This window comes from Humulus lupulus, chromosome 6 (genome assembly GCF_963169125.1).
Source record: "Humulus lupulus chromosome 6, drHumLupu1.1, whole genome shotgun sequence".
In the NCBI taxonomy this organism is placed as follows: Eukaryota; Viridiplantae; Streptophyta; class Magnoliopsida; order Rosales; family Cannabaceae; genus Humulus; species Humulus lupulus.
The window spans coordinates 37071195-37143283 of record NC_084798.1 but is presented as its reverse complement, the minus strand read 5'-3'; the positions used below and the strand labels follow the sequence as shown (position 1 = coordinate 37143283).

The 72089-nt window shown below is 35.4% G+C and overlaps 1 protein-coding gene across 1 annotated transcript; it reads right to left on the bottom strand.

Moving 5' to 3' along the window:
* Window positions 1-27664: 27664 nt before the first annotated feature.
* On the bottom strand, window positions 27665-31793 carry LOC133782072 (eukaryotic translation initiation factor 2 subunit beta). Its single transcript, XM_062221235.1, has 10 exons — window positions 31639-31793; window positions 31150-31193; window positions 30644-30752; window positions 30500-30555; window positions 30331-30394; window positions 30144-30232; window positions 29470-29615; window positions 28535-28677; window positions 28250-28335; window positions 27665-27908 (listed from the first exon to the last, which is right to left on the bottom strand). The coding sequence occupies exons 2-10, from the start codon at window positions 31186-31188 to the stop codon at window positions 27831-27833; spliced, it is 810 nt and encodes a 269-aa protein (XP_062077219.1). The 5' UTR covers window positions 31189-31193; window positions 31639-31793; the 3' UTR covers window positions 27665-27830.
* Between the last annotated feature and the right edge of the window lie 40296 nt (window positions 31794-72089).

Genomic DNA, 72089 nt, shown 5'->3' with positions numbered 1-72089 from the left:
CACATGAAGCTCCTTCAGCATGCTCCCAGGCCCATTTGAAGCAGTCTAATTCTTCAGCCAAGGCTGCCTACGTGGCACTCTCTCATTGGTTGAAAATGGGTCAAAACCCTCTTGTGTCACCAGCCATGTTTTGTGGGTATTGGGCTTTGTAAATTGCTATTTTGAGCTTTATAGATTATGTTTTTATGGTATTTTAGAAAAAGAGCATTTTGACTATACACAAAAATAGCTAGGGTAATATTAATAATAAGATTTGATTTTTCAAAATCATATTTTATTATTAATATTTCAGATTTATTTTGTAAACCCCATTTTGTTGTTTAATTTCTTTTTAGTCATTTTCCCCATCTATAAATAGGGACACTTTCTTCATATTTGGTATGTAATTTTTAGAGTAGAGAAACTATAGCAAAATTTCCACTCACTTTCTTCTCATATTTTCTTCTTAGAATTTTGTGAGAATCATGAGCATAATGGCCTAATCTTCCTAGGAATGTTAGGGATGATTCCATATGCAAGTGATGTTATTTTGCTACTTTGATTTACTATGTTATTAATGTAATATATTTGAGTTATTTGTGTTCTTTCATCTCTATCTTTATTTTGTTATCTTTATTTACTTATGCTAATAGTATATAGGATTAGTCATGCTCTTTCTATGTGCTTCTAATTAGTAAAAGTAATATTGATACATAATTTTATGTCTAATCTTCTATTGCATTATTGTTCTTGGGTATTTTGTCATTTTTAGATTTTTCATAAGATTAACATTGTGCTTTTAAAGTAAAGAACTTTATAACTCAAATGAACTTTTGTTAGAAAAACTATGGACTTGAATGTTAGATTTTCCAAGTAATTGTTGGGATGTGAACTATTTACTTGTGTATTTTTGTAAATCAAGTAACCAAGTAACTAAGCAAGCATATGGATGATTCTTGAAACCTTTCCATTTCTCAAACTCTTGATTACATCTTACATTTATCTCACCTATCTCACTTTATCATTTCATCAAAAAAATACAATACCAAAATCTCAAACCTCTTTCCATTTACAATTTTATTTACTTCTTGTTACTAACTTTTTGTGTTATTTTCTACTAACCTTTTGATTTTAGGTTACCTCCTTGTGGATCGACCGCCCGATTATACTACAACCACCGCTTAGTGGTTGTCACATTTTGGGCGTTAAACAAAAAACATAACATAATTTTAAATAACATGGATTACATAATAAAGTGCGGAAAAATACATATAAAATTTAAAGAGGCTTCATCCTCGAATCGAACGCTCGGTCCTTCGATTCCATTCCGCCTCAATACACATCCCCAAGCTTCCACGAACCTTTCCCGCCACCAAAGCTATTTTCCTGCACATATAAACATAAAGGAGTGAGCCTAATGCCCAGCAAGGAAAATCTAACACATAAAACATATACATAAAATTCATATCAACATATACTAAAACATATCATAACATATGTCACATATACTATAATGGCCATTATTACTTGGGGTCCTATAAAATAAACAAGTCATATGCCCATTAGATTTGTGGGGCTTACTAGCTAAGCAAGTCATATGCCCATAAATTTATTGGGGCTTGTTAGTTGTACAGGTCATATGCCCAAGTCTACAAACATACATAACACACAATTCATAAGTTAACATAACACATAAATCATAAGATAGCATATGGCATAACACATAATATCCTATCCTATTTTCCTTACCAAAAGTACCGAGATATGAGAACAGGTTTGGGACTTTGGAACACTCCTAAAAACCATAAATGAAAGGGTGAGTATACTGAAGAAAGAATGGACGAACTATACCATCAAGAACATACTTACCAAAAACCTTATCTTCAATATCTTAGATTTCCTATCCAAAAATAAAGAATAAAGTTAGGATGCTTAGTAGAAAACTATAAGAACTTAAGGAAAACAATACCAAAATGAACTAGAGTTTGGAATACCTTGAATGCTTCTATGACCGATCTAAACCTTGAACTGAAATGTGCTATAAACCTTACTTCCCAAGTGTTATGTAAGCTTATAATGATTAAGCTTATAATCCCCAACCCAAGTGTTTACACTCTCAAAAATAACCTAGCAGCTTGCAGCCTCTGAACTTAGCTTGATGAATGAAAATATGGCTGGATACTAGGTCCTATTTATAGAGTTCAAGAATGAAAAGATCTTCATTTAACTTGAATAAAATAATGGCTTTTTAAGTGAAAAATATTTGAATTATCGTTCAGCAGAGGCTGAAGACTCGGTCAGAAAGATGCTGGACTTATCAAGAGGTTGAAGATTAAAAAGAGAACGTTTTCAAAAACATTCAAAAGTATACCAAAGGAGTCGATATATCGCCCCTTGTAGGCGATATATCGCCTGGGCCAGCATGCCCGAGGCTCGTCGAGGTGATTGTGCGAAGTTATGTGTTTTCCGTATCCCCGTACTGCGATATATCGCCCCCTATAGCTACAATATATCGGCATACGTTGAATATTTAAACACGAAATTGCACATTTTCAGCTTAATTTGAATTGAGTAAACAGCCTTGACTAAGTCCTCTAACGTTTTCAAAGCTGCTAACAGACCCTAGGATATTCAAATATTAATCTTAATAAACTTATTCCTCAAAAATACTTAATTATCATTAAACTTACACATGACAAGTGTTACTTTCTTATTGGGTCTATCTTAACCTTATAATATAATAAATATCACCATCAATATCAGTCATATTAATCAAACCTTAGGTTAAAATTAATATTCTTAAACTATAGGTTAAACTTAGAAAATCTACAAGTGTTACTATGAGTGTCTAATTAAATCCCGGTCTGAACCAAAATCCACAGTCATAAAAATACTACTACAATTACTATTATACTACTATCTAACTAGCTAAGTAAAGTTCTTGGACTCTACACTCTTAGGTCGCTCGTTTACTATTTACTTGGCATGATACCATCAATTCACAATTCACAATTCACATGGCATAATACCATCCTCTTAAAGAGCATACAAGACAGGGAACCCTTAGTCCCAATATAAATCCACAACCGCGTGAAGTTTTCTTACCTTTAATCTCCAACCGCTTAACTAGTAAAGACGACCCCCGAGCACGATCCTGCCCCGAGCTTAAGCATAAACCTAGTCACAACCATAATAAAGGATTCCATCAATAGTTGTAAAAGGCTTCCGGATAAGGTTCTAATCTCCGGAACATCGAATTCCACCAAACACGGTAGTGGAATCGATCCCGAGCACCCTAGGTTAAATTCTCATGTTTAAAATCCCAAGGACACAAATTTCCTTAAGGGCCGCGGCTCAAGCCTCCTCATGCCGCGACATGGCCCCAAACAGAGCCCAACCTTGCCCAGAAATAGACATGGGTCGCGGCCCTACATGCCCCATGCTGTGGCCCGCCCTCCTTCTCCAGCACCATCAGCTTCGAAGGGCCGCGGCTCACCAAGAACTATGCCGCGGCCCGAGCCCTTTGAACCCAGAAAAACCACCATTTTCAACTCTCAAACCTCACTCAAAACCTCTCATAGTCATCCCAATAACATAATCCAATTACCCCAACATTCTAACATGATTTCAACCACATAACCCAACAGAAACCTAGTCTAGAACTCATCAAAACCACATCTTCATCTTTGAAACTCAAGAACTCCAAAACCAATCAGAAAAACCCAGAATTCAAATACTATATCACAAATTATAGCTTACCTTCATTGAAGAATCCATCCTCCAAACACTCACTGAGCTATCTCCCAAGCTTTCTGCCCAAATTCAACCTTTAATGCAAAAACCCATAAACACTTAAAACTCAGCTATATACACATAATTTGACCACCAGAAACAAAACTCATAACAGACATTAACTCTTGATTAGATCCTTTAGCTAACCCTGAGCTAATCCCCAAAGTCTCAGCTCAATTTCTCTGAATTTCCAGCCAATCTCCTCTTGCTTCTGTGGTCCCTTTGAGAGAGAAAGAGAGAGAGAAGAAGAAGGTCGGTTCTAACCTTTGTTCCACCGAGTTCTACACTTTACTTAGTCTATCATTAACTAGTTAAATCAATCCCAAGGCTCGGGGTACCGAAATGTCCCCGAGGGCAAAATGGTAAAATTCCCCAGTATTTCCACCTAAGCTTCCTAACCTCAAATATATCTCCAATTATTTATTTTCATAACCTGATAACCCAGATAACCACCTAATATCCCAAATACCCCTTGACTCACCCCGAGTCGAGTATCGGGTCCCGTTGTGACTTTCCCGCTACCTGCTCCCTAGGATCGACTCGTGCCGAAAGCTGCACACACACATAAGCACACATATACATATATATCCACATAATAATGTGGTCTCAACAATTTATCACACACAATCACGTTTATGCCCTAACGGGCCAAAATTACAATTATGCCCTTACCATCTAAACAGGGCCCGCATGCTTATCCAGTACCCATAAACATGCTTTCTTACCATTAATTCTCATAACTTCCAATTATGCCCTCTCGGCACACTAATCAAGGTCCTTAAGCCTTATTAATAATTTTGGGTCGTTACAATACAGATTTTAGAAGATATTTTGCGTGCTTGTGTACTTGATTTCGGAGGATCGTGGATTAAGTATTTACCGCTGATCGAATTCTCCTACAACAATAGCTGCCAGTCAACGATCGGGATGGCACCTTATGAGTTACTTTATGGAAGAAGGTGCCGATCACCGTTATATTGGGACGAGGTGGGAGAAAGGTAGCTTCTTGGTCCCGAAGCTGTTAAAAAAGCTCAGGAAGCAGTAGCGCTGATTAGAAAGCGTATGCTCGCTGCTCAAAGCCGTCAGAAAAGTTATGCGGATGCCAAGCGGCATGATGTAGAATTCAAGGTCGGAGATCAAGTCTTTCTAAAGATATCTCCTATGAAAGGTGTAAAGCAGTTTGGGAAGAAAGGAAAGCTTAGTCACCGGTTTATAGGTCATTTTGAGATATTGGACAAAGTGGGAGCAGTTGCATATAGATTAGCCCTACCGCCAGCTTTACAAGATACCCACAATGTGGTCCACATCTCGATGCTGCGTAAATATGTATCAGACCCATCTCACGTCCTCAAGTACGATACAATAGCACTCCAGAAAAACTTGAGTTACGAGGAACGACCGGTTAGCATCCTAGATAGAGGGATCAAGCAGTTACGGTCCAAGAGTTTTCTGATAGTCAAAGTCCTATGCAGTAATAGTTCTGAACGGGAGACAATGTGGGAATTGGAGGAGGACACGTTAGCCCGGTATCCGGAATTGTTTGATAAGTAAATTTCGAGGATGAAATTATTTTTTCCAGATTCTTACTTAGCTAGTAGTATTTGTAGTAATAGCTAGTAGTAGTTATAGTATATTTATTACTGTGGATTTTGGTTCAAGTCGGGACTTAGTTGAACACTCGTAGCAACACTTATAGATTTTATAAGTTTAACATATAGTTTAAGAATATTAATTATAACATAAGGTTCGATTAATATAGCTGATTATAAAGATGTCATTTATTATACTATAAGGTTTAGATAGAACTAATAAAGACCTTGACACTAGTCATGTGCATGTTTTTGGGAAATTAAGTATTTTTGATGAATAGTTTTATAAAAGAAATATTTAAAAACCATAGGACCTGCCAGCAACTTTAAAACTGTATTATGACTCAGTCAAACCTAATTAACCAATTCAAATTAAGCTGTAAAAGTGCAATTACGTGTATAATATTTCATCGTATGTCGATATATAGCAGCTATAGGGGCGATATATCGCTACACCGGGAATACGAAAAACACATCAATTTCGCAAAAACGAGTCAACGATCACTCGGGGCAATAGCCCAGGCAATATATCACCTACAATGGGCGATATATCGACCCTAGGGCTATGTTTTCAAACATCTTTGAAACCGAGCTCAATTCAACACTTAACCTCTTAACAAGCCTCTGAACGTTTTGACCAAGTCTTAAGCCTCTACTGAACGAATATTCAAATGTTTTTCAAGTAATATTCATTTTTTTATTCAAGCTAAAGAAAGATCTTTTCACTCCATCAACTCTATAAATAGGACCTAGTACCCAGCCATTTCTCTCATTCTTCAAGCTGTGTTCAAAGCCTTCAAGCTGCTAGGTTTACTTTAGAGTGATAAACACTTGGGTTGGATTATAAGCTTTATAAACATTTGGGAAGTAAGATAAATAGTGTGTTTTTCTATATCAAGGTGTAGTTCGGTTCTAGTACATTCAAAGGTATTCCTAATCTTAAGTTCATTTCAGTTTAATTCTTTAGTTTCTTTAGTTTTCTTTAGTTTTCATTCAGATCCTAACTCATTGTTTTCAATTCTTGGTTAGGTGTTTAAGTTCTTTAAAGTTAAGGTTTCTTTTCGGTAAGCTCTTCTTCTCGGTGGTTTAGTTCATTTCTTTATCATCTCTTTCTTTTAGAAATACTCACCTTCTTATTGTTAATTTTAGGAGTGTTCCAAATCCCGTCCTTGTTCTCATATCCCGATTTTGGTAAGGAAAATAGGATAGAATATTATATGTTTATATGATATGTTATCTTATCTTATCTTATGTGATCTTATGTTTGCATTATATATAATATGTTTATAGACCTTGGGCATATGACTTGTCTAGCTAGCTGATAACTCTATATTTTAGAGTTATTAATTGAGCTTTTGAACTTAAAAATTTAAGTGAAATAGAGTGTTTGTGTTATTATTGTGTGGTTTTAGTCATTTTGTCTTTTAATTTTGTTTGTGTATTCTGTTTTAATTAATGATAATTCTTGTGGAAAATAATGGGATTATATTCTAAAACTGTGGTATCTATTTTGAAGGCAAAAAGAAATGGTGCTTGGAAAGCTTAGTGAAACATGTGCTAGGAAACCATCTTGGAGCTGAAATTCTGGCATTTTGTTGTAGCATCAGTCAACTTTACTGCAGCAAAGTGTGTACAGCCAGCAACATAAAGTTTGCACACTTGGCAAGTGATTAAATGAGGGGGAGAGACTTGAATAGTGTGAGGATGAGGTGGAAAGGAGCTGAAAATTTCTGAAAAGAAAAGTGGTCCCCACGTGTAGAAGAAAAAGAAAGGGTTTATACCCAATTTTGGAGCCCTAGAGAGTTAATTTTTATCTTCTTCAACCTTGGAGCAGCTACCATTTTGGAGAGAGAGCTGACATTGTAGAGAGAAAAACACCCTGAAAAATGAAGAAAAAGAAAAAGAAAAAAATATTTTATTTGAGTGTTAGTTTTAGGTTTGGTATTTTTCTCTAGTAATTTTATTTAGAGATTTGGCAAAAATCAAGAGAAAGAAGAAGAGGATTTTGGGGGGAAAAGCTTGGAGTCTTGTGACAAACTCCATATGGGTTTTTCTTTTTATCTTTCTCTAATTTAGAATTTTGTATTTTTGCACATCTATTTATGAGTTAATTTCTATTTTGCTAGTATTATTTTCTTGACTTGAAATTGTGATTTGGTACTTTGTTGCATGAATGTTTTGGTGGATGAGTTTTGTTCATTCAAGTGTGTATATTGCCTAATGCTTACTTTTGTTTGATCACCAATTGTGGGTTGATGAATTAATATTAATTCTGAAAAGGTTAATGCTAATGGACACAAACTTGAATGATGCAAGTTCTTAATTTCTTAGATTTGGATTTGTGATTGTATAGGGATATATTATCACCTTGCATGACTTAGAGGAATTGTACTTATATTGGTGTTCTTGAAAGTAACTGGGCATAGGAATATGTTAATTAATTAAAGAACCAAACCATAAACACTTTGGAAAAAAGATTATAAAATTTAAATTCCTAGTCAACTTTGCCCAGTTGCTATAGCATTCCTCTGCAACATTGTTACCATAATTGCATTTTTAGGACAATTTAATAATTCTAGCTTGTTTCTTCTCTTAGTTTTTGTTTGTTAATTTTATTTGCTTTTCATTGATTTAGTTTTATCTTATTGTTTTACTTTTATTTGAAACCAATTTGTGAGTAATTAATTTTGTGAATTAATTTCCAATTTTCAATCCCTGTGGAAACGATACTTGACTTATCACTGTATTACTTGTTTGACGACTGTGTATACTTGCACACACTATTAATTTCGCAAGACTAGCAAGCCCCAATAATTTATGGGCATATGACTTGCTTAGTTAACAAGTCTTAAGTAGTATAATGGTCATTGTAGTAGTATATGACATATGTTACAGTATATGTTTGTGATATAGTTTATGTATATGTTTTATGTTATTAGTAGATTTTCCTTGCTGGGAATTAGGCTCATTCCTTTATTTTTATGTATGAAGGAAAATAGTTATGGCGGCGGAAGGATTTTTGGCAGCTTGGGGTTGTGTATTGTGGAAGAATAGATTCGATGAACTGCGTGCTCAATTCAAGGACGACGTTATTTTCAGTCTTTTTAATTATGTTTCTATGTATTTTTCGCACTTAGTTTTGTAACAAATTTATTTAAGTTTAAAGTTATTTTCAAACAATGGGATCCCATACCCTAAATTTATGTATTTCAACATTTACTTAGAGTTTTTAATAAAGTTTGAGAATGTTTCTTATGTATGTTTTTTTTAAAATAGTGTCTATGTATAGTAGTTTTAATAGTCCAAAGTCTTAGAATTAGTTGGGTCACTACACTAATAGTTGTAACAACACAAGATAATTTTGAAAAACAGTTAAGATATTAATTTTCAAATTTAAAATTGGTTAAATTTTGAAAAATATCATTTTTTCCAGCCAATTAATAAAAAAAATTTAATAAATGGGATTTAAATTAACTTTGGTTAATGGGAAAAGTTGAGAACTACCTCCTTTTAGGAGTAGTTAACTAAAATTAGACACTAAATATATTTAGTTGAACTTTACCCAATATTATCATGAGAGTTCCCAAATTATCCTTATTTGAGCATATGGTTCTAAGTGTTGTTGTAATATGCATTATATGTGTCAAATTATAGTTAAATTGGAAATGCATTATAATTGTAGTATGTCATATATATGTGTGACAACTATATTTATAGGAATGTATTCAATCTACGAAAAATTATTCTTTAAAATGTAAAAAACAATGCTTAAAATATAAACCATAAATCTTACAATGTAAACAATAATCATTTAAATTATAAACCTGAAGACATAAAATTTAAACCACGAACATTTAAAAGTTTAACCTCAAGGCTTAAAATCTAAACCATTACTCTTCAAAATAAAAACAACAAAGCTTAAAATATAAACTATCACTCTTTATAATTTAAACTACAAGCCTTAAAATTTATATCACGACTTGTAAAAATTTAAACCATAAGTTTTAAAGATAAACCACTAGGCTTAAAATTTAAACCACAACCATATAAAATATAAATCATAATATTTTAAAATCTAAGCCACGATTATTTAAAATTTAAATCGTTAATTTTTAAAATTTAAATCACCATAAGGCTTAAAATTTAAACAACGTCTCTTTAAAATTTAAACCACAAGACTTAAAATTTAAATAACAAATCTTTAAAATTTAAACCATGTGGCTTGAATTTAAACCACAACTCTTTAAAAAATTTACCAAGACGCTTAAAAGTTAAATTACTTGGCTTAAAATCTAAACCACGACTATATAAAGTATAAACCATGATCGTTTAAAATATAAATCACAACTCTTTGAAATTTAAATCACTAGTTTTTAAAATTTAAACCACGGCTCTTTAAAATTTAAACCACAAGATTTAAAATTTAAACCACAAGGCTTAAAAGTTATACTAGTAGGCTTGAAATCTAAACCACGACCATATGAAATATAAACCATGATCATTTAAAATCTAAATCACGACTCCTTAAAATTTAAACTACTAGTCTTTAAAATTTAAACCACGACTCTTTAAAATTTAAACCACGAATTTTTAAAATTTAAACCACAATACTTAAAAGTTAAACCACTAGGCTTAAAATTTAAACCACAATCGTATAAAATATAAACCATGAACCTTAAAAATCTAAACAACGACTCTTTAAAATTTAAATCACTAGTCTTTAAAATTTAAACCACAAGACTTAAAATTTAATCCACAACTCTTTAAAATTTAAACAAAGCTTAAAATTTAAAGTACGACTCTTTAAAATTTAAACCACAAGGCTTAAAATTTAAATAAAAACTTTTTAAAATTCAAACCACAATGATTAAAAGTTAAACCACACAATTAAAATCTAAATCGCAACTATATAAAATATAAACAATGATCTTTTAAAATCTAAACCACAGATCCTTAAAATTTAAACCCCTAGTCTTTAAAATTTAAACTACAAGGCTTAAAATTTAAACCACAACTTTTTAAAATTTAAACTACGACTCATTAAAATTTAAACCACAAGACTTAAAATTTAAACCACAAGGCTTAAAAGTTAAACCACGTGATTAAAATCTAAACCGTGACCATATAAAATATAAATCATGATCATATAAAATATAAACCATGATCATTTAAAATCTAAACCACGCACCTTAAAATTTAAATCACTAGTCTTTAAAATTTAAACTACAAGATTTAAATTTAAACCACAACTTTTTAAAATTTAAACTACAAGAATTAAAATTTAAATCACGATTCTTTAAAATTTAAACCACAAGGCTTAAAAGTTATACTACTATGCTTAACAAAATAAAATGTATAGATTTTTAGCTATTAATTTAACCATGTATTTGTTGTGTTTCTTTGTTATTAAATATTATTTAAAGCTATTAACTAACAGTAAAAAGAGTTGGATATGATGGTTATGTGGCTTTTTATGCTATCTTAATGGTCATGTGTTCGACTCTTGGCAACTACAATTGATACAATATTTTTATAGCATACTTAGATACCTTGTGTAGAGAAAGGGTATAATGGGAACATTCATTATAAATTTGGGTATAAAAGTAAGAGGATTAATGAATCGGTAAAAATTAAAATGGTTATCTAATTTCTTCTTGGTTAATTGTTGATAAATCATATTTAAATTAAATTAATATATTTTTTTAAATTAACCTAAACAAAGTTGATTGTTGATAAATAAAATTTAAATTAACTATTGTTAATTGTTGATAAATTTCATTTAAATTGACTTATTTGTTTAATTAATTAATTCTAATTTTTGATAAATTCTAGATAATTAATTATGGTATTTTTGCAAATGAAATAAATTGTGGTATTTTTGCATAAATTCATAGAATATCTCATATAGTAACATGATTAGGCTCATCCAATTATAACATGTCTGTTTGCACTATATGTGGTATTTTTGCAATTGCGCTTAGATGCATATAGTGGCCCATATGTTTGTTAGATATATGATTTTTGCCAGATAAAATATTCATAAAATGATAGGTTTTATTTGGGCCCATTAGAAAATGTAAATTTTAAATTCCTCTCTTGTGGGTGATTCCACTTGTGAAGGCCCATTTACTTTGCATGACTATAGTGGGTCTAATCAATTAATAAAACGAAGGTTTAAATTCCTGTCTTTTGGACCTTGTATGGAAGATAGGGGGCATTTGTGGTGGGAACGACATACTGGAGCCAACCCTCCTCCATACAAGCTCAATTGTTAAGGCCCATTTACCTGAGTTGGACTTAATTGTATATGTTCATTATATTAGTTAAACCTAAATATTAATTAGCAACAAATTAATTCTAAATTAATTGAATTTGTTTCAAATTGACACTTTAGAATTAATAGAAAATTATAGGACTTTGGTTTTAAAAATTTAATCTATTTAATTTTATTTTTTTGGAAAAACCATTGCCATTAATTTTCTAAAAATAAATAATAAAAATATTGTAATTTAATTTAATAATGAGCTTTTTTTTAAGAATTTTATTCGATCTCCACCATTGGTTTAACATAGTCAATAGCTTAATGGGGCCTCGAGGCGCTTTGATTCATCCCCCTACGAAATGTGTTCATTAGTTATTTTGACAATGTTAGATTTCGAAAGATAGATAATTATAGGTCAAATTGTACTAGGCTCACCCCTACGGTGACTACTAGGACTAAATCTATGATAATCGAAATCGTGGGTCTAGCTCATAAAATAAGAGATTTTGTTTTCTTATTTTGATTGAATAGTAGGTTGTTAATAGTGGTGTCCATTATTAAATGAGTTTACAACTCTATTTAACTAGTGGTATTTTTTACTCTCGCCAACCGGGACAAGGATATCATAGATTAGTTAAAAACCTAAAGAAATAGAGATATGATTGTTTTTGGTATTTTTTTCTCATATCTTACATATTTTTGGTATATGTTGTGCTATTTCTTGAAATTAGTGTGAATAGGAGTTTTATTGAGCAAATGTGATTGATTTCTATTTTATTGGTAATTTGTAGTTTTAAGTTAAGTAGTGTCTACTCCCATCCTTTCTCAACTTTCGATGGAGAAACTCACTAGAGAAAACTTCCTTAATTGGAGGCAAAATGTCAACATAGAGTTGATTGGTGACAACTCCGAATTTGTCATGACTGAGGAATCCCCAGAACAAGCATCGTGTCTGCACGCTCGTGATGGCACCATCAATGCTCATGATGGCATTGTAAATGCTTGGATAGCATCGTCTCCGCACATACGTGATGACGCTGTGACTACTCGGATGGCACCGTGTCTGCACATTTGTAATCAACTCAACTATGGTCTGACGCAGCTCATGAACGAGCTTCAAATTATTAAGCCTATCATGGGTGGACCTAGTAAAGGAGGAGAAAATAAGAATATTGTTGTTACTGCTGATCCAGCTAAGGCTAAAGCTAACCCAACTTTGTCTTCGAAAGCTAGAAACAAGAGGAGAAGTGGACAAAACAATAGCCCCAAGCTTGCAAAGGCTGCAAAGACGAGTGCACAGACGCCTAGGGGGAAGAACAATAAAAATAAGAAAGGTAAAGATAAGTGTTTTCACTACAAAGAGAAGGGGCATTGGAAACGAGATTGCCCCAAGTTTCTAGCGGCGAAAAACAAAGGTAATGATTATAGTTCATTTATCTTGGAAACATGTGTTTTAGAGAATGATAAATCTGTTTGGATTATTGATTCTGGATCTACCAACCATGTTTGTAACTCTTTACAGCTTCTTGAATCATGGGAGGAACTGGATGAAGGCAGCTCGTTCGTTGTGGTCCAAGCTAGAGGAAGAGCTTGTTTGAAGTTCGGAAATAAATTTTTAATTTTAAATGATGTATTTTTTTCCGAATTTTAGTAGAAATTTAATTTCAGTTTCCATGTTGCAATTAGAACGATTTGCTATGGCTTCCACAAGATCTAATATATCTATTTTTTCAATGGATCACAATTGTGTATTGCATGTTTGGAAAATGGACTTTATATTCTGCGACCTAACAAACCTCTTGCTCTTAACAATGATTTATTCAAAGTAGCTAAACCTAGGACCAATAAACGTCAAAAGATCGATAACGATAATATGACGTATATATGGCACTTGAGACTAGGTCACATTGGCTATGATAGGATTCAAAGACTTACAAAGGATAGGCCTTTGAGGGAACTCACCTTAGGTGAATTACCTATCTGTGAATCTTGTCTAGAAGGCAAACTGACCAAGGGTGGTGTTCTGAACCCTGTAGGCTACACCAATTCAGATTTTCAGACTAATGTCGATGACAAGAAGTCTACTTCTAGAATGGTGTTTACTCTTGGGGTGGAGTTGTGATTTGGAGAAGCGTAAAGTAATCTGCAATCTCAGATTCCACCATGGAGGCTAAGTACATAGCCGCGCCAGAAGCAGCTAAGGAAATAGTCTAGCTAAAGAAATTCTATTAAGATCTCGGTGCTATTCCAAAAATGGATAAATCGCTTGTGTTGTTTTGTGACAATATAGGAGCGATAGCCAACTCGAAAGAACCTCGAAGTCACAAGAGGAGTAACCATATAGAAAGGAAGTATCACATTATTCGAGAATATATGGCTAGGGGAGATGTGAAGGTTATGAAGATTGCAACTAAAGACAATCTTGCGGATCCGTTTACAAAGACACTATGAGAAGCTACATTTGATAAGCATATCAAGGAAATGGGATTAGTAGAATAAAGGAATTAGTTTCAATTAGTGCAAGTGGGAGTTTGTTGGGGTTTTATGCCCTAATTAAAACCCTATTTCTTTGTAATCTCAATTACTATCAATAAAATAATATAAATCATTTTTTGACTTGGTCAATCACTTTGATCACATGTTTTACTAATATGATTATTTGTTTAATATAAACTTATATTAAATCTCGAGCATATAGCTAATCTTATTTATAGTAACGTAATCACATCGGAATATAAATATGATTATATGTTCAAAATAAGTTGGTCCTAAGATTAGTCAGTGCACAGGATTTACACTAACTTGCCAATCTACGATATGATCTACTTACACATTACAGTGTTATGTTCTTTCCAAAACATTAGCAAAGTAGATAAGATTGGATGTATTTGTTACATCGGACAGGACTGATATTGACAGTTGATAAGATAAGTAAACATACTGTTATTATCTATTCTAGTCATATCATATAGTTGACAATAGGTCAATTCAATCTCAATTCTGAGTGGTTAGTGTTCTAACTGATTGTATTATTTTAGTTCTTTGACTTGTTCGTTACCAGCTTACCCTACAAACTAGCCCATACTTACATCTTGGGAACTCGGTAGTATAATTGAGTGGGAGTGTTAATCATAGATATGAACATCTATAGCTTCTGATGAAGAAGTGAAACAATGGTTTCCTTTTAGTTTGGTTCAAGGTGTTAAATGATAGAGATCCCATTTCAGTAATTAAATTAGTTTACTGAAATATCATTTACAAGGAACTAAGTGTTTTAAGGATAAAATACAATGAGGGGTAAAATTGTATTTTAGTCCTATCTCATTGTAGACTGTCTATAGAGGATTGAGTGACAATTATGGTTGTAACAATGGATAATTAATAGCGTATCTATATTTGTTATAGAGCGTTCTATGAATTCAAGAGTGCAATTCAGGGTCTATAGTGGAGTCACGAGGAATTAATAAGTTAGTAAATTTATTTGTTAGATTTATGATAACTTACTGGAGCTTTATTTCATAGGCCCATGGACCCCATTGTACCTTGGATAAAATCATCTAGATAGTCTCAATTAATTTATTTAATTATCAATTAGAATTATCAAAGTTGACCAGGTCAATTTTGGATAGTTTCTCAGAGTTATGTAATTTAGAGAAGAAAAGAGAAATTATGGCAGATTTATTAATTAAGATAAATTGGTATCTAAATTAATAAATAAGTTTAAATCAAGGTTCATATTATAAATAATAAATTTGATAAAGGATTTAAATGATTATTTAATTAATTAAATCAATAGAAAATAATACATGTCTTGATTTTAAGTCCAATGGGCTTATAATCAAATGGGAAATTTCATGGGCCTAAAGCCCATGATAATTTCGACCTAGGGCTTTAAAATGGCTATTATTTTATTGATTTTTTAATTAAATTAAATGGCCTAATTGAGTCTATAAAATGAGTGCTTAGAGAGAAGTCATCAGTTCAGATTTCTGAGATGACAGATAAGTTTAATCACTGGTTTTCTAATATTTTTAGATTCTCTCTAAACACAAGACATTTTCTAAGCCTCTTTGTTATTTTCTCTTCTTCTCTCTATATTTATCTCATGTGTTGAGAATTTCCCACTCTAGTCTAGGTGATTCTAAGGATACATTGGAAGGCTGTGAAGAAAATAGAAGATTGGTTCAGTTTCTTGATAATACTCTGCGACAGAGTGGATTCAAGAGTTAGAGAAACTGAAGGAATGACTCTTTAATTTTGTTGCATATACTGTAAGTATTCTATTCATTGTTTCTCTTTGAATTCAATTTTAGAAACATATTCTAGGCTATCTCATATTAATTTGTTTAATATTAGATATACATGAAAATAAATAAAGATCATGTATAAGAATTCCCAACAGCTTTAACATTTTCTTCCATGTATTTCAAAGGCGTGGAAACCAAATTTAATTGTCCAGATCAAAATGCAGATATAATTTATGTTCCACGGACCTTTCAGTGTTTCAATCTCAATGTCGTCCATTGAGTAAGGAATTTCAAGTGCCTCTCGACGAAAAGACTCAGAATATAGCTGAGTGGTTCATACTGGAGAATTCTTCTGAAATTGAAGTATATATGGAGTAGGTTAATTTAATTATCTTTTCTTTATGTTATTTTTAATGTAACATCTTTGAACTGTAACACTATGTTAATCAACAGCGAACACCTTCGTGAGATCAAACAGAGGGATCCATTGGGCGATCATAACCTTTTGCACAAAAAAGAGTTTCGTTCCTGGTTTCACAAGAAGGTAATTTATACCTACAACATTCTTTGTTATTAGATTGAAATATAAGTTTCTTATTATAATATGTTTTTCTATATTTAGATATATGACTTGCACCAGCTCGGGTCATTAGAGAATGGGGATAAGTTGCTAGCTTTAGCATCCAGGTCTGATATTTTGCCGTATTCCTATCAAGCATGTATAGTGAATGGGGTTATGTTACACACAATCAAGATCAAAATCGTATTACACAAAATAGTGGAGTGTGTGTTGCTTGGACAGAAGGTTTTAACTATTATGGACAACTTAAAGAGATATTGAAGGTATGTTATATTGGTATATATTCAGTGGTATTGTTTCAATGTAAATGGTTCAACACGGACCCAAAAAAAAACAATTACTGAAAATAATGTCACGAGTATAAATGTGAGCAGTGAATGGTATAAAGATGAACCGTACATACTTGCTAGCCAAGCTAAACATGTTTTCTATCTCGATGATCTACTTAGAGATAGAGCTTGGAAAGTTGATGAAGAAGTGAATCATAGGCAAGTTTGGGACATTCTAGACAATTCTGATTAGATTGTTGATATTGATGTTGTACATGACACAGACTAATCCAATTTTGTATTGACTGTTGAGCTCAGAGAGTTGGTTGTTCAACAATCTAATCAACCAGCAACATTCATACTCATTATTCCTCGACCTTATTCGACTGCTCAAGATACCGATAATTTTATTAATGATGATGAAGAAGAATTCGAAGACGTAGAAGAAGCCGATGACGATGATGATTTACTTGTTGACCTTAGTGATAATGATAACACCAATCATGTTTCACCAATAGATGTTAATTTGATAAGTGATGACAGTGAGTATTGTACTTAGTTCTTGTATCTGTGTAAGAAAAACTTTATATTTAAATAATTATATCATAAATGTTGAACGATTTATGGATTTATGGATTTGTTATGTTGTGGATTTGTAATAAGAAATGTTAAATAATAATTATGTGGTCATTACAACTATATATTCATAAATAATATATATCTGGTATTCATACTAACAAATAAATTGGTCATACTTAGTTTAAAGATGTCAGTAGATGTAGCTTCATACCATGGCGGAGATGGTGGTGGTTAAGATCCACTGGATCCTACTACGATCTCATCCAATTGCGAGTCAGGTATTTTAAAATTTATTCTTTATTTATTTCTAATTAGACTTTATTATACAACATACTAAATTATATGATGCAGTTATTTAAAACAATATAATAGCTCCACCAAAGAGAAAAGGTTGTGGTCTGTCACTGGGAAAAATTTAGACGACGGAAGGTGAGAAGTTGGACATCCACTCCCCATAGTGGTTGACCCTATCACGTACAAGGTGGTGGGAACAGAGCATGCTGCTTTTATCTGTCTTTTGTTCACCCAAGTCACATCAGTGGTTCTAGGATATTACAAGGATTGGACTAGTGTCCCAAAACGGTATAAGGACAATGTCATTAGTAAAGTGAATGTAAAATTTTTAAAATTTACTTTAATAATAATTGTATTATAATTTCAGCACGATTAACATGTTTTCTCTTTATTGTAGCACATCTATCAAATAGATGGGCGGACAGAATATACCACTCTCATTGATAGTATCAATGCTGAGATAGCTGAGAGATACCGAGATAGGAAAACTAAGCAGCAGGCCCATTTCAAAAAGTTCTACAAAGGACTAGTTGATTTGGACGAGGTCCCAAAGAATCCACCCAAATAAATCAACATCGATTAGTGGAAACAAATTTATGAGTTTTTCAAGAGTCCAGAGTTTATTGCGCACTCCGTGAAGAACAAAATAAACCGAGACCAAATGAAGTACTCTACAACACAAGGCACGAAAACATTAGCAGCCACTTGTCATGAGAAAGTATGTGAAAATATTAACTTAATTAAGTTGTATGAATTTATAAGTTCTTTAACATTCTCTTTTCTGTATTAGTTGAACCTGAACCTAATTGAGGAATGGAAGGAGTATCACTGGACAAAAAAGAACACGAATTTTGTCAACGAGGATGTTGAACGAGATTATGTAAGTTTTACTTTATTATCAATTCAAATAATTATATTTTTCTTTTGTATTATAATTTTTTAAAAAAACAGGTTAAGTTGAAACTCTTGAAGCTAAGACTCAACAGACAGTTGAATTTGGTACTGATGATTCTTCCTCGGTCGATCAAATGAAGATACTAAGTCAGGTTCTTGGTGAAAGGCGAGGCCACCAGCGAGGAGTTGGCCGCAAATTAAAGGGAAAATCATTATCCGTCCCTCTCAAAAGACTCAGTCTCAGGCACCACCTCAATAGTCGACTAAGGAAATACGTGAATTAGTTTACATTATGAAGGTCATGAATGAACAACTTTAGTACGTGTATCAGCAGCTTCCACCTGAAAAATGTCTAGCAACAAACGTGGAGATGCAGAATATATATCAGCAGTTTTTCGAGAAGTATGTAGGCTTGTCTTCTGAAACTCAGACACAACACACGTCTCAAGCTTCAACTTCTTAGCCTTCACCAGGCCATCCCGACACACCTGCACCAACTTCGCCATCTCAACCTTCGGCCCAGCCATATATGTATCAATGATCGATGCCCCCGTACCCTCAAGCTTATCATCCTCATATGAGCGAACCTTCATCTTAACCCCCACCTCTTCATATGAGTGGGTCATTGTCTCAACCTCCACCCTATCTGTATCCATACATGTATGGACATGGAGGATCATCGTTACCTCCACAGTATCTATGGGCGATGTAATGACCCAACTATTTCTAAGATCTTGGACCATTAGATCTACTATACATAGCTACTATTTTGGGAAATATACATAAGAAATAATATAACTTTATTAAATCTTGAAATATTGTATCAAATACATAATAATAGAAAATATGGCATGGGTACCCATTGTTTAAAACATAAAACATAATTTTAAACTAAAGAAAATTTGTTTATAAAACTAAATGTGAAAAACATGATTTAAAAGACTAAAAATAAATAACTTCATCCTCGATCGACACACAGTCCACATATTCCATCCATCCACATGATTTAAAAGACTAAAAATAAATAACTTCATCCTCGATCGACACACAGTCCACATATTCCATCCATCCTCAACACACAAGCGAAGCTACCAAGAATTCTTCCGCCTTCCATATTTATTTTCCTGCATCACACTAAAAATAAAGGAATGAGTCTAATGCCCAGCAAGGAAAAACTACTAACACCATAAACATACACATAAAATCATATCATAACATATGGAAAAAAAACATATCATAAACATATACTATAAGCATACCATAAACATATGTCATATACTACTACAATGGTCATTATACTGCTTGGGGCTTGTAAACTAAACAAGTCATATGCTCATAAATTATTGGGGATTGCTAGCTAGACAAGTCATATGCCCAAGGTCTAATATCATACTATACATAATGTTGACATATCATAACACAACATAAGATAACCTAACATATAACATAAGCATAACATATCATATAAGCATACAAAATTCTATCCTATTTTCCTTACCAAAACCAGGATATGAGAACAAATGTGGGACTTGGAACACTCCTAAACCAATAATAAGAATAGTGAGTATCTCTAAGGGAAAGAGATGAAAAGAATAGAACTAAACAGCCAAGAGGAAACTTACCGAAAAGACACCTTAAGTTCAAAGAACTTAAAATCCTAACCACAAAACCATAACAAAAGTTAGAACCTGAATGAAAACTAAAGAAACTAAGGAATCAAAAGAATTAAACTTAAGAATAAGGGTACCTTTGTTGATCTTAAGGATTCACCTAACTCCAATACCGAAATACCATAATCCTTACTTCCCAAGTGTTTGATAAAGCTTAAGAATGATAAAGCTTTTTCTTTCCCAACCCAAGTGTATCACTCTTATGTTCTCACTAGCACCTTGGAGTATGATCACAGCTGAAGATTAAGTGAAAGGGATGGGTACTAGGTCCTATTTATAGAGTTTGAGAAGTGAAATCATCCTATTAAAAAAAAACTTTAATCCTCAAATAAACATGATTATGACAAGTGTCATGCTCTTAGTGGTTCTGGAAGGTTCTAGAGTTTCTAGATCTTTCTTCTATTTAAAAAAATGCTTAATTTCATTCTAACTATAATCCAAATTTAAATTTAAATAAAATAGAATCATAACTTCTAACTTTCTAAATCTCGTAACTCTAAAATCACATGTAGTAAAATCAACATAATTGGAGTTTAGAACTCCAATTTAGACTATTTTTATACCGTTAGAAATCTAATTCAATTATCTACAACTTTATAGAATACTATTTTTCGAAATTCATAACATAACTGGGTCAAAAATAGGTTGGAAGTTACAGTACCTTAAAGCTACGAAAAACAATCTAATCCACAAATAAACAAGATTGTGACAAATGTCATGCTCCTAATGGTCTTGGAAGATTCTAGAGCTTTCTTGAACTTTATTTTATTTAAACTATAATTAAATTCTTAAATAAACATGCACACAACAAGTGTCATGATTTTAATAATTCTATCTAAACCTTATAGTATAATAAATAACATACCTAGGACCAGCAATATTAATCAAACCTTATGTTATAATTAATATTCTTAAACTATAGGTTAAACTTATAAAATTCATAACTATTGCTATGAGTTTCCAACTAAGTCCCGGATTGAACCAAAATCCACAGTAATGAACATACTATAACTAATACTAGCTATTACTACTACTACTACTACTACTATCTAACTAGCTAAGTAAATTCTGGGACTCTAAAAGCGATGCCTCCGCACACACCACAGGCACCGCAGGCACCAGAAGAAGGGGACAATACAGAGGACGCCAAGGGTTGAGATGTTTTATATATTATTGTATTAAACAATAACTTTTAATTAATATATTATTGTATGGATATTTAATTTGGATAATATTGTATTAGTTGTGTAATTTGAATAAATTATTAATTTTATGCATATTTAATTTTAGTATTATTATTTTTATGAATATTTAATTATGATATTATAAATTAAAAAATATTATTTAAATATTTTAATTTAATAATTTTTTATTATTTTTTTTTAATTACATAAAAGTATTAGGGGCGACTTTTGATTATTAGGGGTGAAATATGATCTGGGAATCACGATTATTAGGAGGGTCGTTCAATTTATTAGGGGCGACTGTTTTATCACCGCTAATAATCGACATTAACGTCGAAATTTAGCGGCGACACGTCAACAGCAGCATGTCGCCGCTAATGACCATCAACAGCGACTTTTGGATGTCGCCCCTAAAGACCTTTTTTTTTTGTAGTGTAAAGAAAATATATTTTTTTGAAAAAAAATAGTTAGAATGATTTCAACTATCACTAAAAATTGGGAAGTCAACATATTAATAAATATTATTAATTATATTTTGTGGATTCTAAACTCTTAATAATGTCATAAATAACTATTAGAAACAAATCTTTTTAGTTTATTTATTTTAACAATTTTTTAGAAGAACAATTAGTCATTTTCCCCCCTCACTTTTGCTAGTAGTATGCATTTGCTCTTTCACTTTTGATATTGTCTTCAAATGCCCCATAAATGACAAAATTAGTATTCTTTTACCCCTAACTACTACTCTTAATATGACTTTACCCCCAAACTTTTTTTCCATCGTTAAATATCACATACAGGATAAAGTTATTTCAATTTTACCCTTAAAGTTTGTTTTTATTATTAATTTGACCATACAATTAATTCATTTTTATTCAATGGCTACATAAATTAAAACAAAAAATTATTTATTCATAGGAGTTGATTATATAATTTTTTGTTGGATTATATAGTTAATTAAATGGTTAGAAAAAATTGAATAAAGATAAATTATTTATAATAGTGTTTTTAATGTATTTGTTAGCTATAAGTTAAAAAAAATTTGGAAAATGTTGATTTGGAAAATACTCAAAGAATTACTAAATTTATATAGTTTGGTTATGGTTTTGTGTTATTTTTTTTTATGATAAAACTAAATGAAAGTTTGTTAAAAGATTTATTTTTTTCAAAACCAAATATATATTAGTTTATGAAAATAAGAATTCAAAAAATGATGAAAATAAGAATTAAAAAAAATTAGGCAATTTAAAATTTTCTATAATATTTATTTATTAATTTAATTGCTAAGGTAAATTATTTATCTTTATGATGGTTGATAAAATTATAAGTACTTTAATATGCTTCGTATTTTTAATCAATTTTACTTAGTCATGTATTGTTACATAAGTAAATAGATATTCACATAAATATTTTTTAATAGTATGTTTGTTAGAGGTAGAAAAATAAAAAATCTTAATATTTAAACAATACTTGAATATAATAAAATCAAGACTAAAAAATTAAATTGATAATAAAAGTCAAATTTAAGAGTAAAAATGAAACAACTTTATCAATTTATGTGATATTTAATGATAGATAAAAAATTATGGGTAAATTCATATTAAGATAAGTAGTTAGGGGGTAATAGAATACTAATTTTGCTATTTAGAGGGTATTTGAATACAAATTCAAAAGTAAGAGGGTAAATGCATACTACTTGCAAAAGAGAGGGGGTGAAATTTTATTTTTTTTAAGCAAGTTTTATCAATTTTTAAAGCTAGGTTAAAATTGAGTTAATTTTATGCTTAAATAGTTTTTCTTGAATTTTAGTCAACTATTTTGGGTTGATATACTAAACTCCAAATACAATTTGTGCAATTGCGAGCTATAAATATTTAAAACATACATATTTTGAGTGTAACAATAATCCTTCTAGATAAAAAGTAAGAAAACAATTATTATTGTCAAACTTATCTAAATATCCAGTGATCACATTTAGATAGTGGGATTGCATAAAATTAAATTTGATTAAAAATATTAGAAAAATATATTTAAAAAATAGGAGTTAATCATTTGTAACTTATTGAATATGATAATATTATCTCAAATTTTTTAATGAGATTATGTTATTGCAAACTAAGATGATTATTTAGATACATAGATTAATTTTTTCAACACAGGACCGAGGATGAGGAATCCCTGAAGAAATTAGATTAGGTGCACACTTTTAGATAATCATTTTAATTTTTACCTATTTATTAATTCTCTTACTTTTATACTCAGATTTATAATGAATGTTCCATTATACCCTTTCTCTACACAAGTGTCCAGGCATGTTATAAAAAAATTGTATCAATTATAGTTGCTAAGAGTCAAACACATGCCCTTTAGGATAGCATAAGAAGTCACATGACTATCATATTCAACTCTTTTTATTGTTAGTTAATAGCTCTGAATAATATTTAATAATAAATAAACACAACAAATACATAGTTAAATTAATAGCCAAAAATCTATACATTTTATTTTGTTAAGCCTAATAGTATAACTTTTAGTTTTGCGATTTAAATTTTAAAGAGTCATGATTTAAATTTTAAGTCTTGTAGTTTAAATTTTAAAGACTAGTAGTTTAAACTTTAAGGAGTCATGGTTTAGATTTTAAAGGATCATGGTTTATATTTTATATGGTCGCGGTTTAGATTTTAATTGCGTGGTTTAACTTTTAAACTTTGTGGTTTAAATTTTAAGGAGTCATGATTTAAATTTTAAGTCTTGTGGTTTAAATTTTAAAAAGTTGTGGTTTAAATTTTAAGTCTTGTAGTTTAAATTTTAAAGACTAGGGGTTTAAATTTTAAGGATCCGTGGTTTAGATTTTAAAGGATCATGGTTTATATTTTATATAATCACAATTTAGATTTTAATCGCATGTTTTAATTTTTAAGCCTTGTGGTTTAAATTTCAAAGAGTTTTTTGTTTAAATTTAAGCATTGTGGTTTAAATTTTAAGCCTTGTTTAAATTTTAAAGAATCGTGGTTTAAATTTTAAGTCTTGTGGTTTAAATTTTAAAGACTAGTGATTTAAATTTTAAAGAGTCGTGGTGTAGATTTTTAAGGATCATGATTTATATTTTATACAATTGTGGTTTAGATTTTAAACCAAGTGGTTTAACTTTTAAGCATTGTGGTTTAAATTTTAAAAAGTCGTAGTTTAAATTTTAAGCCTTGTGTTTTAAAATTTTAAGTCTTGTGGCTTAAATTTTAAAAAGTCGTGATTTAAATTTTAAAGACTAGTGGTTTAAATTTTAAAGAGTCATGATTTAGATCTTAAATGATCATGATTTATATTTTATATGGTCATGGTTTAGATTTTAAGCCAAGTAGTTTAACTTTTAAGCATCGTGGTTTAAATTTTAAAGAGTTGTGGTTTAAATTTTAAAGAGTTGTTATTTAAATTTTAAGTCTTGTGGTTTAAATTTTAAAGAGGCGTTGTTTAAATTTTAAGCCTTGTGGTGGTTTAAATTTTAAAGAGTAGTGGTTTAAATTTTAAAGAATCGTGACTTAGATTTTAAAAGATTATGATTTATATTTTATATGGTCGTGGTTTAAATTTTAAGTCTAGTGGTTTAACTTTAAGCCTTATGGTTTCAATTTTTACAAGTCGCAGTTTAAATTTTAAGGCTTGTAGTTTAAATTTTAAAGAGTGGTAGTTTATATTTTAAGCTTTGTGGTTTATATTTTGAAGAGTTATGATTTAGATTTTAAGCGTTGAGGTTAAACTTTTAAAGGATCCTGGTTTAGATTTTATTTCTTGAGATTTATATTTTAAATGATTATTGTTTACATTTTAAAATTTATGGTTTACATTTTAAGCCTTGATTTTTACATTTTAAAGAATAATTTTTCATAGATTGAATACATTCCTATAAATATAGTTGTCGTACACATATATAACACACTACAATTAGAATGCATTTCCAATTTAACTATAATATGACACATATAATACACATTACAACAACACTTAGAACCATGTGCTCAAATAAGGGTAATTTAGGAAGTCTCGTGATAATAATGGGTAAAGTTCAACTAAATATATTTAGTATCTAACTTTAGTTAACTTCTCAACTTTTCACGAAATACTTCCTAGTCCAATCCCCAATCTATAGTTATGCCCTCACCCAGTCCATATAGAGCAGAGCCCAACAAAAAACTCATTTATAAGTGTCTAGCATTACTCACATTAAAATTATGAAGATTTACATTCACACACCTTATAATATAAATAATTACTAATTTGAAACTAATATTTTAATATACCCATATTATAATATTTATTAACCTAAAAAACAAACAATCAAATTTTATTTACCTATTTATTACACCTACTTAATTTTTAACATAGATCATTTTATTAATAGAACTCATTTATAATATACCACATTCAATATATTTCCTTATATATTGCTTTGTATTTTAAGACTAATCCATCACATCTCTTAGTCTCTTTTTTGACTTTTACAACTGATTTATGGTATATTACAAACATATAATATATTTCCGTATTTAGTTGATTCTATGTATAAGTCTAAATCATTTTTTTCCTTTTGTTTCTTTATTAGTGTTCTAGCTTGAAATATACTATTTGGTATCATAACTAAATTCTAAAAAATAATTTCGTTCTTATTTAAAATTATATACTTAGTGGTATATAAGACACAAATATACATCTTGGTATCCAAATTACAACCAAAAAATATGCTACTAATTTCCATTCTTATTTAAAATTATATTCTTTTTGGTATGTAATATACAAATATACCTCTTGGTATCCAACTTACAATTAAAGCATATGCTCTATCATTTTAACACTTGTAGAAAATTTCATTAATCGAACACTATTAAAATACTACTTTCAAGTATCTAACAAAAAAAACGGTGGAATCATTCTCTTAACAAAACTTGATACAAAATCAATTGCATGTCATACACAACAAAACAAATAAGAGACTTGAATAAACTTAATTATTATCAATATCAAATCATATAAATAACTACTCTTATTTTGTATAAAGATAAACCTTTAATCATCATCATTTTATAAACTTAAAAACACATCAATTTATTTATATACTTAATGGTATATTTTCATAAACTTATATACTTACTAGTATCAAACGGCATAACTAATAAACTATACCAAGGTAAAAATGATATATATAACATTATATTTTTATAATTATATACTTACTAGTATCAAACATTATTACTAATTTAAACAAACATATCATTATAATTATTCAATTATCGAGTATCAAACGATATTGATGTATTAACATATTCTAATTAAAAATGATACAAAATAAGCTGGATGGTGTAGCCACTATAACAAATAGGATTTACATGAAAGAGCATATACAACAACCATAAAAATATATACAACAAACAATCAAAGTGTAATATACTATTCATATAACTAATGATATTATTAAAAGCATTTTCAAGAAATATAAAAAATAGGCAAGGGCTGTAATTTTTGTATTAGATTGGATAAAAAATAAAAAATAAAAGTAATAGAAACATTACATAGCTACTAAATGGTATCCAAAATGATTGTTTTTCTCAATATTGGACTACGTAGTTGGTGACACCTTATGATCTTTTATACTACTCTTCAGGTATATAAGATATGAAATAAAACAATGACATTGAATATTTGTGTAATAAAGCAGTGATATTATAAAGTGATTTGGTTAATACATTTATTTAAGGAAAGTTTTTATAAATGTAAGGGTATTCTATTATTTTATTACATCAAATAAAATCCGCTAGAAACAATAATAATTAATAGAAATTGGGTATATAATTCTTTCATTAACAAAGTTGACATTATTTATTATTCGTAGTATACATACGTAAACTCCCCTTGAAATTACAATAAATTAAGATTTTTACATGATGAAAAAACTTGCTGATTCTTGCGAAATCAAATCAAGTTTCAACTGTATTCAAGTTAGCCAATTGGGTCAAAGTCGAACTCAGATGTTCTAGAAAGAAAACAGGAACCGGGCCTAAGCTTCATCAAAAATTTAAAAACGTAGTAATTTCTCTTTGGGGAAACGTAGATACTGTGCACCAACATTGCTTCCTTAAAACGTTACAACAATTTTATGAAGTGTAACGGCTGTTGTGTGTCTGTTTTGGTTGGTTCTCCATCAGTTACAGTTTCAGTGCTGATTTCCCACTTGGGCATAAAGTGTCTTCAGTTCTATACGGAAATATTACCAGTAAAATTCATTTCAGGCACAAAATACCATCTTTAAACGACATAATGAAATCTCATTCCAAACTTTAAAAAACAAAACTGATACATATCTTTCAAGTTGCGGCTCAAATCAAACCAGAGTTGACAAGTGGATACTAAAGAGTAATTAAAAGAAAAGACAACAAAATATGAACTGACAATTAGTAAACCACCCGGAGAGGGTTTCCAAGACGAAAGGGGACTGAGCTTGATCATGTTTCAGCTTTCCTACGACCAACACGAGCAACGAAACCAGCTTTAATTGGGGCAACTGATCGGCCAGAACCGCACTACATGATTACATAAACGAAATGAGCATTAGTTACATAACATTACAACTAGATCAACTCTTATGATCCTTAGTAGGATTTAGTTTCTAAGGGGAAACTGGTAACAGCAATCTACAGAGACCAGCAAAACCCATGTTACTCGTATCAAATTATTACAACAGACCTGACAACGCATGCAGGCAAATTTAAAACCATTACATGAATATTCAATGTATTGAAAACAAAACACATTATAATTAATTCTGTTGAAATCAGAGAAATCTAAGTCTAATATTTGGCCCTACTATACAGGAAGAGCTAGTTGTTGCAAACAGGATCAGGGATGAAAAAGAAGATATTACCTTCTCACATCTAAGGAAGAAGAGACGATTCTCCTTTGAAAGAATTGTGTCAGGACTTTTGCATCCAACGCAGATGACATACTCATCTGATAGAAATCATAAACAAAATTACAGAATGATAAAATAAATATCAAAAATATAAATAATTCCCCTTTCTTCATCAAATGATGAGATCTCCAGTTTCAAAACTTTCCTTGGAAGCCAAATAAAACATTAAGTTTGCTCTAAATCTATGAAATAAACTGTAGACGACAAAACATAACTATTAAAAAGAAAGGTACTTACTGATATATCGCCTTAGAATTCCTTCAAAATTCTTGGGTGCAAATCTTCCCTTCACAACCAATCTTTGCTGTCCATCAAGTGATCCGTTTGTTCCCAATTCAGCAAGCAAGAAAGTCATGACATGATCTGGTTGTCGATGCATTCTACATTTTCGACAATGTAAAAGTAAAGAACTACGTAAGATAATAATTTAACAACATATAGTATATTATGTTCACAAACTACCCAACAAGAAAATATATCACCATCATAACATGCCACCACTCAAGTCAAATAATCATAAAAGCAATAATGTAGCACCGGAATCATAGTTCGTTTTGACAACAAATAAAATTGCCACGTCTAAAGAGACAGTTAGTACCAAAACAGCCCATGTGAAGGAACACTTTACTAATTATGGCACAATAAGTGCACACAATGTTTAAACAAGAGGAACAATATCCAAATAAATAAATAACAGTAAGAGTTCAAGAAGCAATAGCTGAAGATGGAACACTTTACTAATTATATGGAGGGGATGATAAGTGCACCAAAATATAAATAAATGGGGAAAAAGAAAGAAGAAAAATAATTATAGAAACAGAACACAGCAAGAAACGCAGATCCACAGTCAGCTTCCAGAGAGGTTTTCCAAACACTATAATTAATCTAAACAAACAAATCACACATTTCTAAAGATAACCATAAAGGAAGTCCCTAAATCAGATTAATATCGAAAACAAACCCCATGAGAGGTCATTTGCAAAGATGAAAACATGAGCATCTCAAAGATGCCAAAAAATTGAGGCACATTATCAATAACACAGAAAGAATGCTCATAAAGAGAATGCAAAAGTTAAAACTATATATCCCAAGTATGCATCAATAACAAAACATGCATGGTGCATAAATGCAAGACTGTATATAATTGATACGACAAAGGAAATGGATTATACGATTTGCAGAGATCCATGAAATTCACAAAGACAGTTTTCTTTGTTCCTTCACGAAGTACTTGTGGAGGCCTCATAACTGTCCTACGCCTGTCCCCTGCCAGCTCAGGATTATTCTCTCGAAGGATGTTAAACACCCTACCAAGAAGCTGCAGTCATTCCATAGGAGAAATTGTTACATTACAATAGCATTTAAAACTTAATAAAAAATAAATTCGGAACATAATAAAACAAGAAAAATGAATGGTCATCACAATACCGAGCAACAAACACATAAAAACCATACTTCAGAATGTCAATTTAAAGGGAAGTAAATTAGGAACATAATAAAACAAGAAAAGTTAATGGTCATCAAAATACCGAGCAACAAACACACATATGAACCATACTATAGAATATCATTTTAAAGGTAAGTCAAGTACAGAAGAGTTATAGCAGGTAGCATCCAGCTGAAGAGTTGTAGCTTTTGGTTCTACAAATTATAATACCAAGGCAGATAGTAACCACAGAAAATAGAGCAGAAACCAATCTACAATGGAAGAAAGAATGCAAAGAAAATGTAGATATTGATTATAATGTGTGAGACATTAAAAACTTGTCATAAGAACACCATCTTGCACATTTCACAGCATAAGATTACAGAGAGAGCTCTGGAAACAATTAAACAATAAATATACCTCCTCATATTCATAATTGCGATCACTCCCTTCCCAAGGATAGCGTGGAGGTAGATCTCCTTCTTCTTCTTCGTCAACATGAACAAGATCTAAATAGCCAATATACAGAAGTTCAGAAATTCTACAAAAGATGGTTCATGAGTACTCAACAGACTTTATGAATAGACAACAAAATCCAGCAATTTACCTTCACTTTCCAACTCTTCCACTGCATCACTACCAACCTCATCAATCAAAGTGCTAGTTTCAACCTAGAACCACAGAAAGTTTGAAACATTAATAGCAAGAAGAAAAGGAGATGTTGTAAGAAGAGATAAATCTCAAATTTCCCAATTCATAATATCCAGAAAACTCACTGGCTTCTTCTTCTTCTTTTTCAAACCAGAAAATGTACTTTCAAGGCCATCAGAAACTGCAAAGGTAGAGTAAAAAAATATCAAGCATGAGAAAACAAAATTAAAAAAATCATAGATTATTTGAAAGTTGCATAATTTCTGTACCCGTAAGACTTTCAACTTTCTCAGTCAATTTCTCCTCAGAGTCATCTAAGAGGTCCTGGATGACAACCTTCTTCTTCTTCTTCTTTTTGCTAGGATCGAAAGTGGAGAACTACAATTGTGCAGAATCATTAGATAATGAGACATGTGAAAGCCGGGTCATTACACCTTTCAAGTGGTATACCCATTTCGATTACTGATCAATTTACTTACCAAAACATCCAAGTTCCTTACATACAAACTGTTAAAAGAATTTCTCTCCAAAACTTCAAACTCGACCAATTAATCCTTATAGAAACATTATACACCCATAGCACAAAATACCACTCGTTTTACAATCATCTTCATTTCACCACATAAAATAACCTCCTCAATTAATAGAATGCAGAATTATAACAACTTATTTAAACAACTAAAGGTGCAATTCCAAAATAAATAAAATTAAGAAACCGATTAGCCCTTCCATCCTCTTCTCTTTAAATAAATCAACAAAATTTAAATAAACTTACTTCTCCAATCTCCTCCTTCTTGTCCTCGTTGTCTGCCATGATTGCTGTAAAACAAGAGAATAAAATCAATCTATCACCAAAAAAAAAAAATCCAAAATAACCAGAGATAGAACACTACATATTAATACGTAGGTATATTTTTTGAACCCTGAACCTTGGTAAGAATATAATAATTCCAAAAGACAAACAGATAATTTTCAGAAAGAAAAAAAATGTGAATGAGATTCTATATTCCTTCAAAACCCTAGAAATGAAAATAATAACGCGAAGGCTCAAACCCAACAAAATGTTCCCATTATTTCTTGTAAACAAAAAATAAAAAAAAGAACCTAGGAATCAAAATTTTCAACCAACAAAAAAAGAAGCCATTAAACGGAGAGATAAGAACCAATTGAAAGGTTATTAGATTCAAGAAAACGTGCAGAGAAGAAGGCATTACAGGGAGATATGGATAAAAGAGAGGAAGGATTAGGTCAGTGATTGGCTTACCTGGGTAAGAGGCAGCGGTAGTAGTAGTGTTAATCGGCAGAGGCGCTAAGTTTTGTGATGAACACAGAACCTTTCCAACGGTAGACTTATAACTTTCGTTCCTGTTCAATTTTTCCGTGGGCAAGGGTTTTTTATTTCGTGGTGTTCAAGGGTTATTCATTTTGGTTTTTCATATTAATAAAAAGGGGGCTTATTTAAGTTGAAATTATAGAGTGGCCCAACAAAATTTGGGAAAATGACCTAGGGTAAATGAACTTTTTAATTTTATATTTCATCAAAGGTCAATCAACTATTTTTAATTTGAAAAAACTGAAGAAGAAAAAAAAAATGTAACTTGAACATTTTAAGTCATTGCTTTCATTGTGGTCCTTGTGGCACGATGCCCCGTTCTTCTCTACAGCCTTCTTCCCTCTGTGCGATGTTGTAGGAGTTTCGGTTATGGGTTGGGTGGTAGCAAGCATGGTGGCTTTAAGGGTGGTTCGTGGCTTTAAGGGTGTTTCGTGGCGTTGGGGTTGTGGGTCCCTGGTGATGGTGTTGTTCGGCTCGTGTGGTTCCCCAGGTTGGGGATTGACGTTCTTGTGACTATTGGTGAAGCTTCTTGACACTAGTTCTTGGTTTCTTATTTCTATCTGTAGCTTTGTTTTTTTATAGTTTTGATTGGATTTTAGTTATTTTGCTATTTACATGTTTTGTTTTGTTATAGGTTTGTAACAATGATGTTTGTCACCTTGTCCTCTATGGACCTAGGTGTATGCCTTTTTGTTTGATTTTCTTCTAAGTTTCCTTGAACTTTGAAGAGAATTGTGATTTTAGAGATTGGAAGAAAGCTTGCTAAGGGATTTGGAAGTTGTTAAAGCTTAGGAACTAGCTAGGGAAAATCGTTTAATTGAGGTAATTCGAATCAATCTGAGTTTAGTTTTTTTTTTCTTTGGCTTTTGAAGGCTTGTTGAATTTTGGGTTTAATGAAGTTTTGATTGAATTTTATGTTTGGTTTTGGTATTTATGAGCTGATGGGACAATTATTATGGTAGAAACTTGTTAAAATCGTGTTTTGGGACGATTTTGGATAGGTTTGCGATTCTTAAAATCGTTGGATTTCTAGGTTCGTAGGTTGCACCGTGATGCTAGGTGTAATTCCCTGGTTACTCCAAGCCGCTACTGTGGACTTTAAATAGTGCTTAACTCACTAAACGAGTTATTAGGTTATAAACGTGCTTCTAGGTGTTATTAATAGGTCAGGGTGAAAATCTCGATCAAAAGGAATGGATATATTTTATTTAAAACATTAAACTGTACATGGGCCCATAAAAGTGCTTGCAAAGTTATTTACAATCCAAAATGGTCATTACAGTGTAAAAGTTACAACCCGCTGACCTAAGCGGCAAAAATAGGGTTAAGCCCTAGTTCCCCCAAGAAACACCTTGATCGTGGTGGTCAAGCGGCCGCATATGTACACATCGCCACCTAAGCTCTTTACTCAAGGTTGGGTGAGCTTTTCTTTCCCTTTACCTGCACCACATAGCACTCGTGAGCCAAGGCTCAGCAAGAAAGCTCAGTACTACATGTATACAATATAAATAAATCATTTGGGGGCTTGCAGCCCTAATCAGATGGTGACTAATTAGTCATTCTCTGGGTAGGTGACTAATGAGTCACTCTCTGAATAGGTGATTAATGAGTCACTCTCTGAATAGGTAACTAATGAGTCACACTCGGGATAGGTGACTAATGAGTCACACTCTGGAGCTCTTTACCCTAAGCCATGTGACGCTTCCGTCACCTGAGCCTTTTGGCCCTAGCTCTAAGTAACTAGCCTTTAGACTAGACTAGCGCTTTAGTTTTCTTCGACCAATAGGTCGGCCAAGCATTTAATGCTCATGTTGATTAGATCTAATCATTTCAACTTGCGTTAAACACATTAATGTTGCTCTTGACTCATAAGCCAATATCATACAACCAGTGCTTGGTACTACTGTCGATCATAACTGATAAGTCAAGACTTCACAACCAGTACTAACACCAATGTCGTTTCTGACTAATAAGTCAGTGTCATTCACAAATAAGCAAAGTTGCTAGGCATTTATAATGTAATCAATGTCCATATATAGAGCACTCAACATGTTTCATCAATAACCATGCATGTCACATTCTGGGTGCAGTTTTCTTACCTCTGGTTCGAGCGTGAAATAATTAAAAGAACGATCCTTAAGAATGATCGGTCATTAAGTCTTTTAGCAGTCACCTAGTCATAACCAAATATGAAATCCCATCAACAAAATATATAATAAATGGTGCATGGTCTAAAACCCCACTCTTGGGACCTCGAATCGTGTTAAAATGGTTAGTAGATTCGATCCCGAGCCATAAGAAATGAAAACCCACGCTTAAAACTCATTAAAACCCATCCTGGCACAAAAGGGAGGGGAAGGCCGCGACTTGCCCCCTAGGGCCGCGGCGCGCCCCCAAGACAGAGAGCCCTTATCCAGGGTACCTAGGGCAGGTCGTGACTTGACCCAGTGGGTCGCGGCGCGCCTGCTAGACAGAGCCCAAGGGAGGCTCTAGAATGGGTCCAGGTCGCGACTTGCATGAACTCGGTCACAACTTGACCCTGCGAACCTAGATCCTCTGCCTTTTTATCAATTCAAAACTAGCCAAAACCTCACCAAACCAGTCCCAAAATCAAAACCAAGCATCAACACAGCATATCCACCAATTTAACAACAAAACATAAGCCTTAAACCACTCAAAACATCAACACATACCCAATTCCATGATCAAAACCTCAAGCCTTAAACTAACAGAGTAAAAACCAGGAATTTAAACTGGAATCCTTACCTTAAACTTGAACTGAACCCCCTTCAATGGATGTAACATAACCCTAAGTTCACAAGCCTTAATCCCTTAGCTTGAATCCTCAAGTTTAGCTTCAAACTTCCCAACCCAAGAGAGAGATGAGATGATCGAGAGATGGAGAGAGAATGATTCTATTTTTGCCTTAACCTTCAACAGCCATCCTAACCTTAAGCATATCCCATGGTCAAAAGACCAAAATGCCTCTATGGTCATTTAATCCTTTACTGCCACCCAAGGGCAAAACAGTCATTTCCCGTCTATCCCGTTAATTATAATTAATGTCCTCCAATTCCTATTATTCTCAATATTCTCAAATAATAATTAAATCATATCCCATTACCCATTTATTCCCAGTAATGTACTAAGCATCAAATTACCCCCAGGCTCACCCCGAGCCCAACAATTAAATCCTGTTATGACCAAACTGCTAATCTAGCAACCTAATATCGTCTCATGCCAAATAACTTGAACAAATCCACATAATAATATGGTCTCACCCATAAATCACCAACATGCACATAAATATACAATTATGCCATTAACAGGCCAAAATTATGAAAATGCCCTTGTGACAGTCAGAATCCCGTGATCCGTAAGGGGAAAGACCGGGTAAGTTGTGCAATCCCACACCGCCTGGGGAAGGTCAAGTGTAATGACTCTAAGACTGTGTAGGTATGGGACTACACAGTTGAAGAGGGCTTAAATGGATTGATGGATACTACCTATATCAGGAAGGTGCATCTTCTTTTCGGTAGGCCATCTCTTGAGAACTCCATGGTTAAGCGTGCTTGGTCTGGAGTAATCTAGGGATGGGTGACCTCCTGGGAAGTTTTCCCAAGAAGTGTGCGAGTGAGGACAAAGCACGCTGGAAAGACTTGGCTTGGTTTGTAGGGCTAGTCGTCATTCCAGAAAGCAGCCATAGTGACGTGGGGCGTCACAGCCCTTCTAATAAGAAGTGGGCCCACATGCATGCTATTATCATCATATCACAATATAATTCACATAATCATGCATTTAATCACATAATTTCATATTAAATCAGTTATGGCCCTCCTGGCCCCCTAAACCAGGCATTAAGCCACATTAGGGAATTTAGGACGTTACACTAGGCGGGTTGCACTGCAGTGCGTGCCCTATGGTTTGGGCTCGGGGTTCTTTGACTTGTTGCACCGCGACCCTTAATGGGGGGCGCCGCAAATGTAATTGGGGAAAAATTAGAAATTAGGTTTTGGGCTATAGGAACCCAAATATAAGGGCTCGGGATTGGTTCCACTAACCAGGTTAGTGGAATTCAAGGTCTTGGAGGCTAGGACTCGGTCCGAAAGCCTTTATTAGTTCATCTCTTGATAATTATTCCTCGATATGGTTGTGACTAAGGTGAACCATTAGGCTCGGGAGGAAAGGACCATACTCAGGGTCGTCATACACTATTTACTCAGAACCTGAGGTATGAAAGCTGCACTCGGTGTGTGCTTAGGGCTTGACCCGGCTATAGAACCTGGTTATAACCATGGTGAGAATCTTTTATTAAACATGTTGATTGCGCTGTGCTTACCTGTGTTAAGTAATGACTGATTGAAAAACTCGACTCATAAGTCGAGGGATACCTGTATGTCTGATTGATAACTCTACAAAATTGTAACGTCCTCCTAATCCAGGACCGTTACACTGTGTACTTTAAATTGTGTCAGATTTGCCAATCAAGTCATTTGGTTTAAAAACGTGTAACTATAGTTAATGTCAAGGGTTAGGGTTAAAAAATTTGGTCAAAGGAATCATTGACTTTTACTTAAAAAGTTTCATACATTCATGGGATCTCAAAATATTACAACCAAACTTTTAAAAAGGTGTATACACATAAAAAGTTACAACCAGCCGACCTAAGCGGCAAAATTAGGGCCACAACCCTAGTTCCTCTGAGATATCCTCAGTCGTGGTAGACGAGCAGCCGCATATGTACACATCGCCACCGAAGCTCTCCAATTCATGGCTGGTCAAGCTTTCCTTTTCCCTTACCTGCACCACAAAGCACCCGCGAGCCAAGGCTCAGCAAGAAAACTTAAACATGCGCATAAACAGAAAATACAGATTCCTAGATACTTATCTAGCATGTCCAGTAGTAATAACCTACTCATACAATCATTCAATTACAAATAAATGGTCATTGGACCAATTTGGGGCCGCTACCCTGAACAGTTGACCATAGAGTCAACCCCGGGGCCCTATGCCCTAGCTATGTGACCATAGAGTCACTTGGGGCCCTCGCCCTTAGCTCTGGGTAACTATCCATAGAGCTAGCCAAACACCTTTGGTTTTCCAACAACCATAGGGTCGGCTAACATAATAGTACGTTGCTAATTTAGGCCTAAGCCTTCAACCAGCGCACAACACGATATTGTCGTCCTTGACTAATAAGTCAAGGCCTGTACTAGGTATCCGAATATCAAAACAGAAACATATATGGATAGGCATATCCCAAAAAGACAAGCACGCATACATATTAATCACATAACATCATCAAATAACCATAATCATAGTAATAATCGTGCTTATTTAATGGGGCGAAGCCCTAGCCACGCAACCCATGCGAACAATCATGTAACACTTAAGCAGGTATAGAATATTCAAGTATGTTTGACGAACAAGTGAAATGATAACTTCAACATAATCGTTCTCAGGGGCCCAATCCCTATTCATAATTATTATTAACAGTCGGGCCAAACCCTAATCACATATAACACGTATTAGGTGTAGTTTTCTTACCTCAAGTCCGAGTATAGCGTAAAATAAGAACGACCTTCGAGCACGATCCTGGTTCCGAGCCCCTAACGATAACCTAGTCATAACCATAATATAGGATTCCATTAATAACGAGCAAATAAAGGCTTCTGGACCGAGTTCTAGCCTCCGGGGCCTCGAATTCCACTAAACTGGGTAGTAGAATCAATCCCGAGCCCTAAGAAATAGATTCCCGTCACTGAAAAAACTCACCAAGGCCAAAACAGCCTAGACGGACCGCGACCTACCCTTGAGGGTCGCAGCACGCCCCTCAGGTCAGAGGCTCTCCTCCTCTGTTAAAGGGACACGGGCCGCGACTTGCCCTAGAGGGTCGCAATGCGCCTCCCAAACACTCAAGAACAGAGCCATGACTTGGCCCTGCAAACCCATATTTCCTTCATTTTTCAACAACCAAATCCAACTAAAACTATCCCAATTTCACCCCAAAACTATAATTCAATCCACATAATAGTTTTAATATCTTTCCAGCAACAAAACCCAACTAAAATCTAGCTTAAAACCCACTTAAATTTCCAATTCAACTCTTGAGCTTTAAGGCTCAAGAACACCTCAAAAACAACCAAACTAAGCGGAATTTAAATGGAAAACAAGGTCCAAAGCTTACCTCAACTGTGATTTTAGTCTCCCTAGCTACAGTCAATTCAATCCCAAGCTTAAGCCTTCAATCTCTAAGCTTCAGCCAGAAATTTCCCCTTAATTCTCAATGAATTTCCTTAGAAGAGTTAAGAGAAAAATCAAAGAGAGGGAGAGAGAAAGGAGAGAGTCAGTTTGAGTGTGTGAGGTGTTTGAGTGTTCTCTTTTTGTTTTCCTTAAGGCTTAAGTGACTTAAGCTAATCCCGAGGCTCGGGGTACCAAAAACGTCCCTAAGGGCAAAATGGTCAAATTTCTCAGTATTCCCTCCTAAACTCACTAACTCCAAATATATCCCCACTTATTCATTCCCATTACTCAATAACCCAATCTAATACCAAATACCTAATATACCCCTTGACTCGCCCCGAGTCGGGTATTGGGTCTTGTTGTGACTTTCCCGCTAACTAGCTCCCTAGGATCGTCTCGTGCCGAGTAACCCAAATAAACCCACATAATAATGTGGTCTCTCACTCATATCACATATATGCACATATATACAATTATGCCTATAACGGGCCACTTTACGAAAGTTGTCCTTCTAATAAGAAACGAGCCAACATGCATACTTAATATCCTTAAGCATTCACGACTAGTTATATTATTATATAACTCACATAATCACAATCAAATATATCAAATAAACATATAATTCCATATATTGTCATCCTGGCCCCTAATCAAGGTCCTAAGCCTTATTAGGTAATTTTGGGACGTTACAAAAATAGAGTTATTTTACCACATTTTTTATGTTAATTGTTGCTTAGCCTTTGAGTTTTTAAGTAATTTATTAAGTTTTTAAGTAATTTTGAATTTATTTGTCTTATTGTAATATTTTAGATTTTTATATGTTTTTATAGATATTTTATTGTAATATTTTGTAGTTTAATTATTTGAAATTAGTGTTGTTGAATTAAAAGTTAGAAAGTGATTTTATTGAGCTTAAATGTCAAAGTAAATTAAGTTTTAATTAGTATTTTCTTGGAACTTATGTTGTATATTTTATTATTGAAAATGTTTAGTTTTACTTTAATTTATGTTTATTTTATAGGGAATATGTTGTATTTTTGGGCTCTTGAAAATCAAGAAAAATGAAGAAAATAAAGTGACATTTTCATGGAAAAGAAAGAGAAAAAAATGATATTTCTGAAAAGCCCAGGCCCGTGCCCCAGCTGCCCAGCCAGCCTAGCCCGCGCTTCCAGCTGCCCCAGGCGCCTGACCCGCACCCGCCTAACCCGTCGACCCGCACTCGCGCCTCCCAGCTGCCTCCAGGCCCATGCGCCACCAACCCAGCCCGCCTGCCCTCTTCAGCCTTTTCTCCTAAGCCTCCACCAGCCAAACCAACCCAGAAGCCCACCAGCCCAAGGCCCAACTGCCTGCAACTGCCAAACCTAACAAGCTCAAATAAGAGCAATTTTTCTTGAGCCCAACAATATCCACTAGTCTCAATGTCCAAAAATTCCACATTTTTACCTAACTTTTCTACATATTTCACCACAAAGTCATCATTACACCCTAGAATTTACCTCTACTTGCCATATTATTATTAATTTAATTAAATTAAATTGATTATTTTAATACTCTCATTTTTTGCTATAAATACGTAATTTCAATACCATTTTGGGGGTGCTTAATTTTTTGTTACTATCATCTTTTATACATTTTCTCTCTTCCTTTTGGAAGATCATTTTGTGCCAAGTATGTATTTCTTTTGTAATATATTTTGGATTCTAGTTATGTGCTTCTAATATTTTTCATAAGATTATTAAGATCGTGATGAAACAACTTGTAACTAGATAGTATTTATTATTGTATGTTGATTTCTCTTGCAATGCAACAAAGTTTATGGATTTTTCTTTTTTATATATGTATTTCTTCTTTAATATCTTGTATTTTGGATTGTTAGATAATATTACACTTTGTTCTTTATTTTGCAAAATGTAATATTCTTTGATTAAGATGTGTCATTAAATTGTACACATCCAATGCTTAGAACAAAAATTTTATGTTTTGCCTTATAAATAATGTTATTTGATTTTTTTTTCATTAGATTGATTCACATTAAATACTTTGAAATTATATTTTTTTGAAAAGTGAAGAAAAATCCTATTTTTTAAGGAATAATTTGTGCATAAATTATAAATCTATTTGGAAAATTATAGTTTGAATTATTTTAACTATCACTAAAATTTGGGATGCAATATACTAATAAATATTATTAAACTTACATTTTGTGGATTCTAGTATCTTAATAATCTTTCTTTTACAACTTATTTACACATCATAATTGGTTTATTTTTCTTCTCTTAAATAGCTTTATTTTCAATCTTTTATTTTATTTTCTTAACATTAAATCTTATCATTCTTTGGAGCTAAGTTAGAATTTATTTAATTTTGGTTTAAAATAGTTTCTTTTTTATTATAGACAACTCATTTGGATTCGACATCCTTGCTTACACGAACACTATACTATATATATGATTCGTGCGCTTGTGATTTACATATTTAAAACATACTCATTTTGGGTCCATCACTAATTCAAAGGCTTGGATTATAAGTCGAGGGTTATCTGTTATATCTTATTGAAAAACTTGGCTTATGAGTCGAGAGTTTATCGATTGTATTCGACTGAAAAGCTCGACTTATAATTCGAGGATCTATCTATTGTATCTGATTAAAAGCTTGGCTTATAAGTTGAGATCTATCTATGATTTCTAATTAAAAGCTCAACTTATTAGTCGAGGATATATCTGGTTTCCAAGGCTCAGCTTATAAGTCAAGGGTTTAAAGGCTCGACTTATGAATCTAGGGCGACAATAGTGTGTTGAACGCTGGTTGGTGTGGCTAAGCTAACCTGTAAGTGTTGTATACACTTGAACGACCCTATCGCTGCCTGAAATAATAAGCGCTAGGTACAATTGGCCAGCCCTAAGGCTGGTTATACAAGGAATTGGGAAATAAGCCGTGTTGTGGCTCGATAGTCACTTATTTAGATTGAATGCATGCATGAGTAGAGTTATTACTGCTAAGCATGCTATTTATGATTATGTGATCTGATGAATTAATGCTTATGAGCATGATTATGTTTTCTTGATGAGCCTTGGCTCATGGGTGCTAAATGGTGCAAGTAAAGGAAAGGAAAAGTTGAACCAGCCATGAGCTGGAGAGCTTCAGGGGCAGGGTGTACATATGCGGCCTGCTCAACTACAACGACTGAGGGTATCAGTTGGAACTAGGTTGGACCCTGATTTTTCCGCTCAGGCAAGCTTTTGTATTCATTTTGAGTTTGTAACAGTTTTAAACTCTGTTGGTGTAATGCCCCAAATTTCCTAATAAGGATTAAGACCTTGATTAGGAGGTCGGGAGGGCCATAATTGATTTATTGTGTTATTAAATGATAATATGCATGTTTAGGTGTATTAAATATGCATGTGAACTCATTTCTGAGTAATTGGATGATTTTCATATTTTGACCATTTCGGGCATATTTGGCATATATGTGATATATGTGTGGTGCTATATTATTATTGTTTGGTTATGCTAGGGTTACTCAGCACAAGACGATCCTAGGAGGTAAGCTAGTGGGAAAGTCGCAACGGGATTTAAGCTTGACTTGGAGTAAGTCAAGGGGTATTTAGAGCATTACCGGGTTATTGAGTAATGGGAATAAATATTTGGTGATAAATTGGGAGTTAGTAAGATCAGGGGGAAATTCTGGAGGTTTTGACTATTTTGTCCCTGGGAGTGTTTTCGGGACCCCGATCGTTAGGATTTGTTTGAGGCTACTTAAGCTTGAAGTAACCTTTTAAAGAAATAAAAAGAACATTATGTACGTTCTCTCTCCCTCTAAGTTCCACTTTCGTCTCCCTATCACATTTTTCGAAGGAAACTTGAGTTCTAGGACTCGGATTCAAGCGAGGATCAAGGCATAGCGATCCTAGGGAAGATTAGAAGCTTATTAGCCAGAGGATTTAGTTTGGAAACAACTCAATTGGAGGTAATTCAAGTTTTAAGTTTTAAGTTTTTAAAGTTATTAAGCTTGAATTGGACTTTGTATTTTGATGAGTTTTTGTTAGATTTGAAGCTTGGGTTTTATGGGTTTTGGATCATGGGGATGTTTGGGAACTTTGATTTTTGAGTTTGGAGATGTTTGGATATGTTTTTGAAAGGTTTTTCGATGAAGAAATGGAGTTTTTTTGGCTGGGTTCGAGGTTGAGCCGCGGCTCTGTTCTTGGGCACTGCGGCTCAAGCTTGAAGAAGTTGGTGGTTTCGGGCTGATGGGCTATTTGAGTTGCGGCTCTATTGGTTAGAGCTTCTAATTGCTGTCAGAAAAGAGTTTTTGGGCCTGACTTGAGTGGGGCTGCGACTCTAATGTTTGGGGCCGCGGCTCAAAAGAGGAAAAGTGACCAAAAGGGGTTTTTAGTCATAGGAACTCAAACCTTAGGCCTCGGGATCATTCCTAATATCCGGTTTAGTGGGATGTGATATCTCGGAGGCTAGGTCTTGGTTCTGGGATTGGTTTTAGAACTTGAACTCATTGGATCACCGTTTATGGTTGTGATTAGGTTATCACTAGAGGCTTGGAATCGGGATCGTGTTTGTGGCTTGTTTATTGGTAACCTGTGCTTGGACCAAAGGTAAGAAAAATGCACCCTATGTATATATGACATGCATGGTTATTCTTAATGCATGTTGGATGTTTAAATGTGGCATGCGTGATTATTGTTGAGGCATGTCAAGTGATTAAATGTGATGCATGTAACGCACGAGAAACATGTGATTAGGGCATGCTATGAGTATTGAATATGAGATTGTTCAGAGCTTGAGCCTCTGTGTTTATGCATGATCCTAATTGTGTTAGTAATTATTGAGTAAGCATGCTAAATGCCCTGTATTTGGATATTTGACATATGATATATGTTTGGTGGCATTGCTTACTTGTGTATGGTACTGACTAGTCAGGGTCGGCATTGGTCAAGTATCACAGACCTAATAGCCGAGATCGGCATAGCGTCATGAACGCAGGGCCAATTAAAAGATTAGATCTAATCGATATCAGCATTGAATGACTCTAAGGCATTAATGCTGGACCGACCCTAAGGTCGATGAAACTTATAAGCGCTTGGCTAGTCTAAGACTAGTTACTCAGAGCCAGGGCCTAAGGCCTAGGTGATTGCTTGTCACATGGCTAGGGAACAAAGTTCCATAGTTATGACTCTAGAGTCAGGAGGAAGGTTATGTTGGTGACTAGTCATCAAGCACCTATCCTATTTAAGCTAGTGAAAGGTTCACTTATCTATAAAGCCTTGGTGACCCTATCGTCACATGGCTATGGGGAATAAACCCACTTCAGTGACTTGTACAACTGTCACTCTTCTATTTGGGGCTAAAAGCCCTGGATGATTATTATGATCATTGGTTGATGTATTATACTAAACATTACGTGAACTCATTTGCCTGCTTGAATAGGGCTATCTCTGCTAGGCGTGTGCCTTATGTTTTGATGACATGTTATTACTGTTCATGAGCATATTAAGTTTTCTTGCTGGGCTTCGGCTCACAGGTGCTATGTGGTGCAGGTAAAGGCAAAAGAAATCTGGACCATCCTTGAGTTGGAGAGCTTAGGTGATGATGTGTACATATGCAGCTGCTCGACCACCACGGCCGAGGTTTGAAGGGAAACTAAGGTTAAACCCTGTTTTGCAGTTTAGATCAGCTGGTTGTAAATATTTTCTTGTAATAGACCTCTAAATAATATTTTTGGGATCCCAATGTATATAATAAACGTTCTAATGAAGCGTTATATCATAACCAAAAATTTTAATCCCTAAACCGCTAATCATACTTAGTTACACGATTTTTGCCAAATGACTCGATTAGCGAGTTTAGCACTATTTACAAGGCACACCGTAACAGTCCCTGGAGTTTAAGGCCTTACAGTTGGGATCCCGTGTATTGCACTCAAACTCTTTTAATGAAATGGTTGACTTTTGACAAAAAAAAAATTGACCTAAACCTGTGGTTAGTTTCAATTACACACTTTAAGTCCAGATGACTCATTTAGCGAGTTAAGCACTTTTTACTTACACAGCGTAACGGTCCTAGATTAAGAGGACGTTAGAAAATATGATAGATTAAATATAATCAATCGTAATTATTGTAGATAAAATATCCCTAAACAATATGGTTGATTACATGGTTTTGAATTAAATCCCCTAATTATAGGGATTTCCTAACAGCATCTCCGTGTATTAATTTAATGCGTCTTCGAGCTTGAATGTTGCTTCAACGCGCTTTCAAGATCACATGTAGCTTCGAACTCATCGTTCCAGTTGTTGCTACCTCCTTGCTTTATTGGTCTTTCGAAATCATCATTTGGAGGAGACTCTTATTGCCTTCGAGCCTGCAACTCATGCTTGAGTGCAAATGATATGTGATAACTCTACAAAATAGAGTTATTTTACTACATTTTTTATGCTAATTGTTGCTTAATCTTTGAGTTTTTAAGTAATTTATTAAGTTTTTAAGTAATTTTGAATTTATTATTGTAATTTTTTGTTAGATTTTTTATGTTTTTATAGTTATTTTGCTGTAAAATGTTGTAGTTGAAATTATTTGAAATATTATTTTTTAGTTTAAGGTCAAAATGTCGTGTTAGTAAACTTTAATGTTAAATTACATTAAGTTTTAATTAATATTCTCAAAGAATTAATATGAATTATTTTATAGTTGAAAATATGTGATTATGATTTAATTTTATTTTGTAAGAAATATGTTGTATTTTTTTGTGCTTGGAAATTTAGAAAAGAAAAGAAATGAATGGTGAAAAAGGAAGAAAAAGTGGCAAAAGTGTAAAGAAAAGAAAGAAGTTGCATTTGGCCTTTTCCTCCACAAGCCCACGACCCAATTTGAAGCTCCCCCTACTGCTCCAAGCCCACGGCCCAGCTGCCAGCAACCACCAAAACCCAGCTGCCTCCTCTTCTCTTGAGCCCATCAATTGTCCCATTTTCCCTTTGTCAAAAAATGCCATATTTTTACCCAACTTTTTTACATATTTTACTACAAAATCATCGTTACACCCTAAAATTTACCTCTACATGTCATATTTACTTTATTTAGTTAATTTAATCAATTTAATTCATTTAAATTGATTATTTTAATACTCTCATTTTGGCTATAAATAGATAATTTCAAGACCATTTTTGTGGTGCTTAATTTTTTGTTACTATCATCTTTTCTACACTTTCTCTCTACATTTTCTCCCTTCCTTTTCGAAGACCATTTTGTGCCAAGTATGTATTTCTTTTGTAATATATTTTGGATTATAATTATGTGCTTCTAATCTTTTTCATAAGATTATTAAGATCATGATGAAACAACTTGTAACTAGATAGTATTTATTATTGTATGTTGATTTCTCTTTCAATGCAACAAAGTTTATGGATTTTTATTTTTCATATATGTCTTTCTTCTTTAATATCTTGTATTTTGGATTGTTACATAGTATTACACTTTGTTCTTCATTTTGTAAAACATAATATTCTTTTATTAAGATGTGTCATTAATTGTACACATCCAATGCTTAGAACAAAATTTTTATGTTTTGCCTTATAAATAATGTTATTTGATTTTTTTTGTTTCATTAGGTTGATTCACATTAAATACTTTGAAATTTTTTTTTTTTTAAAAGTGAAGAAAAATCCTATCTTTTTAGGAATAATTTGTGCATAAATTATAAATCTATTTGGAAAATGATAGTTTGAATTATTTTAACTATCACTAAAACTTGGGAAGCAATATACTAGAAATATTATTAAACTTACATTTTGTGGATTCTAGTATCTTAATAGTCTTTCTTTTACAACTTATTTACACATCATAATTGGTTTATTTTTCTTCTCTTAAATAACTTTATTTAAAATATTTTATTTTCTTGACATTAAATCTTATCAATCTTTGGAGCTAGATTATAATTTATTTAATTTTGGTTTAAAATAGTTTCTTTTTTATTTTAGTCAATTCATTTGAGTTCGACCTCGTGCTTACACAAACACTATACTCCATATACGATTCGTGCGCTTACGAGTTATAAATATTTAAAACGTACCCATTTTGGGTCCATCAATGTAACTACCTAAATTTCCTAATAAGGCTTAGGGACTTGATTAGGAGGTCAGGATGGAAAATCTTGGAGTTATATCATTATGTGATATTTATGTGTATCATTATGTGATTATGTGAGTTATATTATAATATGACTAGATATGCATGTTTAGGTGTATTAAATATGCATGTGGGCCCATTTTTGTTCAATTGGGCAATTTTCATATTTTGGCCATTTTGGGTATATTTGGCATATATGTGGTATGTGTGTGATACTTCGTTATTATTTGGTTATGCTTGGGTTACTCAGTACGAGACGATCCTAGGAAGCAAACTAGTGGGAAAGTCACAATGGGATTCATATTTGACTCGGAGTGAGTCAAGGGGTATTTAGTACATTATCGGGATATTGGGTAATGGGAATAAACATGTGATGATAAATTGGGAGTTAGTGAGATCAGGAGGGAATTCTGGGAATTTTAACTATTTTACCCCCGGCGGCGTTTTTTGGACCCCAATCGTTAAGATTTGCTTGAGGTTACTTAAGCTTGAAGTAACCTGTTAAAAACATAAAAATAACGTTCAGTACGTCCTCTCTCTCTCCCGTTCCCTTTTCGACACCCGATCTCATTTTCGAAGGAAAGTCGAGTTTTAGGACTCAGATTCAAGCAAGGATCGAGGCATAGCGATTCTAGGGAAGATTAGAAGCTTATTAGCCGGAGGATTTAGTGGTGTTGGATAATTAGGATGTTTGGGAACTTTGATTTTTGGATTTGGAGACATTTGGATAGGTTTTTGGAAGGTTTTTAAATGAAGAAAATGAAGGTTTTTGGCTGGTTCGTGGTTGGGCCCAGGCTTGACGAAGAAGGTGAAGTTGGCTGATGGGCAGTTAGGGTCGCGGTGCAAGGTGGCGCTCCGTGGTGCTAGGCACATGAAGAAATGGGTTCAGCCTTTGTTTGGAGGTGGGCCGCAGTGCAAGGCTAGGGGAGGGTTGTGGCGCTTAAGGGTAGTTTTGCCCAGATTTGGTTTTTAGCCATGGGAACTTAACTCTAAGAGCCTGGGATCGATCCTACTACCCAGTTGAGTGGGATTCGACGTCCCGGAGGCTTGGGTTGGGTCTGGAAGTATTTATTTACTCATTTTTATGAGGCTTTATATTATGGTTGTGACTAGGTTATCACTAGGGGCTTGGAAACAGGATTGTGCTTGTGGCTCGTTTATTGGTAACCCGTGCTTGGACCAAAGGTAAGAAAACTACACCCAGTATGTGACATGCATGGTTATTGATGAGGCATGTTGAGTGCTCTATATACGGACATTGATTGCATTGTAAGTGTATAGCAGCACATGTGATCAGGGCATGGCATGAATATTGAATATGAGATTGATTAGAGCTTGAGTCTCTGTAGATGTGCATGATCATAATTATGCTAGTGAATGTTGAGTAAGCATGTTGAATGCCTTATATTTGGATATTTTACATATGATATACACCTAGGTGCATTGCTTACTTATGAGTGGAACTGGCTCCATAGTCAGAAACGGCAATGGTGTTAGTATTGATTGTGAAGCTGTGACTTATTAGTCAAGTTCGGAAGTAGTACTGAGCACTGGTTGTATGGAATTGAACTATGAGTCAAGAGTGGCATAAGCATAATGAACGCAAGCCGAAAACATTAGATCTAATCAACACAAGCATTATCAACATAAGCATGAAATGCTTGACTGACCCCAAGTTCAATGAAGTCAAAAGTGCTTGTCTAGTCTAAAGGCTAGTTACTTAGAGCCAGAGCCAAAAGGCTCAGGTGACTGTAATGTCACATGGCTAGGGTGTGGAATCCAAGTTCGTGACTCCATAGTCACTTGTCTGATTGGGCTGCAAGCCCCAGCATGATTACCAGAATCATTATTGATATTCACTTATTTGATTGGGCTGCAAGCCCCAACATGATTACCAGAATCATGATTGAATGATTACTAGAATCATTATTGATATTCACTTATCTTACCAGTATCATTATTGATATTCACTTAGGATTGACTTGATAGTCATCCATACAGGAGGGCAAGGTCCACAATCATTTATTTGGACTTGCTTACATGCATGAATAAGGCTATTACTGCTAGGCATGCTATTATGATTCATTAACATGTTATTACCTATTCATGAGCATATTGAGTTTTCTTGCTGAGTCTCGGTTCATGGGTGCTATGTGGTGCAGGTAAAGGCAAAAGAAAGCTAGACCATCGTTGAGTTGGAGAGCTTAGGTGACAACATGTACATATGCGGCTACTCGACCACCACGTCCGAGGGTTTAAAGAGGAACTAGGGTTAAACCCTATTTTGCTGTTTAGGTCGACTGGTTGTAAATATTTTATTGTAATTAACCTTTAAAATATATTTTGGGATCCCAATGTATACAGTAAACATTTTAGTGAAACGTTGTATATTTAACCAAAAAAATTTTAACCCTAAATCGTTAATCACATTTAGTTACACGATTATGGCCAAATGGCTCGGTTAGCAAGTTTAGCACGGTTTAAAATGCACAATGTAACGACCCCTAGGTAGTAGGGCGTTACAACCAATATGGCTTTTGGAACTTCATGTATATTTGTACAAGTACAATGTTAGTACTTATTAGTTCCGAGCTTACACTTTTATGAGCCTACATTTAAAGGTTGTCTATTTATTCTCAAAATTTTGGTGTAACATTTTGCAACCTCAAAAGTGTTGGTTCAAATCCCATGAGAATGAAACTTTTGAACTTCACTTTCGGAAAACGTGCCCACCTACCACACTCAAGTGTGGACACATGTCAACATTAGGATGGATCCTAAGAGTGCTTGAGTACTCTCAATCTGTACACGTCCTTTCCTATTCCTTTTTTTCTGCCAGTTTTCGAGATTAAACGCGGCCCATTGGATCACGTTTTAACCTGATTCAAGGGCTTAGATTTTCCTTCGATTGCCACATTTTTGCCTGTTTAAACCCCTTATTCATCCTCTTCATCTTCACTTTTTCCCTCTCAACTTTCAGAAATGACTCACGAAATAAAGCTCCAACCCTTGCTTGTTCTCCAAGCCGAAAAAAAACAAAGCAGCCTTCAATCGTTTGGCTCCATAGGATCAGTCTTGCTTCCGACCTTCCACGATCGACTTTGTGTAAGTTTTTTTAACCTTATTTTTTTTAATAACATACTTTTTGTCTTCATGCTAGATGATTTTTTTTTTCTGGTTCTTGTTGTATTATTGAAATTTTCTCTGTAAAAGGGAGATTTTAATTTGTATGGATGAGCCTTTGTAGTGAATAAAGATCTGTTTTAGGCAAAAAAAATTGGTAAAAACTAGTAAAAATGGTACCTTTTAGGTTACAGGTAATATGTTATAGGTTTCGTGTAGTACAAGAAACATGGTCTTTAAAAATAGGGTTTTAATGCACATAAACTGATGATATCCATTTTTTTTGGTAACTGCTCATTTCTTCCAAGAAATTTGGGATACCCCAAATTGAAAGCAACCATCCCACGCTCGCGTGGATCTACTCTCGATGCCCCAACCTTATGACAGCTCAATTATGGCATTCAAACATTCTCGCTATTTCGAGTCTTCAAGCTCAATTTAATCTATCTCGTTATCTTGAGCTTGCGAGCTCGAGTTATCAAGATTTTTTCTTTCTATTTTATCAAAGTGATGGGCCATCACCCTTTCCTTTCTTGTAGATGATGCAGTCTTCAGAGAATCAGTGGGGGCCCGACCTGCAATCCCTTACCTCCCACTGTCTCCTCAAGTTGAATCTCCATTTACTCGAAATCAACAGTTGTTTCGGGAGCACTAAGAGCGCCTCAAACGTGAAGACATTCAAGCTCACTTCCGGCATCAAATTACCGAGGTTGAAGAGGGAAAGAGAAGGAGACTACAGTTTGCTGTGTATCATGACCCATACCTTGAGGTTCATCTGATCCCCTTGGATTCCAAGTGTAGGGTTACCATAACATTTCCCCTAGGCAGATTCTCCTTCAAAATTATGGAAAGCACATCAAACCAACCAACTAGTCAAACATTCCCCAAAGTTTCTTCTATCTTGGCCTCAAAGAGTTCTTTCTTTGAGGCAGAGCATGACCAGAGCTCTGTTACCTCCGTGAGACAGATTTTGGACATTTTGGCTTGCCATGGACTAAAGTTATTCGACAAATTGGTGTGTCGGCTTGCCAACTCCAACAAAAGGAGTTGTGTTTGCTCCGAGTGAAGATGACCCGAAGAGAAAAGTCAAGCTCGCAGCCTGGAGTCGCGAGCATATGCGAGCTGGGGAACTACTGCCTATGAGTATTTTAGGAAGTTCGCCGACTACTTTGGAATCGCCCCCTTCTAGCTCCAGTCCAATTCATACAGGGTCCAAGAGACATTGAAGTAGCTATACCACGAGAAGAAATGGGATGGACCCTCGGCACACGAGATTTTGTATCTCTTTTGCTTGAAAAACAACCCTTCCCGAGCTCACGAGGAGGATGGCCTCTATTACCTTTCGAGCTATGCAAGGGAGAGGACGTTGTTTGAGGACATACCTAATCACCCTTCAAACTTCAAGACCATCTTCTTCTGGACAGACAAGCTCGATCCATCCAAATTCTATTCTTTTCAACGAACCCGTAAGTATTTTCTCGCAATTCTCTTATTGAATTCTTTCATCTAGAGCTTGAAATGCTAATCTAAGTTACCTGTGCAACCAATTACAACTGCGCAAAGCCTACTGAGGCTATGAAGGAATGAATCTCTCGACGGTCCCTCAGCTACCTCCTACATGAGGATAAGCTGTTAGGAACAAGTTTCCTAATACGCAGCGGAATGGTGGTGTGGTTGGCCCAGTGTACAAATTTTTTTTTGTAACATATTTAAACTACCTTTAAATATGCGGATCCATTAATATACATACATTAATCATAAACAAGATAAGCATAGAATTCATACCTCTTGAAGCATATCAAGTATCCTTGCTATCTTTCCGTATTTAGAACGATCTTCCTATCCAAGCCGCTCCCATGTACTCACACCAAGATCTTCCAAAGCGTTCTCTACACCTCAAGAAATGTGTGGGCACTTAGAGAATGAATGGTAGTTTATTTGTGATTCTACTTGATGTACTCAACACATGAGATCAAGAGAATTGGCCTGAGAATTGGTTCTTTATTTTCAGGGAGAGAAAACTATCGTTCTATTTTTTTTCACAGAGCGAATGTTCAGAGTTGTCTCACATCTCTTTTGAATATTTTTCTGATTATTCATACTTAAAATGAAATATTCAAATTTTAAAAAATAAATCTGTAACCATTAATTATTCTATTAATGAAAAAAAATCAAAAAACCAATTTTTGAATTATCCATTAATTAAATAAATAAATAAATAAAAATAAAAATCATATCCCTGAACATTTCCCTACACGCCACACACAGTCCATGGACTGTGTGGGAACGTGTAGCCTTCCTAATTTTTAGGGATATTGGTTTTTCAATTTTTATTTAATTATTTATTCAAACTACTTTGTTAGATAAGATCTAACAACGTGATAACTAATTCAAATTTGAATTCAAATTAATTATCTTTTTAATTAATTATCAAATATAATTAATTATTTGAATAAATATTAATCTTTTAAATTTAAATCCAATTTGAACTTATCAGATTATTATCTTCCACTCAAATAAATATATTTAATTAATTCTACCAATTAATTAAATCCAAAATTTTTGAAAATAAATATTTAATTTATTATAATTTCAAAAATTATAATTAATAAATTATTTAATTAAATTTCGAAATTAATTTAATTAATATAATTTCGAAAATTATACAATAATTTAAATATTAATTAATTTTGTTAACTACAACTAATTTGTAATTAATTAATTAATCATTATTATCATATAATTGCATATTTGGCTTGAAGAACAAATTTCTTCTTAAATATGTCTTTAAACTATTTTCCCTTCATATCATCTCTTACCTTGAACAGTGTTGATAGAGCTGCTATGGGGACCTATGGACCTATAATTCCAAGCTCCAATAAGTTTGAGATTATTAATTAAACTCTTTAATTAAATAATCTTAATTTATTATTCTCATGATTATTCCACTATAAATATGAGATTGCACTCTTGTAATTATAGACACTTCATTTACTGAGTACTTTATAATCATAAAGCGTTCATTGATATAATCATTGCATACAACTTGACCCTTTAATAATGGTTCATAATTAATCGGGAATAAAATTATCGTTTTACCCTTTTAATTATCTCTTGTTTCCTTAAGTACCATTGACTCTACTAGTGAAGGTTAATTCATAACTAAATTATGAATTTGAGTTTAATAACCTTTTAGTCCCAAAAGTCAACCCTTAAGAGAACCATAATTCAATCTCTTGCGAGAAAGCATAGATTCCATATCTATATACTATGTCCCCAGCCATCTACATTAATGAGTTCCCAAAACAAAAGTTTCTAGCCTGATCATTCTGACAGACCCTAACAAGTGAATCAAAGAACTCATATAACATAAACAGGAGTTCATAGTAACTTCAAGATTAAGATCTATTTGTATATGATCATCATTTGATATATTTAATTAATACTTCGAAACGGTATTTAACTAAGTATTAATAAACATATATGGTCCAGTTATATATATTCTCTAATATATAAAGCACCTCCACTAAAGTGTCCTACCACACTAGTGATCCGGATCTAGATCACATGTATTCATAATACTAGTGGACCGTGCTTGCAGTAATTAATATAAAGATTCCATAACTTTATTTTACTGCGAACTATTCAAGTTCATTTATCTCAAACACAATCCTCCCGTACCAATACATGTTTGAGATCACATATATGAACTTAGGAATTTTCCTGATATTTACTTAATATTATCACAGAATAATACAATCCATAAAATATATGCATAACAAATTCAATTCATTTATTTATTTCATAAAAACAATGTCTACTATATATGCTTTCAGGGCACATTTCCAACATAAGCTCCGTTTATGCGGTCTCCGTGGTGTAGGCGAGTCTACAGATGATGCTGGGACTCGTAAGTACACGAGATGGAAAGATTTCCCTATCCCAGCTACCAAGCTCCCCTAAAAAAGGAAGCACTCGAGCTCACGAACTCGAGCCTCCATGTAACATCCCAAAAATGCTAATAAGGTTTAGTGCCTTAATTAGCGTGCCGGGAGGGCATAATTGGATATATGTGTGATTAATTGATTAAATGCGTGACTACGTGGCATGCATGACTTATATGATAATATGAGTATATTTATATGCATGTTTATAAGTATTAAATATGCATGTGGGTCTGTTCTTGTTTATAAGGGCATATTTATAATATTGGCCTGTTGCGGGCATAAATGTGATTATATGTGTTAAGTGATTGAGACCACATTATTATGTAGATATATTTGCAGTATACGGATCGAGGTGATCCTAGTGAGTGGATTAGCGGAATAGTCACAGCGGGGTTTAATATCCGGCTCGGGGTGAGCCTAGGGGGTATTTTGAGAAATTTAACGTATATTTGGGATTTATCGAGTAACTAGTAAGTAGTTGGTAATTAGTTGAGGATGTTGGGATTAATTAGGAATTTATAGGACGACTCGAGGAACTAGCAAGAATCGGGGCTAATGACCATTTTGCCTTCATGGGCAATAAATGGGTTGAGTTATTTATAGGGGCATTTTTGGTCTTTGGGTTATAGGATATAGATGGATTAAACTTCAAGAATACGTTAGAATATATCAGAAGTCTCACACTCTCCCTCTCTCTCAGGTTCTTGTCTCTCTCTCTCTCTCTCTCTCTCTCTCTCTATCTTTGTGTGACTTGAAGGCTTAGGAAGATTGCTGAGGAAAAAGGCTTAGGAATTGAAGCTTGGGGATTGGAGAATTGAAGCTAGGAGTAGGCAAGGAATAGTTGAGGATTAAGCTATCACTGAGATAATATTGTAGGCCCTAATATGTTGATTCTGGTTGGGTTTGGACATGTTTAGGGATGCTTTGGTCAGTTTCTGAATTTGGGGTTTAAGGAAGGTTGAGCTAGTTTTATAGGCCATATGTGTTGTTTGTAAGGGGATTTTAAGGGTTATAGACTTAATATTGGGTTGGGTATGTGCTTAAGTTGAATTATGTGGCTTGGATTTGAGAAGAAAACGCAGGAAAAGCCTCAGGTTTCTAAGTTCGCGGGGGCGCACCGCGACCCTGTTCATGGGCGTCGCAGCCCGCGTGACCCCAGAACTCGAAGGCGCGCTGCGGCCCTAAAGGGGCAGCTCATGTTAGGAAAAATAGTTTTGCCTCAATGGAAATGTTAAGATAATTGCAACTCTAAACAAAATATTACAAATAAATAATGATTGATTAAATAAAATTACAACTCTATGACTGAAAAATACTAATAAATAAAAGAAGAAATAAAAGATGATAGAATATAGAAAATACAACTCTTTGACAAAAGATACAAATAAACTAGAAGTAGTAAAAAGAAAGATGGAGATGAGATTACAACTATAAGCAAAGATACAAGTAAATATAACAAGATTGATAGGAAGAAGAACAATAAAAGAAAAATAAGAACAAGAACAAAAATAATAAGAAACTCTCACTCACACAACCAAAGTGAAGAGTGTTGGGTACTTGAACAAGATTTAAAACCTTTGTCCAAAAGTTTATTTCCCCCTAACTCAAGCACTAAGGGATCTCTCTCAGATATTGGAAATGCTTTATGGAATTATCAAGCCTCAAGGTGTTTCTAGCCAAGTGCTCTAATGGATAGATATGTAGTGTCTTACAAGTGAGCATTAGGCTCCTATTTATAGAGTTTTGAGACACCCTTTGAATTTCAAATTCCACCAACCCCCATGGCTGTTACCAATGATTAATTGGAAGTTTATGGAATTAAAATAGAGATTTGGGAGTTATTTGACTGTTGGAAACGTTCAAAATTGGATAAAACTGAAAATTGGAATATGTTGTCAGCCACTTGGGCCGCGACCCACAGAGTGTTTCTGCCTCTTGGGCCGCGGCCTGACAAACATGCACCGCAGCCGAAGACCTTTTTTCAGAAACCAATTTTTCAATTTTTCAAAACGTTCCAAATTTATTCCCTCTTGATTTTGTAACTTCCATACACAATATGGGAGTTAAAATCACATCTCTATCAGCCATTTCACATATGGCTTTAAGAAATTCATCTCAATATTGTGTAACAACAAATCTACACAATAATGGGTGATGTTTGGAAGTTACAAATTTGTAACACCAAATATATTACATATTTGGATATATCTCATATATCTAAATATTGTAACTCTCTATTATATGTTACAATATGTGATACTCTTTGCACATTTATTTAATCTAAAACATTATATTATAATATAATATAATATTACATTATATTATAAAATAATATAACAACTCATGCCCCGCTACCCTTGGGAATGGAGGCTGGCGCCTTTGACTTGGAGGCGCGCTGCGACCCTTAGGGCCAGGTCGCGGCCCGCCTAGGCAGCCTTAGCCAAAATGGGATTTTTGGCCCAAGGAATTAAACCTAAGCGCTCGAGACGAATTCTACTACCCAGTTTAGTAGAATTCAAGGTTCCAGAGGCTAGCATGCACCCTTGCGTGCACATCTGACCGAGCAACATCCTAGCTTGTAACACGCCCTCAAGATCGGCATGTTACACTCTCCCCCACTTCAATTTTCGAGGCCCTCATCGATAGACCGCTGGCCAATTTTCTTCTTGCCTCGATTCATAAGCTTACTACATGCTTCTTCTGAATCTTGAGTCTGCACTAGTCCCTCTACCAGTGTAGAACCACCCACTTGGTGATGATCTTCCACGTCATCCTTGGACTCGATCAAAGACCCCATGCCACAGTCGCTATTCAAAATTCTCCCAAGAAGTAGTGACCCTGCACTTGAATACTCCTTGCACACATGAGCTTCTCTGAGTCCATCACGACGTCCCTCCAGTCAACCAAGTAGCCCTTGCAACAATGACCCCAAAGCCAACACATCGTCTGATTGAAGCTTCCTCGCCAGCTTTCTAATGCAAACTCCTATTGACAAGGACGAATTTAAGGTGCACCCCTCAGGGTGAGGTTCGCAAACCAACTATTCCCAATGAACCCTAAAAAACATCCTTCAACTGAAGTCATGTCTCTATTAGACAAGTCCCTCTGGACATGTCATAAGCCAACTCCATGGCAAACTCGACCCTAACACTCTTGTCGTGGGTCAAAATTATGACGTGTCTCTCTCGGACGCAGCACTCGTGCCAATTGTAGCCTTTATGCAGTATCTAGTGCACCCTTGCACACAGACTTCACGAAGTAGTCTCTCAGGCTTTTGGCCCTCCAGCCTTACTACATACCCATGGCTTGATGCGAAATGGCCACTCCTGACCATAAGTATAATTGCTCCTCTGAGCTTCTACAATGTGGTCAATGATCTAACACCATTCTAAACCACTACACTTCCTTCTGGCTCGTGCTCATGATGACTCTCAGCATCGTGCCTCAAGTTCTACCCCCAAATCAACCTTGCCTAACTCTAGACGACCTGTTGAATCTTGACCAACTTGACTGCACTCTTTCTCACCCTTGAGGTCTGAAGTTTTCCCAATCCGCTATCTCCCTTCGGCATATGTTCTCTGAATCATTCGCCTTGTGTTCCCATAAACACATGTCCCCATAAAACACTAAACATGTCTGTTGGCTGATGATTTAGCCAATGACACGGAGTCACCAAAATGATAAAGATTTGTAAGCTGAATGCAAGAACTAAACGACACCAGGATTTATAGTGGTTCAGCCCCAAATATTGGTAATAACCTACTTCCACTTAGTGTTTTTATTGATGTATTTTGAAACATGCGATCAGCAAACTATGGTTTACTGAGTTTCACAAGCTCAAAAAAGGATACAAAAGTTTGTGTATAAAAAACACTGGTTCTCTCTTAATACAAATTATTGCGTCTTCCTCTTCCATGAGTCCCTTGACTTCTATTTATAGGCTCAAGGATACACATATGGGCCGAGGGGCCGTGTCTACATTTTGATTCAAGCATATTAAAATAATAACAGAAATCATAATCTTTACATAAATTAGGGTCAAATATCTTAGAAATATCTGACTTATAACTGTATTTGAACTCTGGCTTCGTTACTACGACCAGACCTGGTCGCATATGTCAGCACATTTTCTGTCGTATTGTTCATCATCTTTCTTAAATCCATCGAGCAACTTTTCTTCTGGTCATTGGTCGACCTGGATGTAATCACTTAATAATCACGTGCAACTCACGTGCACACTAATCTTGCCATGTCAGCCAGTAAGTATTTTTTAGGGTAAACATTTGCCCCCCAAGTTTATTTTAATGCGATCAAAATTTAATAAACTTACTCGACCAGCAATCAATCTGACCTATCACATCTGCCAGTACTTTTTCGAAAAAGCAAGTAATTACGACCATTACAGTTTCCCATAAATTTTTTGACAGTTATTGCAATTCCCCATACATCAAAATCCCATTGCCATCATTACCTTTTATTAACGCCCCGAGTAGTATAAATATAAGCCTTTTCATCTTTTTCATTTCTTACCCGAACATTCTCTCTCTTAAAGAAATCAAACAAACCTTCAAGAAAACCAAGAGAACCCAGTTTGATTCGAGACGTCTTCAAGCAACTCTGAGCAAAACCTTCGTGATTTCTTCTACAATCCATACTCCAAGTAAGTTTTCAAATCCACCCTCTCATTTTTGTAGAAATTTTTATGTATTCTGGTCTTAATTCATGAATTTTCGTAACTGGGTTTCTACTATTCCTGAGAAATTTTTGGGCAACCGAGTTTAAGCAAACATACATAGAATAAGTATGCTAGAATAAGGATTTTAGGAAGTATAAAATACTATACAATGTTTAAAAAGTAATGTGGGGTATAGGAATATTGATTTCGGGTCCAAAATCGAAGTGAAAATTCATTTTTTGAGTATTTCAGAAAAACTGGGTTTTTCCTGCCTGTTTTCGGATTTCACATTCACTTTTTTATATGTTTTTTCAAATTGTTCACATGTTTATTGTGTTTTTATTAGGATGTTGTTGGTCGTATAAAAGCTTAACTTTTATACACGAGCAACGTTATCCTTGCTTTTCTCTTTCTTCTATCTATTGGTCGTAGATTCACCAATAGACGACGATCTTCTTGCTTTGCTGTTCAAGGATCAAGACTAGCCTTCTTTGCCTTTTCCTGAGCCTTCGGCTTCACAATCAAACCCTACGACCAGTCCTTCACACAACCAATTAAGCATGGGTTGTGTCAAATACATTGCTGGTAGGAAAAAGAAAACAACATATTCACCTTCTAACCAGCCAGCAACCAACGCCGAGGGTCCTTCAAACAACCCTCAACCTTTAAAATTTTCACCACCAGACATTCAACCCAAAGCTCGTCCTCATGATGGCCCTCGAGTAGAGTTAGACTGGTACATTACCCCTCCTAATGTCATATTGACTAGGATGGTGGAAAAATACCCCAAGAAGAATGGGATTTCCGGGATTACCCTGTACAAATCAACACCTGATCGGAGGGCAATCGTACCTGGAGGTGCCTACAACGCCTGGTCGAGGTATCACATTGAAGTAGGGGCAGTCTTACCCTTACATGATTTTTTCCGAGGGGTGGCCTATTATTTCAAGGTCACCCCTTTCCAAATAACACCCAATGGATATACAACTACAAAAATGACATGTGCCTACTCCACTTGAGATCAACTATCTGTTCGATCTCAAATCCAACCCCAACCAGAACAACACGGGGTTCTTCCACTTTTGCCACTAGGAATTTGCTCGCACATTCTTGAGTGATATTACCTACAAGTCCAATGTAGGAAGATACTTCCAAGAGTACTTCCTTACAACCGACTTTGTTGCTGACAACCTGGCCTTCACACGAGGAGGTAAACCTTTTGTAACGCCCTAAACTCCAGGGACCGTTACGGTGTGCCTTGTAAACAATGCTAAACTCGCTAATCGAGTTATTTGGCCAAAATCGTGTAACTAAGTATGATTAGCGATTTAGGGATTAAAAATTTTGGTTATGATATGACGTTTCATTAGAACGTTTATTGTATACATTGGGATCCCAAAAATATAATTTAAAGGTCTATTACAAGAAAATATTTACAACAGGCCGATCTAAACGGCAAAATAGGGTTTAACCCTAGTTCCTCTTTATACCCTCGGCCGTGGCGGTCGAGCAGCCGCATATGTACACGTCGTCACCTAAGCTCTCCAACTCAAGGATGGTCCAGCTTTCTTTTGCCTTTACCTGCACCACATAGCACCCATGAGCCGAAGCCCAGCAAGAAAACTCAACATGCTCATGAACAGTAATAACATGTCATCGAATCATAATGTGCATGCCTAGCAATAATAGCTTATGTCATGCATGCAAATAAGTTTAAGTAAATTATTATGGGGTCCTGCATCTGAATAGAAGACTAATGAGCCATTCTCTGAGAACCTGCTTCTTGGATAGATGACTAATAAGTCGATCTCGGAGTGGGTGACTAGTGAGTCACACCCTGCATAGGTGACTAATGAGTCACACTCTGTATAGATGACTAATAAGTCATACCCTGTGTAGATGACTAATGAGTCCATCTCTGTCTAGGTGACTAATGAGTCACACTTTGTATAGGTGACTTATAAGCCACACTCTATATAGATGACTAATAAGCCTGTCTCTATGTAGATGACTAATGAGTCATACCCTGTATAGGTGACTAATGAATCACACTCTATATTGGTGACTAATAAGTCACACTTGGTATGGATGGCTAATAAGTCAATCTCTATGTGGATGACTAATGAGTCATACCCTGTATAGGTGACTAATGAATCACACTCTATATTGGTGACTAATAAGTCACACTTGGTATAGATGACTAATAAGTCTATCTCTATGTGGATGACTAATGAGTCATACCCTGTATAGGTGACTAATGAGTCACACTTGTATAGATGACTAATAAGTCACACTCTCGAGGTCCCATACCCTCCTAGCCATGTGACATGTAGGTCACCTTAGCCTTTCTGGCTCTGGCTCTAATTAACTAGCCCTTATACTAGACAAGTGCTTATAAGTTTCATCGACCTTAGGGTCGGTCCGACATTAATGCTCATTTGAGTCATTCAATGTAGATGTCGATTAGATCTAATCTTTTATCAGCTTGCATTAAACACGCTAAGGCCGTACTTGACTTATAAGTCAATCCCATGTGACTAGTGCTTAATACCACTGCCGAACCTGACTAATGAGTCACAGCTTCACAGTTGATATTGACACCATTGCCAATCCCTGACTAATAAGTCAGTGCTTCCTCATTTAGGTAATACAAACAGTCATATATCATATGTCAAATATTTAGATATAAAGCATTTGGCATGCTCACTCAGTAATCAAAAACATAATTATAATCATGCACAATTACAGAGACTCAAGCTTTGATCAATCTCATAATCAATATTCATAGCATGCTCTAATCACATGTTTCTCGTGCATCACATTTAATCAATTGACATGCCTCAACAATAACCATGCATGTCACATTTAACCATCCAACATGCATCAAGAATAACCATGCATGTCATATATATACACAGGGTGTAGTTTTCTTACCTCTGATTCGAGCGAGAATGAATAAAAGAACGACCCTTGAGAACGATATGACTTTTAGCCCTTTAGTGGTCACCTAGTCATAACCAAATATGGGAAACCATCAATAGAATGAATAACAAGGGTTCCTAAACCAAGATCTAGCCTCCGGGACATCAATCCCCACTAATCCGGGTAGTAGGAACAATCCCGAGGCCTAAAACCAAGTTCCCGGGGCCAAAACACTCAAACGGGCTCAAACCTGTCCAAGGGCTGCGGCCCTTACACCTTGGGCCGCAGCCCCCAGCCACTCCAGGAGCAAGGGCCGCGGCGCCCTACACCTAGGGCTGCGGTGCCCAGCAAGGCCAAAACTTTCCTAGCTGCTTCTTCGAGCTAGGGCCGCGGCCCCCAACCCAGAGCCAGCCATAAACCCATTTTCCATCATCCCAAACACCCCAAAAACATACCTAAACACTTCCAAATCATCAAATAAAAGTTCCCAAGCTTCCCAATGATCCAAAACCATCAAATCTCGAGGCTCAAACGAACCAAAAACTCAACGATTCACAAAGTCCAATTCTAAGCTTAAAAACTTAAAACTTGAATTACCTCCAATTGAGTTGTTTCCAACTAAATCCTTTGGCTAATAAGCTTTTAATCTTCCCTAGGATCGCTATGCCTCGATCCTCGCTTGATTCCGACTTCTAGAACTCGAGATTTCTTCGAATATGCTTCAAACAGTAAAATGAACTATCGGGAAGGGAAAAAGAGGTTTTCTAACGTATAGTTCTATCTGACAAGCTACTTTAAGCTTAAGTAACCTCAAATAAAACTTAGTGCTCGGGGTCCTGAAAACACCCCCGGGGACATTAGTCAAAACTCCCAGAATTTCCTCCTGATCTCAATAACTCCCAATTTATCATCAAATAACATCCTCATAACTCATTATCCCAATAAAAGACCCCCGTTATGACAAAACCGCTAATTAATAATATAAGACCGTCTCATGCCGAATAGCTCGAATATATCTCAATAATAATGAGATCTCATTCACAAATCACAATATGCACCCAAATATACAAATATGTCCTCAATGGGCCAAATTACCAAAACATCTTAATAATCAAATGTAGACCCACATGCATGCATATAATATCATATTATAATATAATTCACATAAACATGCATATTATCAGTTAATGGCATAATTAAACAATTATGGCCCTCTCGGCCTACTAATCCAGCCATTAAACCGCATTAGGGATTTCGGGGCATTGTACCTTTAATCTCTGATCGACCTTTAACTAGTCATTTTTTCGTCTTTCCTTGCCCTTAGTTGTCTTGTGCTGCATCTAGGACCATGGTGCCGACCAGACCCCACTCTAGAGATGGAGATAAGGGCTGCAGCCTTGGCCAGCATGACCAATATAGAAAAAAGCGTCAAGGAGTTGGTCACAGAGAGAAATTTAAGGTTGGTCGGCCTTTTAGCACCTCACCAGGAAGTGAGGGAATCCACCGCAGGAAGTGTCACTGGAGAAGTCACTGACGGACAAGACATCCTCAAGCAGCAACAAGATGTATCACAACCCTAGAGGCGGTGACCAACAAGAGTAACCATCCGAGAACCAACTCCTTGCACTCGAGTTGCTACTACCCCTACCCAACATGGGAGGGGAAAGCAAAAACTACATGAATACACCAGCCCTTTACTCGAATCTTCAGATGAGAACTGTATAGATTTATCACTCCTAGATAATCTACCCATCCCTTGTCACTTATTCCATAGGGATGGCAACTTTAAATTTACGACTAGTGGTTTTAGCTTGGACTTCTTCGAGGAAGATAGTGAATGTAACAGTAGTTCTTTAGATAATGTAACGACCAGTAATAATAGTTCGGGTATACTACTTAGAATTTCTCTTTATGTTATTCCTTTATTGCACCAAACTATTTCTTTAACATATCTGCTCGTTTGTTTTTGTTTTGCAGTCATGCCATCTGACGATGCTTTCGACATGTATGCCTCTGCAGACGCTCCTCCGAGTAGGAAGAAGTCGAGCAGACAACACCCTGGAGAAGGTAGTGGAGATCCCTCCAGAAAAAGAGCTCGACCAGAGGAACCTCCAGCTCCTGCTCCATCTAAATCAACTACGCCTTCTCCTCCTCGCACTGCTCCTTCCACCAACCAGGCAGAAAGATCTTTGGTCGTAGATTTATTGAGCAATGCTTATAACTCAACAAACGACAAGCTGCAAAGATTGTCTAAGCATCGTCGTAGCCAGGAGGCCTTTGCCTGTCTTCCTGCGTTGAAACCCAGCCAGGTCCTTGCTCGTGGGTTCAACGAACTGCTTAGTGTAAGTTTCCTCTATATTTTTTCAGTCGAACAACATTTTCTATGATTAGCTCTAAAAAATTAATTCTTCTACTGGTCACAGGGTATCCTAACCATGAACAATGGTTGGCGTCGCGCCGAGGAGGTTGATGCAAAACATGCGGGGGAGATCAAAGCTTGAGAGGAGAAGGTTAAGGCGGTTGAAGACAAAGTCACCAGTTTAACCGAGGATCCAAGAAGAGCTGGCCAAAGCCGTTGCTACCAAGGAGAAGTTTAAAGAAGCTTCAAAGACTAACTATAAGGAAGCAGCCAAGCTTCAAGAAGATCTGGAGGCCAACATGAAGGAGGCCACTGGTTTGGAGGAACGAGTTAAGTTGCTCGAGGAGACAAATTCCCAAAATCTGGAGAGGTTCCGAGGAGCTACCTTTAATTGCTTCTACTTATTTTGGAAGAACAACCCAGAGGCAAATTTTGACTACCTACCTGAGCAAATGAGGCAAGTTGAACTCGCGAAGTGTGCTGCTCGCCAAGAGGAGGAAAGGAATGCCCAGAACGCCTCTGATTCTCCTGAAATCTCTCTGGCGACAGGCATTGACGGTGTTGAAGAAGATGTTGGAACATCAGTCGACCAGCAGTCTCAGCAAGACCCTCCTCCAGCTGCACAGTAACTTTTTTATTCATGTAACTAAAACATACTAACAATAGTTCGTAATGTTAAGACAATTTTGCTGCCTAAGGCAGCTTCTTCCTTTTAATATTTTAATTACACCCAAGCAGCAATTGCTCGCGGTGTAAAGACATTTCGCTGTGATATTATAATATACTTATTGCTATTATAACATTTGCTCGTATGATCGAACTTAGCATAACACTTTGTTAAGATTTCACAAAATTAACTAAAATTTTTGAAAAATACTCTAAATGTCGTAGTATGCTTTCCCTTATTTTGCTCGTGTGTTTACATATCTCTGTTGATATGCTTTGCTCGCCCCCCAAGTGATCAAGGAGCTTAAGGTTCTCGGTCACTTGCCATGACCAAGTCCTATTCGAACATTACGGTTCACGTACTTTATAAACAATTAATAATAATATAGCAAAACAACACACATAATGAGAAAGTACTTGTAATAAATACCATAATTGGCAAGAATAACTGGCTGCGCACAGTTCCTTTTATTTCTCATAGTAAATGGACAAAATCATGTTTGTATGAGTGATCAAAATTGATCTTACACTTATAAGTGACCAGTCATTAGCTGACCAGCCCTTGTTCACAAACTTGTAAAAAGTAAAATTAATACAAGCCAACTCTTTAAAAAGGTTCATTGATAATACTTGCGCAGGTGTTCTCAATTCCAATAGCGAGGAACAAGATCTCCATTTAAGGGAGCAAGTTTATATGTGCCTGGTTGAAGGATTTCTTCAATTTGATAGGGACCTTCCTAGTTTGGGCTGAGTACTCCCACGTTAAACTTTCTTTTGCGTACTTTAGAGTTAAAATATCGAGCGACCTTTTGTTAGTAAGCTGCAACTCAAAGTTGAGCCTGCTAGCGCCTTTCGTTGACAAGGTCCAAAGACTCCATTAATAACTAGTTATCCGTGCTCTGGTTGTATGTTAGCCTTCTATGTGATGGTAGTTCAACGGGTAACATAACTTCATACCCATAGGCCAAAGAAAATGGTGAATGGCCTATTGTTGTTCGGTGAGATGTTCTATACAATCAGAGTACTTCTGGAAATTGTTATGGCCACGCTCCTTTTGCTTCTTCGAGCCTTTTCTTCAGTGTGTCCTTCAGAGTTTTGTTAACAGCTTCAACTTGTCTGTTGTCTTGTGGATGAGCAACTGACAAAAAACTATTTGTAATACCATGCTGCTCACAGAAATCAGCGAATATATCGCTGTCAAATTGTGTGCCATTATCTGAGACAATTTTTCTTGGCAACCCATATCAACATATAATGTTTTTGATGATGAAAACCAATACTTTCTTGGTCATGATTTTCGCGAGTGGCTCAACTTCGACCCACTTAGTAAAGTAGTCAATAACAACTACTGCATACTTGACATTCCCTTTTCCTATAGGCAAAGATCCAATCAGATCAATCCCCCAAACCGCAAACGGCCATGGGCTTTGCATCTACTTAAGCTCATTTGGGGCTGCTCGTGGTATCTTGGAAAATCTTTGGTAATTATCACACTTCTTAACAAATTCCATAGAGTCTTCGATCATAGTAGGCCAGAAACATCCTTGCCATAGAATCTTCCTTGACAAACTTTGCCCCCCAGCGTGATCTCCGCAGAAACCTTCATGTACTTCTTGCATTAAGTTCTTAGCTTTTTCCTTAGAGACACACCGTATTAAAGGCATTGAGTATCCTCGCCTATACAAGACTCTATCAACCAAAATAAAGCGAGTCGATTATCTTTGAAGCGTCCTCGCCTTATTCCTATATGCCGCTAATACTCATTGTTCGAGGTATTTAATGATAGGAGTCATCTGTGTGTTTGACACTTGTACCATTAGCGAAGATTCTTCCACTTGAATGCTTGGTGCCAACAAACGTTCGATTGGTACTATGCTCAAAGCGTCAGCATCTTTAGCGCTTTCTAATTTGGCTAAGGCATCGACATTTGAATTCTGATCGCAAGGTACTTGCTGGAGAGTATACTTCTCAAACTGTGCCAGAAAATCTTTTGCTTTGTTCAAATAAGCAACTATCTTGAGACCCATAGCTTGATATTCTCCCATAATTTGATTAACTACTAGCTGGGAGTCACTATATACTTCTAGTGACTTTATATCCATATCCTTGGCTAGTCTTAATCCTATGAGCAGAGCCCCGTACTCGGCTTTATTATTGGAAGTCGTAAAATAGAATCTGATTGCACAGTGAAACCGATGTCCCTCGGGTGTGATTAAAATCAGCCCTGCCCTCGCGTTGTGCTCGTTGGAAGATCCATCTACGAACAACTTCCCGGTAGGGGATTGATTTTGATCATTGGTTTCTATTATTGGTTCATTGGCAGGGAGTCTGGTGAATTCTGCAACGAAATCTGCTAGGGCTTGTCCCTTTATAGCTGCTTGTGGTGCATAGGAAATTTCAAACTGTCTTAACTCGACCGCCCATTTTAGTAGCTGACTAGCGGCTTTTGGTTTTTGTAAGATTTGTCATAGTGGCTGGTCGGTAAGAACTATGATGGGGTGAGCCTGAAAATAGGGTCACAGCTTTCTAGACGCCTGTATCAAGCAATAAGCCAATTTATCTATGGGCGAATATCATAGTTATGCTCCCACTAGCCTTTTGCTTACGTAGTACACTGCTTTTTGAATGTCGTCTTCCTCTCTGATTAAAATAGCACTAGCAGCATACTCTGTTATGGCTAAGTAGATGTACAAAGTTTTTCCCTCAGCCGACTTGGACAAAATTGGCAGTTGCAACATGTGGGCTTTTAGTGCCTGAAAAGCCTGCTCGCACTCCTCTGTCCATTCAAATTTTTTGTTGCCTCTGAGTAGATTAAAAAATGGGACACACTTGTTCATTGACTTAGATATGAATCTACTCAGGGCCGCAATTATTTCGGTTAGGCTTTGAACATCTTTAACTTTGGTAGAAGACTGCATCTCAATCAGTGCTTGATTTTTTTCGGGATTAGCTTCAATTCCTCGTGAGTTTACTATGAATCCCACAAATTTCCCTGATTCAACACCGAAGGAACACTTTAGAGGATTTAGCTTCATCTGATATTTGTTCAAGATGTTGAAGCATTCTTGTAGGTCCTTGATGTGTTCTTCGGCCTTTCTTGACTTGACCAGCATATCGTCGACATAGACTTCCATGTTATTCTCGATCAGCTCTTTAAACATATGGTTGACCAGACGCTGGTAAGTCCCACTAGTGTTTTCAAACCGAAGGGCATTACTTTATAGCAATAAAGTCCTGTATCTGTTTGAAGGCTAGTGTACCAGGTGGATGCATACTAATTTGATTATAACCGGAGTATGCATCCATGAACGATAATACTTCATGTCCTGATGTAGCATTGACCAGCAGGTCGATTCTTGGAAGTGGGAAACAATCTTCTAGGCAGGCTTTATTAAGGTCTGTGAAATCCACGCACGTCCTCCACTTACCACTTGGGAACTAGTACGGGATTAGAGACCCAAGACGGATAAAACGCTACCCTGATGAATCCATTTTCCTTTAGCTTCTCGACTTCTTATTTTAGAGCCTTAGATCTATCTTTGTCGAGCAACCTTCTTTTTTGTTGTATAGGTGGATAGGTTTTGTCTACATTCAAGACATGGCTGATCACCGCTGGGTCTATCCCAATCATATCTTTATGCGACTAGGCAAAGACCTCTAGGTGTTTCTTCAAAAACTCCACCAATTCATTTTTCATTGTTGTCTGTAAGTTTTTACCGACTTTCACAACCTTGGTCGGATCTTTCTCTTCTAACAAGACCTCCTTGAGGTCCTCCACGAGTCCAATGTTTTCTTCAAAATCCCCAAAGCGAGGATCTAAGTCCTTATCCTCACTTTGGGCAACACCCTATTTAGGTTTGTGTTTCATTTACCACTAGCAACCTTTTTTCAGCTCTGTCCCCGGGTCTGCCTCTTCTTACTTTTGTGATCGAGGAATTGTAGCATTCTTTGGCTTCTCGCTGGTTTCCCAACACGCACCCAACTCCTGCGTCGGCTAGAAACTTTATGGCCAAATGGCAGACCGAAGCTACGTCTCGCAGATCGATGAGTATGGCTCTTCCAATCACAACATTATATGCAGACGGACAATCAACTACAATGAAAGTATTGAGTAATGTCCTGTTCACAGGTGCAACTCCTCCTGTTGGTGCGAGCCCTTCGCCAGAAAAACTATAGATGGTTTAGTTGCATGGTTCTAAATCTTACACTGATAATTTCTTTCTTTCTAGTGAAGATTTATACAAAATATTGACCGAGCTTCCTGTATCTACCAACACACGTTTTACCATCATGTTGGCAATCTGAACATCCACGACCAGAGGATCTGAGTGGGGAAAATCGAACATGCTGAGCATCTAGCTCAATGAAAGTTATTGATTCTTCCTCTATTTGAGCTTTTTTGGGAGTTCACTCCTCGACATTCAACATTTCGATGTCCTGGTCATGACGTAGGGTTCTGGTACATCTCTCCCTCGCCTTACCCCTGTCACCTACTATATGTGGTCCTCCGCAGATGGTCAGCAATGTACCAGTGATCAGAGCTGGCTGTAGAGGAGTTGAGTGTTGGCGTACAAGTGCCTACTCGTTGCCTCTGTGAGCCTCTTGCTGAGTACCTCCACCTGCTCGTACATACCTCCTTAGATGTCCTTGTTGAATAAGGAACTCGATCTCGTCCTTGAGCTCGTTACACTCGTTGGTGTCATGGCCATAGTCGTTGTGAAAACGACAAAACTTGGTTGTGTCCCTTTTGGAGATTTCTTTTCTAATTGGGGCTGGCCGCCTAAAGGGAATGGTGGTATAGCTGGCCTAATATACTTCAGCTTGGCTATCGACCAGGGCAATATAATTGGTGAACCTTGGCTCATATTTATTCTGTTTGGGGCGCTTGCTATCAGATGTTGTCGGTTCATTGTTCGACCTTTTTCTCCCATTTTTTCCATTACTTTTGCCATTGCCGTTGGGCTTACCAGACCCATTGGCGGCTTTGGTGGGGTCTTCTTTCTTGCCCCGGTCGTCCATAGGAGACTTCCCTTCATCAACGATAGCCTCCTCAAGCTTGATATATTTGTCAACTCGATCCAGAAATTCCTGAGTGCTCTTGACTCCATTCAATGGCGTCGTACTCCAGCTGTTGTTATATTATTTTATAATATAATGCAATATTATATTGTTTAATAATATAATGTTTTAGATTAAATAAATGTGACAAAAAGTATCACATATTGTAACATATAATAGAGAGTTACAATATTTAGATATATGTGAAATATCTAAATATGTAACATATTTGGTGTTACAAATTCAGTCACAAATTTGTAACTTCCAAATATAGCCCATTATTGTGTAGATTTGTGGTTACACAATATTGAGATGAATTTCTTAAAGCCATATGTGAAATGGTTGTTAGAGATATGGTTTTAACCCCAACAATGTGTTTTGGGGGTTACAAAATCAATTGGGAGGGTATTGGAATCGTTTGGAAAAATAACACATTTTTGTGTGCTAAAATTGGTCAGTGGTCGCAGCCACAAGATGTTGATGGCCGTGGCCTAGGGAATAGAGAGCAGTGGCCGCGACCACTAATGTTCCTGGCTGCGGCCACAGGTGAAAAACTGACCAAGTTTTTTCAAATTTTTCCAACATTTTTGAACTGATCCAAAAACCCAAATAACTCCATAATCTCATTTTTAATTACATAAACATCCAATTAATCATTGGTAACAGCCATAAGGGTTGGTGAAATTTGAAATTCAAAGGTTGTCTCTAAACTCTATAAATAGAAGCCTATTGCTCACTTGTAAGACACAATTTTTCTATCCATTAGAGCACTTGGCTAGAAAACACCTAGAGGTTTGATTATTCTAGTAAGCATTTCCAAAATCTGTTAGAGATCCTTTAGTGCTTAAGTTAGGGGGAAATAAGCTTTTGGACAAAGGTTTCAAACCTTGTTTAAGTTGATGATCCCCAACACTCTTTACTTTGGTTGTGTGAGTGAGAGTTTCTTGGTTTTTGTTCTTGTTCTCGCTTTTTCTTCTATTGCTTTTCTTCTCATTATTCTTGCTCTATTTACTTGTATTTTTGTTTAGAGTTATAATCCTTTTATTTCCTTTGTTTCAAACACATTTACTTTATTTGTATCTTTTTGCTTAGAGTTGTACTTCTCTATCTTCTTCTTCTAATTCTTCTATTGTCTATTTGTATCACGCTGGGGGGCAGAGTTTGTTGAAAAAGATTCTAAGGCAAGGGTATTTTTGGCCTACCATGAATGAGGACTCTATGGACTTCGTTAAAAAATGTGACAAGTGCCAAAGGTTTTCCAAGATAACTCGAGCAGCCCCAAATAAGCTTAGACAGATGCAAAGCCCGTGGCCATTCGCGGTGTGGGGGATTGATCTAATCGGGTCTTTATCTGCAGGACATGCTAAAGCACTCTTGCATGTCCTTGAAAAAAGGTTTGGATTAGCTTGTGTTTCACTTATTACCAACAACCTTTTTTCGGCTCTTTCTCCCAATCCGCCTCTTTTTGCCTTTGTGATTGAGGAATTATAACACTCATGTGCTTCTCGTTGGTTTCCCAACATGCATCCAATTCTTGCGTCGGTTGGAAACTTCATGGCCAAATGCCATATTGAGGTCATGACCTGCAAATCAACGAGAATTGGCCTTCCAATCACAACATTATATGCGGATGGACAATCAACTACTATGAAAGTAGCGAGTAGTGTCATGTTCGCAGGTGCAGCCCCTGCTATGACTAAGAGTCTAATTGACCCCATTGGCGCAAGCCCTTCGCTAGAAAAACCATAAATGGTTTGGTTGCATGGCTCCAAATCTTGCAATGATAATTTCATTCTTCCTAGTGAAGGTTTATACAAAATGTTGACCGAGCTCCCTATATCCACCAACACTCGTTTTACCATCATGTTGGCGATTTGAACATCCATGACCAACAGATCTGAGTGGGGAAATCGAACATGTTGAGCATCTAACTCAGAGAAAGTTATTGATTCTTCCTCTGTTCGAGCTTTTTTGAGAGTTTGCTCTTCGAAGTTCATCATTTCAATATCTTGATCACGACGTAGGGTTCTGGCGTATCTTTCTCTTGCCTTTCCACTGTCACCTACTATGTGCGGTCCCCCGCAGATGGTCAACAATGTACCAGCAACCGGAGCTGGTTGTAAAGGAGGCGAGCATTGGCGTACAAGTGCCTGCTCATTGCCTCTATGAGCCTCTTGTTGAGATCCTCCAAATGTTCGCACATACCTCCTTAGATGTCCTTGCCAGATAAGGAACTCAATCTCATCCTTGAGTTGATTATATTCATTGGTGTCATGGCCATAGTCGTTATGAAAATGACAGAACTTGGTAGTATCCCTTTTGGATATATCTTTCCTAATAAGGGTTGGTCGTCTAAAGGGAACAGTAGTGTGACTAGCTTGGTATACTTCCGCTCGGCTATCGACCAGGGCTGTGTAATTGGTGAACCTTGGTTCGTACCTATTCTATTTTGGGCGCTTGCTATCAGATGTCGTTGGCTCGTTGTTCGCCCTTTTCCCCCCATTTTTTCCATTATTTTTGTTGTTGCCATTGGTTTTCTCAAATCCATTGACAGCTTTGGTGGGTTCTTTTTTCTGACCCTGATCATCTGTGGGAGACTTTCCTTCATTGGCGATAGCCTCCTCGAGCTTGATATACCTGTCTGCTCGATCCAGAAATTCCTGAGTGCTCTTGACTCCATTCTTTTGCAAACTATTCCAAAGAGATGAATGGCGCCGTACCCCAGCAGTGAGAGCCATCATCTTTCCCTCATCCCCAACTGCCTTGGCCCCAGTGACTACTCGCATGAATCCTTGGATATACCCCTTTAGGGTCTCTCCTTCCTTCTGACGGATTTCGACCAGCTAATTGGCCTCGGTCGGGTGTATTTGACCAGCATAGAATTGTCCATAAAAATCCTTTATGAACATCTCCCAAGAAACTATACTAGCCGGAGGTAATTTGAAATACCACTCCTGAGCAGTTTTAGATAAAGTCGCAGGAAAAATTCTACACCGAACATCGTCTGACACCTTTTGGATTTCTTGTGAAGTTGGGCAAAGTTGGCATTTTAAATTTGCTTGGAGTTTCTACCACAACAATTCTGTGCACGAATGGCGTGCCCTTTCTCCGATCAAATTCTATATGGGATGCCCTGTTCCCAACTAGTTGCTGGACGACCTGATTTAAGGCATCTATCTGGGCCTGAACAGCATCTGGTATTGCTGGAGAGACCGGTGCTGAGGAGAAGTACTCTTCGTGCCTTTCCCTTCGATCA

Excerpts from the sequence above, each read along its gene's own strand:
- LOC133782072 (XM_062221235.1), bottom strand. The coding sequence starts at position 31,188 with ATGGCAGACAACGAGGACAAGAAGGAGGAGATTGGAGAA. Across the intron at positions 30,395-30,499 it reads AAAAGAAGAAGAAGAAGCCA|GTTGAAACTAGCACTTTGAT; the intron begins GTGAGTTTTCTG and ends CTGTGGTTCTAG. Across the intron at positions 30,233-30,330 it reads GGAAGAGTTGGAAAGTGAAG|ATCTTGTTCATGTTGACGAA; the intron begins GTAAATTGCTGG and ends TTGGCTATTTAG.